General features: G+C 32.8%; 5 protein-coding genes and 1 pseudogene across 6 annotated transcripts; 3 read left to right on the plus strand and 3 right to left on the minus strand.

Moving 5' to 3' along the window:
- Nucleotides 1-560: 560 nt before the first annotated feature.
- On the minus strand, nt 561-3880 carry LOC135138822 (juvenile hormone esterase-like). Of its 2 annotated transcripts, XR_010282063.1 has the most exons (9): nt 3355-3880; nt 3170-3307; nt 2591-3124; nt 2373-2541; nt 2136-2314; nt 1968-2088; nt 1786-1915; nt 662-1693; nt 561-604 (listed from the first exon to the last, which is right to left on the minus strand). XR_010282063.1 is itself a non-coding variant. In XM_064068844.1 (8 exons), exons 1-8 carry the CDS (start codon nt 3538-3540, stop codon nt 1519-1521), a joined length of 1632 nt encoding a protein of 543 aa, XP_063924914.1. In that variant the 5' UTR covers nt 3541-3880; the 3' UTR covers nt 584-1518. The 2 variants fall into 2 exon arrangements, 1 of the variants encoding a protein (XP_063924914.1); XM_064068844.1 differs by having other exon boundaries at nt 584-1693.
- Nucleotides 3881-8326: 4446 nt separating this feature from the next.
- On the minus strand, nt 8327-16471 carry LOC135138611 (juvenile hormone esterase-like; annotated as a pseudogene).
- Nucleotides 16472-17290: 819 nt separating this feature from the next.
- Nucleotides 17291-17620, plus strand: LOC135138612 (uncharacterized). Its single transcript, XM_064068589.1, has one exon. It carries the CDS (start codon nt 17291-17293, stop codon nt 17618-17620), a length of 330 nt encoding a protein of 109 aa, XP_063924659.1.
- Nucleotides 17621-17993: 373 nt separating this feature from the next.
- Nucleotides 17994-19365, plus strand: LOC135138613 (uncharacterized). The gene is made up of 2 exons (XM_064068590.1): nt 17994-19314; nt 19358-19365. The coding sequence occupies exons 1-2, from the start codon at nt 17994-17996 to the stop codon at nt 19363-19365; spliced, it is 1329 nt and encodes a 442-aa protein (XP_063924660.1).
- Nucleotides 19366-28959: 9594 nt separating this feature from the next.
- Nucleotides 28960-31037, minus strand: LOC135138614 (esterase FE4-like). Its single transcript, XM_064068592.1, has 8 exons — nt 30849-31037; nt 30660-30797; nt 30079-30612; nt 29863-30031; nt 29623-29801; nt 29448-29565; nt 29283-29400; nt 28960-29148 (listed from the first exon to the last, which is right to left on the minus strand). Exons 1-8 carry the CDS (start codon nt 31035-31037, stop codon nt 28986-28988), a joined length of 1608 nt encoding a protein of 535 aa, XP_063924662.1. The 3' UTR covers nt 28960-28985.
- Nucleotides 31038-52818: 21781 nt separating this feature from the next.
- On the plus strand, nt 52819-54714 carry LOC135138615 (insulin-like growth factor-binding protein complex acid labile subunit). Its single transcript, XM_064068593.1, has one exon. The coding sequence runs from the start codon at nt 52819-52821 to the stop codon at nt 54712-54714; it is 1896 nt and encodes a 631-aa protein (XP_063924663.1).
- The last annotated feature ends 3456 nt before the right edge of the window (nt 54715-58170 follow it).

Genomic DNA, 58170 nt, shown 5'->3' on the forward strand with positions numbered 1-58170 from the left:
TTTGGAACGAACGAGACAAGTATTATGAAGGAAAGGGATATGCATGGTAAGAAATAGAGAGAATGAGAGAAATGGGAAAGAGTATGAAAGAAAAATTGAGTGTAAGAGAAAAGGATGTAGATAAGCAAGAACGCAGATCGAGAATATCGGAGCCTAGATATAATGCAGAGTATAGAAAAATAGTAAAGATTGAAGTACCAAAGTACACACACACAGAGAGAGAGTATAAAAGAGAAAAGAATGATGGCGAGATTTAGATGTGAAGTGACGAAAAAGAGAATAATTTTTGGATAGATGAAACTGGCAGAAAGTATAGGATATGTTGAAGAGAGGAAGAAACAATAGAGCATATGCTGGAAGGATGTGAAGGATTGAGAGAATCGGAGGAAAGCAGGGAAGAAGTGCTAAACAAGGATGGAAAAGGACTGGACTGGATGAAAGATTTACAGAAGATACGGGAACTAAGGCAAGGAGTGGGCAAATAGAAAGAATTGAACAATTATTATTATATAAAACTCGAACATTTATTTTATTTATTTTTATTGATTTATTTGTATTATGTAGATTATGTTAATTTGTATCTCTACTGGGAGTCTTAATAAGCCTGTAAGGCAAATAATAAATTAATGCTACTACAAAAAAGGTCTTTGTGCAATAGAACCTGTAGGCTTTCGTACATTTGGGAGTATGCTAAAAAACATCGTTACATTTTTGAATTTATCAAATCCTAAAGAGTACACTGGGCATTGTTTCAGACGTTCTTCCATTTCGATGCTTGCAGATTCTGGAGCAGACCTCTTAACCGTAAAACGCCATGGAAGCTGGAAATCGAATACAGTGGCGGAGGGGTTCATTGAAACATTAAAATAAAATTAAAAAAAAGTTGGCACTAAAATTTTAGAAGAAATTATGGCAAGTATATATGTACGAACAATACATCACTATAAAAAGAGAGTAAAAACACTGCACACGTAAAGTAGACGCAAACATTTTGTGCGTTTATGGCTTTCACGTTTAAAGTACTTTACAGCCGACGCTCCGTAAAACTTAGCAAATGCAACCCATGGCACGTGTCAGGGTTGTATCAGTAAGCGGGTTTAAGACATCCGGCTGTGACGTCTTATTGAATTATAATGGGAGTTAAATTGGTGTGAAGCCATAAACGCACAAAATGTTTGCGTCTACTGTAACCACATCAGTTGGTATCAATATATCCAATTGCGAACACAATGTTAATAATGTCTATAGTAACCCTAATACATCAGTGATTTATTTTTTGTAATTTACTTAAATAAAATGTTCCATATAAATTTATTCGTGAAGATCCAAATGAGTTGTATAATGAACTTCATTACACCACTAGTGAAATAATATTGAAGATTACATAACTTAAATAGCCGTCATAATAAGTGATTATCATGTTCATTTATAAACTGTGAATAGTTTTTTTTATAAAGTGCACACTTTTGTAATTGCCCGATATTAAAACATAAGCAAGATTAAATCTTCAGAGCTGTTTTAGTGTTTTAAACAAATATCGATCGGATATAGTTTTCTCCAAAATGCATATCTTTCTTGGCGTAAATTATTTCGTAAAACAAAATTGTCTCCAATATCTAAATATTTTTTCGTTACTCGATTATAAGGTTTCCAGTCAACAATTCCATTGTTGTCACCAGCTCCGTTGGGATTCCTACAATAAATTAATAAATATATAATCTGAAACAACCCTTAATTAATCGCAAAATTGCAAAAACAATACAAAATATGACACTAAAAGCTTACCCGAATTTAGCGAAATTTGACCACAAATGTACCATCTTGTTGGACACATTAAGGTTAGGAAGACTAGGATACACTGCGGCTAGAGCAGGAGTATAAAATAAATATAACTGATCCGTACCATGCATCACAACTAAAACATTTAAGTAGAGTTAAAATATAATAATTCAAGTCGTGTATTTTACGATCTGTGTTATTTAATTCATGATATGTGAATTCATAATAATATACTTTTCTTCTACCGTATAGAGAAAATAGACCAACAAGCCTGTTAGTAGCAAATCCAATAAGAGCGTCCATGAAAGCCTAAAGTTGCTTGTAATATAAAATATCACTATGTATATTATTGTTACATTTTCTAATCCATGAAGAGATGCATTGTTTAGGGGTCCATCCCCCAGGTAAAACTTTCTTACTTGCCGACTAATTTCTTTAGATCTGTTGGTGCCTCTTTCATACAAGAAAATAACCGGTCCCCATTTGTCAAAGTTGTCATCTAGTTCCTTTAATAAACTAGGATTATTGATTATAACTTGAAAAAGTAAAAATTAAGAATGAATTAAAACTTCCGTCACTTTAAAAGTAAGTACCAGCTGCATTGTCAGCAAATTCGTCTTTGACAATTCCTGATAAAATAGGAACATCCTGAAAACGATGCTTCACAACGGACTTTATTGGATGCTCGGTGAGGAACCGTTTCTGGCCATAGTCTTTTTCTATTACAGGAAGCCAGATTAAGGTTGGATTATTGGCAAATTCCTGCGAAAAAATGTAGGTCATGTTTTTAAAACACGGAAAATTCTGTTACATTAAATTGTGGAAACGTATTAACTATTTCGTCAGCAGATTTTGTCCTCAAGCAACTTAAAATTTCCTCGGGATTGTCATCCGGACATCCAACCAATCGAGCTTGTTTTCGAGCCAAATCCAACTGGTGGCTTGGTAGAGGCAATGGACCTAACACTGAACAACTGCTAATAATTGCTTTATTAAAAAGGTTACGAGACATTGGAGAAACCAAGTGAAGGTTGGCACTACAAGAACCTGCACTGAAGCCAAACAAGGTAATTGAGTTTGGATCACCACCAAACGCTGATATGTATTTCTTTGTCCACTTCATAGCTACTACCTGATCTTTAAGACCGTTGTTGCCTGGGACGTTTTCATTAACGGAAATAAAACCAAATGTAGCTAATCGGTAGTTGACGACTACCAAAACTATGTCTTCATCGAGAAGGAATTGAGGCCCAAACACGTCACTACGTGCTGTTCCAATAATAAAGCCTCCACCGTGGAGGTATATGATAACTGGAAGTTTAACTTTCTCTTGTTTGCTTGGAAGCTACAACAAAATGTCACAAAAATTATTTGATTTGGGAATATTAACCTTAGGCGTATATACGTTGAGATACAAACAATCTTCTGACGTGGGGAAAGTAATCCCAGGGTTTGGAGGCTGAGGACAAGCTGGGCCATCATTTGTAGCATCGTAAACACCAGACCAAATTGTTATAGGAACTGGAGGCTAAGTGAACATTTGTGTATACTTTAAAATCACTAAATTAATAATACCTGAAATCTAAGGTCGTCAATTGGTGGTTGGGCATAACGAATCCCTCTGAAAGAATAAATCGTTCTACCTGCTCGTGATTTCAGAATTGTTGATCCTAATATTTCGCCCAAAGGAGTGCTGATTTTAACATTAGATGAAGCAATTATTTTGTCAGAAATTAGCAACAAAATCAAACAAGTCAACATAGTGGCAAGTAGAAAAACGCGATGGAAAATTTCGGGTTTCTACACGACGTCAGGTTTAGTGCTCGAATCGATTGCTTTTGTAGTTACTGCCAAATTGTTGTTTTCTGAAAAAAAAGCAAATATGGTCAATGACAACGTAAAGGTGATAATTGACGTCTGCACTGTCAAGGTAGTTCATATATCAAGAAGTCAAGTCGCATTTAAACGCCGTATCAGACCGTTAAATTGAATATGCAAAAAAAAATGTAAAATGCGAAAAAATTTGCAACAAGTTTGTCGCTTTTGCCATTCCAATGTTATGATACTACTGACAGTAACTTGTTGTTGTTATTGTTACACTTGCGTAATGGAAATTTTGCATTAGTTGTACTTTTTGGCAATAATAATAATTATTCATGGTTTGAGTTCAAACTCCGCTAAAGCTCAGTGCAATTTTTTAGCACTACTTTGGGAGGATTATCAAAGTAACATTTTTTATTTTTTCAAATAGTAATTATAATTATGGTTAATTTCAAACCAATTTCTGAACAGCAAGATTATGCAAATTTTTGCGAAAGTTTTTTTAAATTAGATATGCAAATTATTATAGTAAAATTGTAACATCCTTGCATTGTCTTTGAGTGTTTTTATTTTATTTTTGCTTTATTTTTTATCTCACCACTACATAGAGCTGCTTAAGAAAGAAACATTCTGCATTTCTAAAAGACGTGAGAACATACAGTACAAATATAAGTCTTCTTAAAATTGTACGACTTAGTAATGATAGAAGTATTTATTTAACAAAATCCAATTTTAAGAAATGCCCGTCGCAGTTAGGACTGGAGTTGAACTGTGAGAAATTTGACAATGAGACGATGCTGCAAAGTGCAACTGTATTCAAATCATAGAATCTAAGTTGTATTGTATGTTGTACATATTATGATGAGATTATTATATTATGGGATTTCCAAAACTCTGGTTGACCGAAGAAATGGAATCTGTTTAATTGTTAATAATATTAATATTAATAATAATAATAATCTCAGTTTTAACAATTTGCACATCTCTACTTTCATCTATTCCTTATTAGTCGCTACCTTTCCTGAGGATACTGAGAAATATGCAAATTATTTTGCTGATGAATAAATATTTTTAAAATATGAACTTATCGGTAAACTGTATGTGGGTAAAATACAGTTTTACAATTCGACAAATTATTATTACCGGAAGCCACGCAAGTATAGAAAATTTTGTATTCTTTTCATTAACTTGTACATTATTTTGGATATTTTAAACTTGGACTATTTGAAAATCTTGTAATTTTTTTATTGAGATTTGTTAACGTTGGTTAATGGTTTACTTTGTTTTTTTTATTTATTTGATTTTTCTGTTTCCAGTTAGATGTTGCACAAATTCAAAGTTTTTTATTTTTGTATACGTAAATATGAAGAAATAATAAGAAAATAAAAAGTTGTGTGGAGTGATCAGATGATTGAAACAGTACTTGCGTTTAGGCATATTTATTTTGATGTTGTCGGTACGGCAGATGAAGGAAGAGTCTTGGAGTTTGTGAAATTGAAATGAAAAGAAAGGTCGGTAGAAAGCGGTGGAAACAGTTGTGTCTAAAGGATTCTTGAATGGTATTTTAAATCTGAGAAAGGATAAGTATTACTGAGAAGGGTGAACAAAAGATAGGTTTTACGACATGCAGGTGGACGAAGAGAAAATTTCGGGGTGATATACTGGTTGGAAGTAATTAAATACAGATTATATACAAATATACAACTTTGTGGGACTGGACAGCCCCCACAGTTGAAAGTCAATATTTCCAATTTTCTTGGAGTAAAAAAAGTAAAAGTAAAAAAACTGAAAGTTCAACAGGTTATGGATCCAGGATACTGGCCAAGTACTAAGGCAGTAAAACTAGACATAAAAATTTTAAAATCTTCAAAAAATGAAATAATTAAAAGTCGAAAAGGAAAAAATTTTACAATGACAAAAAAAAATTAATGGCGTTGTCGGAATCGTATCAGTTATGCAAATTTCAAATAAGAGTAACATTTAAAGTTTATGATCTCTTTGAAATAGCATACGGAGACAAGCTCCTATCTAGTGTGGCTAAAGAGGAGGACAAAATTGAATGAGTGAGAAATGACGCAAAAGCGCGAAAACTAATTGTGACTACGCAACAGACAAAAATGCATGATTCATGTTATGGACTGTAACATCTGCAAAGAAATGTTTGAAATAATCAAAAGTAGTAAAATAGAGTATTGCACACATATTAAAAATTCTAAATCCGATAGTTGATAATAATATGCCAATGTCAACAATACTGTCATCTCCTTCTCAAAATTATGGTTTTTTCAGGACTGCCAGGGAATCTACTCAAGAAAATGATAAAACCTTGCCGAAATTGGTAGCTAGACTATTATCCAAAGAAAACCGCAATAAGGAAAGTGAAGGATTTTTCATTTAAAAACATTTAAAAGACTTTATTAGAGAAACAAAAAATTATCATAACCAAAGAACTTTAAACTGTAGACGAAAATTAAAGGCATTCTTCAGGATTTTTCTCTACCCAGTCCACAACCAAACGAAAAAGCAGAATGATTAAATACAGGGTGATTTCGAAACATACGCACTAAAGTCGATTTTTTTTAAAACAGTAGGAAAAAAACGTTCAAATAAAAACGATGTAAACACTTTCAGTTTCAATTAAAGATAAAACCAACTTTTTACGGGTTATCATTCGTTCATTCATCGTTAAAGGTCAACACGAAGGATTATTAATTGTAGAAACAAATGGTGGTCCTGAGGAGGACCGATTTTTGGTAATGCTTCATAGTAATAGACTTTTAATTCTGACGGATGTTTGGTTCCTGCCATAACATTCCACATTGTTCATTAGAATAAAATTAGGAGCAACATAGAATTTACAAACCTCTTACAATAAATGTTGAAAATGTGGTCCTTGACTAGCAATACAGGCTTCAACACGTCGCAACATGTTTGCACGGATACGTGAAAACACTCAGGGAGTTCTACGAATTATAGCGTCTGCCACTTCCACTCGTTGTTGAAGCTCTTCGATAGTTTCTGGACGCTGTTGATTTCCATAAACTAATTGTTTCATCCAACCCCACAGACAAAACATCCTTATCACCTTTTGAACGTGTTCTTATGATGTACGATGCTGAGCATATATCTGCTGCAGTATCTGTTTAAGAACTCCTCTATCTCAGATCTCTAATTCTATGAACTTACCAGAGGCGAAGTGATAATAATCAAAGTGCAATCTTTATAAATGCGAGAAGGTATTCTAAACATATACAGCGTGTCTATAAATGTTTGTAGATCAAGTGGCTTATGAGAAACTTGTCAAAACTGTAGGGATCAAAATTTGCCGCTTTCAGAATTAGGGAATATTATTATTAAACTCTGAATTACTGGTTATCTATCTCGCAGGCGCCATTTAGTAACTTTTTTACCAAATCAGTACGTTGAAGGAAGTTAAAAAGAATATTTTGAAACGATTTAAGGAATAATGAGTAATGATCTAACACACGCATAGAAGTTCTTGGATTTTCTTCCATCGTTTTGAAAAATGTCTTCAAACACACCAGGTCGTTCTGATGATTTGCCCTCGTGTACTGTTCCTGTTTGAGTAAAACGGTTTACCAGGTCTCTGATATGCTTCTTTAGAGTAGAATTGTTGGCGTCAAACTGAGGAAACGTGGCTAGAAATTCATTCATGCAAGCATGAATTAAATAGTGCCATGCTCCATCTTCAAAGACTCCATTGCGATAGTACGCCATCACAATGTGATACCCCAAACTTCCCGCCTTTAAATTGACCTTGAAAAAGTTTGAAAAGCCCGCGAAAAATTCAAAAATTCAAAATTTTGCCTTAGCTGTGATCGTCTAACAAAATGGAAACCTACGTTGTGTTTTTTGAAAAATGGCTGGAAGACGTTCTTTCATACAAGTGAGCATACACTGCGTGTGAGTCGAGAGCGCAAGAAATAATAGACAAAATTTGTTTGGAGGGACTAAAATAGCGCCCCTCTCAGGAGGAAAGAAGCTGCGAAGATTCACTCCTCAGCCCCAAAAACCCCTACCGTATATTCACGGACATATTACATTTCAAATGAAACACTTTAAAAATATGAAAGAAAAGACACTCGCGAATTGACAGATATACACATGTGAAAAACGAACAAACGCAAAATCCTATACATCTGTTTGGAATCAATGCAAATAATTTGAATATCACAAATTTGAAAAATCTGAATTAAAGTAACTGGCTGCAAATACACAAGTTATTAAGGGCATGTGGCGGCAGATTTAAAGTTACGACAGTTAACAGGAGCACAACAAAAGTACTCCTGGGCGTTCTAGCACAAGCGGAGTTTGGGGCTACCGGTTGGGGCCGTTCTCCCCCCACGACGGTAATTCTATCTATCGGAAGCCTACCCGCACAGCACATTACACATCTCTAGGACGAACATGCTGTCCGAAAATAGGCCGTTACGGTCGCCAGACCCGTAGTTGGATCTAGGCTAGCACGAAGCCGAGAATCATTGTTGCGAGGAAACAGCGTCTAGGTGATATAATTTTACTGTTGCGAGGGAATACCTCGATGATGTATATTTTAGCGTTGCGAGGAATAAGCCTCGTTGATGTTATCAATCTCTAGCGTTGGGAGGACATACCTCGATGAAGTAATCAATCTGTAGCGTTGTGAGGGCATGCGTCGATGAAGTAATCAATTTATAGCATTGTGAGGACAAGCTCGAAAATTTAGTCAATCTTTAACGTTGCGAGGACAAGCCTCGATGATGTAATAATCTTTAACGTGGTGAGGACATGCCCCAGTGATGTGATCATAATCCTTATGATAATAACGATGATAACCGCCTAAAGGAATAAATTATTTTAACACCCCGCCAGTTCGCGGTATGAATTAGTTTAACTGCCGTGAATGAACTATTAGCAATCTTGTGTGAAGAATTATGAAATGTTATAACGTAACACTTAAGCATATGCATCCAGAAACTTATTCATAATTAAACAGCAAAGGTATTATCCTGACTAAGTTAATTTAATGAAATCTTCTAGCAAGTGGTTTATTTAAATAGTCCTGATTGTTAAATTGTGTTTGCACTAGCTGACGATTAAGAAAAACTAACTTGATTGGTGAATTTACAAACAATAAAACAAATTTACAGCACGTTTTCCGCGTTGAACGAAAGTCCGCACTTTTTCCGATTAAAAGGCCACAAGAATTAGCCGCGCGGTTTGGGGAAGCTGTGTCATCATAGAAGTTACGATTGATTTTAGTTAAACAAAGGCTTTCTTCGTTTTATTAACTACCTAACCAACTAATTTAAACTAGCTCTTACAACGGATTTTTAGATTCACAAAAACACATTCAGACTGACGCTCCGCCATGCAGCCCTCTGTCTAAGAACCAACTCTCTAACTAAAATCCCCTAGCGCTACTAATTATCCAACTATCCAGCAAGGGTTACCGTGCACCTGGTTGCCTATGTTTAACGATTTCTTTTTTTGTGATTGAATTTTTTTCTCTTTCAAATTCAAATTATTCAAATGTGATTCCGCGCCGCTGTTAATTAATTTCAGCGCGAAAATTTTGATTTAAATTCGATCATCACAACAATAAAAGTATTCTGATTTACAGTGAAGCCCGTTGTCTGAAATTTGTTGATTTTAGCTTGCAATTCCCACGTGTTAACAGGAATTAGGTACGTGAATAAGTTCCTGTACAAATGTTGTCGTTTTGAAACAAACGTTTTTATTTAGCGATTTCAATATAAAATGCACAACGAAATGACAAAACAGAAAGCGAGGACAGTAAGGTAGTGAAATTTCTATGTTAGGACATTTCACAAGGTTAATTCAATTGACAGGTGTTACATCTCGATAACACGTCTTTTCCAAAATATGTTTAACACATGCACAGTTTCAATGAAACGGCTAATTTGACCAGAATCCAAAGACCACTTGATACAATATAAGTATTATTCAACTGAAAAACAAATATTATATATTTGTATATTATATAGTATATTTACCTGTCGGAAACATTAAGTTTGAAAGAAAGAAAAATTTATGATAAATAACATGTGACATAACGTTAAAATTTTTAGAAGTTTTTGATGAAAGTAAATAATGCATAATTAAACTGTAAGATTAGTCACGGGTGCTACACCATCTAGTATTTAAAATGTTTTGGTATTCGTTTTTATTAAAAATTGCTGCCATGTAGAAAAAAATTACAGTAAAATAAAAAGTTGAAAGTCACGGTTTCCAATTTTCTTGAAGTAAAAGTGGTAAAAACAAAATTGAAAGTTCAACATCCCTAGATATCTGGAAAAACCTCCCAAATTAACAATTTCCAGGGGTTTTAGTGTTGTAGATGATTATCAGAAAACTTCAACTTATTATCGTTCTTATAAGTATATTGTTTTCACAATGTGCACTATTTTCTGAATTACGTTTCGCTCTGTTTAGTTTGAGTGCCACAAGTGTACCTACCTTACTGCTATTCTTCTCATAAAGTTTACACTAATATTCATCATCATTCATTAGACTTGACAATTTTTTTTTGCATTTTTCTCATTGTTGCCATGGCGATTTGTGTGACTTCAGGGGTGCTAAGATTTATAAAATTACATTAAATATCTACGTAAAATTTGAGATTCATCATCGCTGTCGAAAAAATCTGGATAGGGGTCGAATTTCCCCACATTAATTTTTATATTAGAAGGAATTTTTTTAGATCTCTTAGGCCTACTAGACAGTACATTTTTTTTACATATATCGTATTTCAAAGACCCTGTATTTCTTTGGATAAGCCAGTTTTAAAAAAAATAACAATAACTGGTGGTTTAGTGTATTTATTATTTCGAATCTACGTATTCTATTCAATTATTATCTACATGTGTTGCTAAATAGGAAAAATATGACTGAAATCTTGCAGTCCTAAAATCAAGTATTATGAGCTGTTCATCAGTATAATATCTTACGCTTCTTTCATTAGTTTCATTTTTTTTAATCCATTTAACAAACAGATATTGGAACGTGATTTTCTACGATCTTTTTAATAAAAAATACGTAACGTACACAGTTTATTTTTGTCACTCTCTGAAGACACATACCATAGAATTTAGTACCTTACACAATCATCAAATCTGAACGAAGAAACGTACTTAACGGAACTAATGAAAATACCTAACTTTTACAAGATTCAAAAAATATATGGCAACATATTTTTGAATTTTCATGTCGACAATTTTACCTATTTGTAGCATTTTTCCAAGAATTTCTAAGAACTCCTCTCTTAACACATAGGAAAATGTTCAAATTTCAGATAAAAATCAGATTTCTGCTGAGTACTTAAGTAACTTAGGCGTTAATCAACACATAAGTCAAGTATCATTACTATGATAATAGAATGATAAATATCCACATAAACCTTATTACAGCATTTTGTTGCCAAAAATTTGTCAGTAAATTGTACGATATTTTCAGATAAGATTGTTGGCGTCTTGAAATATTCACTTAAGTGCTAACTAATCCACACGGGTGGACCTTGTGTCTAGACAGTTTCATTAGAAACGTCCAACATACTTACCTAGTAAATTATACTCCTATTACATTTTAAGTTTCACAAATTATCAGTTAAAAAAATCACTTTTTATCATAACATAAAAGGTGAAAGTACTTATTGATTAAAGATACTAAACTAGAAGAGACAAAACGTAAAAAAAACTATTTTAAGCCTCTTACCAACCAACCTTACGGTGAATGTGATAAACACAAAGAAACAAATCCACTTGAAAGACGAACTAAATCCTAGGATTAGTTATTACCTATATAATAAACACTAAAGACAAACCCCAAACCAGCCTGTAATATCAGTTTTAAAGAGAAACTAAACCAATAATAATTCAAATATGAACACAGTAAAATTCGAGGAACTGCACTGAATTCCAACAGCAAGAGGCTGTGTTTTCAACATAACCTCAATATTTTAGCCAGCAAACATGCAAATTCAGAGGGTGGGCATAATTCAAAGGGATTTTGTACAATAAGTTCTAACGTTGTCATGAAAATGTGGACCAGCTTATAAGACAACTAGCGTTTTGGAGTTCCAATATAACGTACTTTACCTGGGGAGGATTGCTTGTGTACAAGGTGTAAAATATAACACAACAATTAATCTGGAATTTCCACAAACTCAGCTCGACGAGATTGTCTGGGTGACAGTGAAGATTTAGGAATGAAAGTGATAGATTTCAACTATGTATTTTTGCCTCCGTGTAAAGACAATGAATGCAATGACGAAGTTGAACATGAAATGTTTAGTGAAGAACAGTGCGATCACGTTGAAAATTACAACAATTCTCAAATAGCCATGAAACGTAACTGTTTTCAAAGTTTGGAAAACGATCCAGTTGACCAAGATGAAGATTTACTGAATGATCCTTGCACAATTTCGTACGAATTTAAGAAATTTGACAGAGACATACACCTTAGAAGTTTTGATAGTGACGATATTTTTGTTGAAAAAGGTGATCTAGTCAGAATACGCTTAGATAATACAACAAAAGTTATAAAAAAGTCTTCACTTTGCTGGCTGTTAGACAATGAAAAGGATCGCGTCTCAAAAGATTTATTCAAAATAAGAAATGTAACAGTAGTAGAGTTAACTCAGAAACAGATACCTGCCTTCAACATAAAGATGCATTTCAAATTCAAAAACCACTCCAAATTGGAAAACAAAAAAGACGCATAATATATCAAGTGACTCATCTGATTTAGACAACCCAAGTAGTATCGAATATGATGACAGCACGGACACCGAAAGTTTGAATTCTTCCAATTATTCTGATGATTTTAATCCTCGTTTGAATCTCAAGGCTGAAAATAGTAAGACTGATCGTTTTAAACCAGACTTAAATATAGACGATTATATTATAGTACAATTAACAACTCAAAAACAAAACAAAAAATGTTACATTGGTAAAGTGTTATCACTTAACCCTATTTTTTGTGATTTTTTGAAAAGGAATCCAAAAATTCCGGATGCTTTTATGTTTCCGAACATTAAAGATCAGGGGGAGATCCAAGAAAATTAATATATAATGAAACTACCTCCACCTCAGGTACTCAGAAGAGGCAGTTTAGTTTTTGAAAAAAAATTATTGAAAAAATATTTGATTTAATTCTAGTTTTTTTTTAAGTGATGTGATTAAAATTTGTGATAATGTAACCTCAACCTGGGTCGAGATTTGTACAAGTATATATCGTAGAGAATACTAAAGTAAGAAACTGTGCAAAATTCTAGGTGCCTATGAACACTTTTAAAGGGGAAAATTACCTCTGAAAATTTATCAAGTGGGGTTATCCACTCCTTTATTGTGCAAAAAAAAATTCTTACGTGTTAAATTTTGCATTTCAAAAGTTTATGCTTCATTTGAAAGTTGTGAACAAAAATGAAAAGTGTTATCATCTGTATTTATGGGTAGCTAAAATTTAGCACAGTTTTTTACTTCAACATCATATACAATATATACACAAATCTCGACCCAGGTTATGGGGTAAGTATTTTTTAAGAAGTTGTTTTATTTTGTGATATTTTGTTATGATCCAACAGAAATGCTTTACTTTTATGTTTAGAGTTACCGTTTTTTTAACATTTAATAAAATAAATGAAACTACTTGTTTTTTCTGTTTATGCTACCATAATAAAAGAATAAATCCAATTTTTAAAAAGTAATGGCCTAAGTTATTATTATAAGTTTGATTTAGTTGGTCAAACTTTAACATGATCTCGTATGCACAACACAGAGATGAACCTAATAGCATGATTTTGGACTAATTGGTATTCATTAGTTACCTCTGTGAACGTATGAGCCAGTCGTTGTTGCCTTATGATATGAATGAGTCACTGATAAGTAAAAACTGCTGACGTAACTAAAAATATCCTTGGTTTTATGTACTTTTAATTTCGTAAAGTCAAAAGCAAAATTTCATAATATAATTTATTATATCTTTGAGTGATTTAAACGAACTAATTTCTACACACCAGACATTTTTAATTTCAAAAATTAAAATAGACCATAAGGTTTTCTGACTGAATGTGCAAAAAATCTAGAATATTGCATATGTCCACTTTTAGAACAAACATTAGAGCCAAGAAAGTGTAAAATTCGAACGTATACTTACTCTACTGATTAAGACATCTAAAACCTCGATTTTAGTGTAGCTTTTTTTTGTACGTAAAATCAGATTTTTTTTCTTAAACATTTCAGTTTGTTGCTTAGCAGCACAATACATTTTATTCATTTATTGTTTTCGTCTGAAGGGAAAGCACTTCAGCTTACCTAGTCACCGTACGTTAGTAAACACTTGGTAAAAAAAGGTTTAAATTCAACATCATTATCGGCAAAACAAAAAAGTCAAGTAAAAAAAAGTTAACAATCGCCCTGTAGTACATTATGTAAACAAATTTTGAGGAAATCAAAAGGAAATCATCGGAAATCAAGAGGAAATCACAGGAAATCATAGGAAATCAAGAGGAAATCAAAGGAAATCAAAGGAAATCAGAGGAAATCAAAATAAATCGGGGGAAATCAACAGGAAATCATTGTCAAAAGGAAATCAATTGTACACTTGATGGTCGGCGGTTTACCCCTCGGTTTGGAAGTAGTTGTTCAACAACCCCTCATTAATATGCTTGTTTGTCCATATAACAACTTCTTTTCATTATGTAGCGTTTTTAATTATTTGTATTTTTAAAGTTCCAAAATTTATAAAGGAACTTCTTCAGGAACTTACATAATTCATAAAGTGCGAATATTTTTTTTGCAAAGTGTACACCATTGTAATATTTTAAACAAGGACAGGATTAAAATTACAGAGATTTTCAAGCATTAATAGGAAATAGTTTTCTCCAAAATGCATATCTCTCTTCGAATAAATTATTTCGTACAACAAAATCGTTTCCAATTTCTAAATATCTTTTCGTTACTTGATTATAAGTTTTCCAGTCTGGAATTCCATTGCTGTCACCCAGCCCGTTGGGATTTCTACAATTAATAAATAGATAGTCAAAATCAGCTACACAAAATAACACTTGTTATGAAAAGACTTACCCAAATTTAGCAAAATTTGACCATAAATGTACCATCTTTTTGGACACGTTAAGGTTAGGAATATTTGGAAATAGTGCAGTGACTGTGGCAATAAATGGATTATAAAATAAATATAACTGTTCCGTACCATGCATCACAACTAAAACATTTAAATACAGACTGAATATAAAAATTAAAACATGTTTTTTACGATATGTAAGATTTAATTCTCGATATGTGAATTCGTAATAATACACTTGTTTGCTGCCATATTGAGAAAATAGCTCAACAAGTCTGTTAACACCAAATCCAATAACAGCATCCATGAAGGCCTAAAGTTACTTGTAATATAAAGAATTAGTACGTGTATATATTATTGTTACTTTTTCTAGTCCAGAAAGAGACGTTTTGTTTAAGTGTCCATCCCCTAGGTAAAACTCTCTAACTTGTCGACTAATTTCTTTAGATCTGTTGGTGTTTCTTTCATACAAGAAAATAACCGGTCCCCATTTGTCAAAGTTGTCATCTAATTCCTTTAATAAACTAGAATTGTTAACTATAACTTCAAAACGAAAAAATTAAGAACGAATTAAAGCTTCCATCACTTTACAAATACCAACTGCATTGTAAGCAAATTCGTCTTTGACAATTCCTGATAAAATAGGAACATCCTGAAAACGATGTTCCACAATGGACTTTATTGGATGTTCGATGAGGAACCGTTCCTGGCCATAGTCTTTTTCTATTACAGGCAGCCAGATTATAGATGGATTATTGGCAAATTCCTGTGAAAAAAATTAGGTTAGGTTTTGACAACACAGAAAAATGTGTTACATTAAATTTTGGTAAAGTATTAGCTATTTCGGAAGCAGGTTTCGTCCGCAAGCAACTCAAAATTTCCTCCGGATTGCCATCCGGGCATCCAACGAATCGAGCTTGTTTTCTAGCCAAATCCAACTGGTGACTTGGTAGGGGCCACTGACTTATCGCTCAACAACTACCAATAATTGCTTTATTAAAAAGGTTACGAGACATTGGAGAAACCAAATGAAGACTGGCACTACATGCACCTGCACTAAAGCCAAACAAGGTAATCGAGTTTGGATCACCACCAAACGCTGATATGTATTTCTTTGTCCACTTCATAGCTATACTACCTGATCTTTAAGACCATTGTTGCCTGGGACGTTTTCATTAACGGAAATAAAACCAAGAGTAGCTAAGCGGTAGTTAGGGGCAACCAAAACCACGTCTTCATCTAGAAAGAATTGAGGACCGTACACATCACTACGTGCTGTTCCCAGAAAAAAACCTCCACCGTGTAGGTATAAGATAACTGGAAGTTTAAGCTGCTCTTGTTTGCCTGGAAGCTAAAACAAAATATCACAAAAAATATATGGTTGAGGAATGTTAAACCTTGGGCGTATAAATGTTGAGATACAAACAATCTTCTGAAATGGGGTAATTAGGTATAAGGGTTGGAGGCTGAGGACAAGCTGCGCCATCACGTGTAGCATCGTAAACACCAGACCAGTTTGTTATAGGAACTGGAGGCTAAATGAACGTTTTTGTATACTTTAAAATAACTAAATTAATAATACCTGAAACCTTAGGTCGTCAATTGGTGGTTGGGCATAACGAATTCCTCTGAAAGAATAAATCGTTCTACCTGATCGTGATTTCAGAATTGTTGAACCTAATATTTCGCCCAAAGGAGTGCTGATTTTAACATTAGACAAAGCAATTGTTTCGTCAGAAATTAACAGCAAAATCAAGCAATTCAACATAGTTACAAGCTGAAAAGTACGATGGACTATTTCGGGCTACTGCAAGACGTCAGGTGTAGTAATCGAATCGAATGCTTTTGTAGTTGTCGATAATTTTAGAATTGTAAAAAAAACTGCAAATGTAGTCGATGACAATATGAAGGTGATAATTGACGTCTGAATTTTCAAGGTAGTTAATATATCAAGAGGAAAAATGACACCCAAATTCCGCAGCAAATTATTAGAATGAATATGTAAATAATTGTAAAATGCAAACAAGGTTGTAATAAATTTGTCGCATTTGTCATTCCAATATTATGGTAGCACTAATATAACTTGTCATAGTGTTATACCTTCGTAATGGAAATTTTGCTTTAGTTGTACTTTTTGTTAGCAAGAATTGTTGGTTAAAGGTTTAAACTTTACTCAAGCTTGGTGCGATTTTGAAGCACTACTTTTGGAGGGTTATCAAAGTTGTTGTGATATTCGTATAATTTACTTAGTTCACAATATCAACTTTTTAAAATTTTTGTTAAGCTTTGTAAATTCTTTTTTAAAATATATACATACTTAAGACAAATAGCGCTAACACTTTTCAATTTGTAGACATGAGAGTAAAACAGGAGCTAAATTAAAAGATGTTTTCTTCGAATTGCAATAACCGGATTACAATGCCGACGGCGACGGTCCAGTCTTTTTTATTGCCCTGACTTCCGCTTATTGAATAAAATACTACATTTTATTTTGATTTTCGATGTTGTAATTCACATTTGGTTAATTATAACTTGTAAGGTAACAAGCAGGTCACCAACAAAAATCACCCCACTCAAAAAGCAAGAAATGGAAGACATAAAAAAGTTGTTAGCGGAAATGAAGAGAGACCTAAAAAAGGAGATGGAAGAAAATAAGAAAGAAATAAGGGATGGTATTTATGATTTAAAGAAAGACTTAACAGATCTAAGAACAGAAACCCGAGAAAACAAGGAAGAAATACAAAACCTGAGACAAGAAATAGAGAAGAAGGAAGAAAGTTGGATAAAGGAGAAAAACGAATTAAGGGACAAACTAGCTGAAATGGAAGAAAGACTGGAAACCTTAGAAAGAGACAAAAGAAGGAATAATCTAGTAATAACTGGAATAAAAATAAATACAGATAATGAAGAAATATGATTGAAAAGGAAATCGGACTACAAATAGAGGTGACAAAGGCATATAAAGTAGGCGAAAAGATATGCATTATTGAAACAAAAAACTGGAATGACAAAATGGAAATTCTAAAAAAGAAAAGTGTGTTAAAGAACAGACCCAAAGGACAGGAAATATATATTAACCCAGATTACACTGTGAAAGAAAGGATAATTCAAAAGAAAATACGAGAGTTTGCAAAGAAGGAGAGAGAACACGGAATCTCTGTGAAAGTTAAATTTCAAAAAGTTGAAGTAGAAGGGAAATTATGGAAGTGGAGCAAAAAAGACGATAAACTTATAGAAGATAAGATAAGAGAAGACTCAAAAAACTAGCAGAAATTGAAAAGGAAGGAACGATGATGACATTTGCTACGGAAAAGGAATATGAACAAGAAAAAGAAAAGGGAAGAAAAAAGAAAATCGAACAAAGAAAGAAATCAGGAGAAACTGAAAATACAAAAGAAACCTTGGACGAAGAAAAGGATAGAATAAGTATTATTTTTTGGAACATATGTGGGTTGAAGAATAAAGATAAAGACTTTTGGGATTATATAAGGAAATTCGAGGTGGTGGGCTTGGTTGAGACTTGGGTAGAAGAAAAAAACTGGGAAAATACTAGAAATAAATTGCCAAAAGAATATAGATGGAAATCCGAACATGCGAAAAGAAGCAAGAAGAGGGGAAGAGCAAAGGGTGGAATAATAACAGGCATTAAGGAAGATGTAGAAGAAATAGAGGAAGAGAGAATTAAATCAGTTGAAGGAATACAAGAGAGAAGAATTAAAATAGGGGACAATAGTTGGAGGATAATGACAGTATACAGTCAGAACGTAAAAAAGACCAGTAGAGATTTAGATGAAATAAATTATGAAATAGATGAAAAATATTGCTTGGTGGTAGGCGGGGATTTCAATGCTAGAATTGGAAACAAGGGAGCTGAATGGGAGTGGGACAAGGAAAAGGATGAGGGAAAAAGGAAATCAAAAGACCGAACAGAGAACAAAGAAGGAAAGAAACTGTTGGAGTTGGTAGAGGAAAAGGGATGGAAAATACTGAATGGGAATACAGAAGGTGACAAAGAGGGTGAATACACATATATAGGGGGGCAAGGGAGATCAGTTATAGATTATGTTATCTGTAATGAAATAGCGGACCATGGCATCAGAGATATGGAGGTTGGAATAAGGAGCGACTCAGATCACCTACCAACAATTACACAGGTGGAAAAGACTAAGAAGGAAGAGTTAGAGAACAGAAGAGAAAAAGAGATATACGAATGGAATGAGAAGTCGATTGAAGAATATAGAAGAAAACTGAGAGAGTACAATACAGGAGGAGGAACAGTGGAAGAGATGGCCAGAAAACTAAAAGTAGAGATGGGGAAGGCATCTCGTAAGAAGGTTATCAAAATGGGAGGAATAGAAAAGAGGGGAATTTCATGGTGGGACGAAGAATGCTGGCAGAAGAAAATAGAAGTAAGAAGGAAATTGAGACGATGGCTAAAGAACAGAGGTAATGAAAAGGAATATAGAAAAGAAATTAAGGACTATAAGAAATTAATAAAAGAGAAGAAAGCAAAGAAACAGGATGAAGAAGACCAGAAATTAAAGGATATAAGAACGGAAGCGGAAGCATGGAAATATATAAACCAAGAAAGGAAGATAAAAACGGGATCAAGTAAGAACATCAAGATAGAAGAATGGCGGGAATATTTAATAAGAATTCTAGAAGGCGCAGAAACTAACGAAGAACAGAAGACAGAAGTAAATAGACAGGAAACAGGCACAATAGAAGAAAGGGAAGAAATAGGGAAGGAAGAGGTGATAAGAGTAATAGGGAAAATGAAGAAAGGAAAAGCTGCAGGAATAGACGGCATTCAGAACGAACACTGGATTTACGCAACAGAGAATTAAGTTGAGGGACTCACGAAAATGTTAGATAAGATCTGGAAAGGAGAAGGGTTACCAGAAGAATGGAGAGTGGGGTTAATCAGTCCCCTGCACAAGAAAGGAAACAGAGAAAAAGTAGAAAACTATAGAGGAATTACGTTGTTGAATACAACTTACAAGATCTACAGTTCCATTTTACAACATAAGTTGGAAAGGGATATAGAGGAAAAACAACTGCTACCAGAGGTGCAAATGGGATTTAGAAAGGGAAGAGGAACAATCGAATGCATAGCGACCCTGGATCACATAGTAAGAAGGGAATTAAACGAAAAAGGAGGAAAGGTATACGCGCTCTTTGTAGATTTGAAAGCGGCTTTTGATATGGTTAATAGGGAAAGACTATGGCAGATAATGAAAGACATGGGCATCAGTAAAACACTAATAGAGAGAATTAGAGAAATCTACAGAGAGACAGAAAATAGAATCAGAGTTAATGGAGAAACGTCGATGAATTTCTGGACGAAGAAAGGAGTTAGGCAAGGATGTCCATTAAGTCCAACGCTCTTTTCCTTGTATATAGCAAAATTAGAAGAAAATCTTAGGAAGGCACAGATGGGAGGGGTCACTTTAGGGAAAACAAAAATCTGGTCACTACAGTATGCAGACGATATCGTCCTACTGGCAAAAACGGGTAAAGAAATAAGAGAGATGATGAAAACCCTACAAACATTTGTAAGAAGGAGAGAACTGCAAATGAATGTAGAAAAAACGAAAATGGTTGTTTTCAGAAAGGCGGTAGGGAGAAGTAAGAAAGAGGTTTGGCAATGGGAAGAAAAGACGATAGAAGAAGTAGCGACGTTTAAATATTTAGGGTATACATTTCAAAGAAATGGAAGAAGAACCCAACATTTGGAAAATACAGTAAAGAAGGCAAATAGATTGTTGAAGGCGGTATGGGGACTGGCAGAGAGAAGGTTGAAGAACGATTTCGTTAGAAGAATATGGCTCTTCGACAGCTTAATAAAAAGTGTTATTATGTACGGTGCTGAAATCTGGGGATGGAAGGAAAGGGAGAGTCTAGAACGAGTACAGGCAAAGTATTTGAAATGGGCGTTAGGGTTGGAAAAAGTGACACCAGAGTACATTGTATTAGAGGAAACGAAGAGAGAAAAACTAAGAATAGAAGCAGCACGAAGGGCAATGAAATTTGAAGAGAAGATTAGGCAGAACGTTGAATGCAAAATAATGAAAGAAATGTGGGAAGAGATAAGGGTAAATTATAAGAAGACAGCGGAAGAAAGAAGAGAATTTTACGAAGTAAGAGGTCTAACGGCAGAAGAAGTAGAGAGAAAAAGGATAGAGGGAGCAGAGCCCAGGAAGGAAATTTTAAATCTAGATGAAGAGTTACAAAGAAAAGAGCAAAGGAAAAAAATAGCAGAGTCCAGATATAATCCAAAATATGGAGAAATAATAGGAGGTCTAAAATTACCGGAGTATCTAATAAGAGGGAGAAAGAATGAAGACAGAAAGACAATAGCCAGATTTAGGGTGGGAAATGAAGAAGGAGAAAACTGTTACTGGAAAGAGGAAGAGGATAGAAGATGCGGATTATGTAGGGAATTTCCGGAGACGATTGAACACTGGCTAAAGGATTGTGAAGAGTTACGGGAAGTCGAGAAAGATAGGAACGAGCTATTGAACGAAACAGGTGATGGTCTGGAATGGATGAAAATGATATTAGAAAAGAAACGAAAATAAGGAAGCATTTCGAGAAAGAATATTAGTTTAAGTTAAAATATGTTTAATTGATATATATTTGTACATATATAGATATATTAAGGGAAAAATGTAAACCGGACTTCTTTCAAGTCCCGAATGGGAAAGAAATAAACAGTTACATACATAATTATAACTTGTCTAGATCTCAGCATCCCCTAGCCTCCCTCTAGCTAAGGCCTTGTCTAGAGGTTATGAAATACCAAGAAAATATGAAAAAAAAAAATCCGGATGGACCCCATCACTGTACGTCCTTAAGTTATCCTCCATCAGAAAAACAACTTGAAGGTGTTTATGTTTATACCTCACTGTCAATATGACGATTAAAAATTTATCGTGCCTATCATAACCTTAAAACTTCTTCAAGGTTTCAAAGCATTGGATTTTGTGGATTCAAAAATAAATTGCAAAATGTTGTTTTATGATTTTGAATTTTTTGCAAAAATTTGTACGTTTCTGTTAAAAACTCAACACGGAGTCAAAAACTATATGTGTAGCATCAGTAGTTGAGGAGATTATTTGTCTAATAATCCGGAACTGCAGACAGACGAACAGACAGACAGACAGATAGTCGGAAACGGGAGACCTATTTCTTCGTACTCTAGGGTCGACCGACGGAATAATCTGAATTTATAAAAAAAATGTGAACATAAAGTAATAAAATAATAATCTTCTAAAAATTGTGCGACTGACATCTCCCGCAATTCCAAATATACCTAAAAAAGACCGTTACTAAAAATACTTTAATTTTAGTTTAAATAAATCTTTCTTATAATTTGCCTTTGTTTTCTCAACATACATAGCCATATTTTCACAACAAAAAACTTAGAACATGATTACCATGGTACATTTTTGCAAGGAAATGTGGATTTTGCAATTATGGGGCGGAGCCTAATTCCAAAATTGATATTTCCGTATACAAATTTTCCATTTTGAACATGTTTTAAGTTTCAGGGTGTGAAAAGAAGTCTGCATATATTAAAACAAAAAGGCAAAATGTAAGCCCGCCCACCCACCCTATCTCAATTGTGATGACTTTTTTATTCGTTGTGAATCAAGTGGGCGGAGCTTACCTGCAAAGTACTTGTTTCATTGCAAGAAATTATAAATATGTTTTTGAGTATCGTCTTGTTCAAAAAATACTATGAATATTAAGAAAACAAGACAAAATATAGACCCCGCCCACCCACCCCATCTCAGTTGTGATTATTTTTTTATTCTTAGAAACTTAAAACACGTTTAAAATAGTAGATTTTTGTAGGACATTATGGATTTTGCAATTAGGATCCGCCTCTCGGCTTACGACGAATAAAAAAAGAATCATCAGAATCGAGATAGGGCGGATGGGCGGGGCTTATATTTTGCCTTTTTTTTTTCTTAATATACATAGCCATCTTTTCACAACAAAAACAACATGTACATTAAGAAAAAAGGGGTAAATATAAACCCCGCCCACCCACCCCATATCAATTGTGATGATTTTTTTTATTCGTCGTAAACCAAGGAGGCGGAGCTTAACTGCAAAATACTTATTTCTGTACAAGAAATTAAAAACATATTTTTGAGTTTCGTGTTCAAAAAATGCATGCATGTTAAGAATAAAACGCTAAATATAAAACCCCGCCCACCCACCCAATTTCAATTGTGATGATTTTTTTTATTCTTAAAAGCTTAAAACACGTTTAAAATGGTGTATGGTATCATATACATCAAATAAAATTAACCTCCGGAGAAGTTAATCAGGACATATAAAAATTAATAATAGAAAGTAATTAGTAAATAATAAATAAATAAAGTAATACATTAGTTATCTTATTATTGAATCACCATGTATATGTTTCAATCGGCGCTTGGCAGGAATAATAGTGAATATAAATTTAATTTTGATTTCTCGACGTTTCATAACGCCTAGAGTACGAAATAATAGATTTTCCGTTTCCGTCTGTCTATCTGCGGTCTGTCGTCCGTGTCAATTGTTATTAGAGAGATAATCTTCGAAACTACCGGTCTGATTGTTATCAAACAATGTCCGCTCATCTTTATGTGCAGTAAAGATTATCTACATATTACAAAATGATATACTCTTATACCCGTGGTTTATGATTCCGCCTTGCTTTTTATCACAATTACTTTACAAAATATTGTGCAATAACTTCCATAAATGTTTGGTGTTTTCTTGACGTTTTCTTAAGTATGTCTGTCGTCTGTAGTATGTGTTGATTTTTATTATACGAAACTACTGGATCGATTACTGTCAAATTTTGTGTTTATATTAAGGATACCATGTAGATGGTAAAAACTAACCAAAATTTGTATTATGGTTTTATATACACTTATTTTTTAAGCCTAACAAATATCGTTGGGATAAATATGTATTATTAGTGTAAATGCCTCTATTGTACGTATTTTCGTTTAATTTACAGACAGTATTTGTAAACTTATCTTGAACACACACACCTCCTCAATAAATTTTTATTACATGTATGGTCGAAATAAGATAAAGGGTTCATCGAACGACAAGTTAGTTATAAAATAATATAGAAAGGTTTATTTAATTAAGATCACAGGCCTTGATCTACAGTATTTACCGTACTGATTGCTGTTTTTAGATGCTATTTAATTTAACCTTCTGCTACAAAGTGTTCAGCACGATTTACGCTATTAAACCTAATTATTTTTTCATATAATCCTTTTGTAGTAGGTTTTTACTGTCACATTTAACACATTTTGAAAGTCAAATGTACAACACTATGGCTAGTTTCCTTTAAAATTATTTAAATGCAAGATGCACTACCAACTGTGAAACTCCAACTTCAGGTGCAAGTCGGCGAGTGATGATGTCGCGCTCTTCTTCGACACGTTCCAAAATTTGTTCTTCAGGTTGCAATATTCTTTCGGTCGTATCACGCACACGAACGGAAGTTTGAAAATACAACCATTTCGGAGCTGCTGGCTACCAGTGGCGTGTATAAACAATTTATATTAAATTTCAAATATTTTTTTCTAGACATTGCTACCACTTAGGAACGTGAACTTTACACAGTGCAATAGATCTTATCGTGAAATATTCCCCATTTTTTTTTTTACATACATTTCGAAATAACTCTGTATGGATTAGGTAAATGACTAAACTTAATAAAATTTTCTTGTTATAACTAAGTTAGAATAGAATAGAATATTTATTAACGGGATACCCCTATTACAATATTAATTAAATTATTAATAATACAAGAAACAAAACTTATAAAACTAAATATGTATACTAAATATTAAATAATAAATAAATAAGTTATTATTTATTTTGTGTCATACTGCCTCAAGTACAATATTTCGAAAGTTGGACCTGGCATCTAAACCTGTGAACTCAGTCATATTCATTTCACTTTAATTTAGTTTAAATATTAATTTTTATTATCCATTTGATACCTACAAGCTCAGAAAACATACGCAATCAAAGATAAATTAACAATGAGAAGAAAATGTAAAGAATAGAATATATGATTAAAAAAAAAAATAAAATTTGCTAAAACACATGGTTACTATAGCTGTTTTAAATATATTGGTTCTTAGTATTGGAAGCTTGATTGCCATTCCTGATAAAATATACTGATGTTATTTTGCCACAGAAGGTTTTGCGACGTTTTGTTGATCTTGAAAGATAATACTTCTAGGAAAACTCGCTAGCTGTATATGTCATTATCTGGTGACAAATAGATATAATTAATGTGGTCTGATAATAAGACTTACTTATTTTTTATTATAAATTTTATCACTTTTTCTATTACCTAATTATTTCTTTGTAGATTTTGGAGTGCAAATTCTATTTCTTTTTTTTTTATATTCCTCAGAAAATTGATGACTATAAGTTCCAGAAATTTGTTAAACATTAGTAAGTATTTAATAAAAATGAATCCTATACTGTCCACTGAGAACCAATTGAACTTAAAATTAATTCATTTTTGAATACAGCTTTTTTTTCTGAATTCATTGAAGTAGCACAATCATACTTTCTTTCTGATTGAAATGCCAGAATAAAGTATTTCAATTAAGAATAAATAAAACAAAAAGATGAGATAGCTACCTATGAAAATAATTTTAATTTGACATGTAAGGTGTTTCCTGCAAAAATGTTGCATCCAAGTGAAACTAAGCGCATAGAAATCTCTACGAAGATTTAATGAAATTGAAAGTGTTCAAGAACGTCTAAACCTGGCAGGCCAAAAACTGCTACAAAGGGTGAAAATCCCCTTAACGTCCTCTTAGACGCAATAGAAAATCAATGCAACAATTAGTGCTGAATCATAATGTTAGTAGAAAATCTATTCAAACAATAATGAAAAAGGAAAAGTTTCACCCATACAAAATCCATTTGGTACAAGAGCTAAACAAAGATGATTTTGATCGCAGATTTGAATTTACCGAAATTATTATGAATAGAATACAACAAGATGGAAATTTTATCAACAGGATTTTGTTTTAAATGGTTAAGTGGACAGACACAACTGCAGGCACTGGTCTGACACAAATCCATACTGGATGGAGGAAATCCACGCACAGCGTCCAGAAAAACTGAATGTTTGGTGCGGTATTATTGGTCACCATGTAATTGGTCCCCTTTTTATTAATGGGGACTTAGATCCTGAGCGATACTTACGGGTGTTGCGGGAACGTATAGTGCCTAGGTTTAGAGAATTGTTTCCCAATTACCAAAATCCGGAGTTACCAGCAGAAACTATTTGGTTTCTACAAGACGGTGCTCCACCCCATTTTGGACGTCAAGTGTGATAGTACTTAAATGGAACTTTTCCTGGCAGATGGATAGGCCGAAGGGGTACTATTGAGTGGCCTGCTAGGTCACCGGATTTGACACCGCTTGACTTTTTAATGGGGTTATTTGAAGAATCGCGTTTATATCAATAGGCCAATTCACATTGCAGGCTTACAGGAACGCAGATGCAACGAAATTGCAAGGATTTGTCCAGAAATTCTCATTAACTCACTACAAAATTTTATTCAGCCTCTTTTTCACTACCAGGAAGTACATGGAGAGAATTTGGGCATTTTTTGTAGAAAACAGAAGTTTAATTTTGGTTTCGGTTGTTATTAGTTAATTTATTTCATTATTGTTTAATAATTTATTTTATATAACAACATAACCAACTGACACATGAAAAACATATTGCGACAAAAATATTGGGTAAATGTATGCTTGTCGTTTGAAAGGCGAAAATTTTTATTCTAGAGGTAAGAGGCATATTTGTATGCATGCATTAGATGATGCGCCTCGTTCCGTGCAAGTACCGAGTGTTGCTTTGTTAGTTATGTGTCGCCGTCTGCATCTAAATTGACACAGTATAGATATCAATCAGTAGAGACAGCTCGTGTCGGCGCCTTTGTTCTTTCTGACCCGAATTTTAAGCCGTCATGGGTGGTCGTTGCCTAAACTATTCCTAGATGTCGCCACCCAATTTAAAAAGTATCACTTCATTTACAATTTCAAAAATTGATTCGTGTACGCAATTTATTGCAAACTGTGTAGTTTGCTCAAATCGTATGTATAATCGTGAATCGCAATAAGAAAAAAGAAAAGTCGATATTTAATTTATAAACACGATGATTTGTTAGAGTTTTTATTTTATTACTTATACAATTTGACAATTCGCACATTTTTTCCCCGAATACTTGAGGTTTAATTATCATTGTAAAAATAATGTAATAAATACATCTAAAAAGAAAGAGGTTTATTTAAGAAAAATAAATAAAATAAAAATTAAATTACAAAAATGAAAAAAGTTAAAGCTGCCAAATTATTTTCTTTCTATTAATTTTTTCACCTTTGGCATTTGTAAATTTAAAGCTAGCATTTACAAATTTTAGTGCATAAAATAATCTCATCCTAGCATACAAAGCAAGCAAATAATCGTATGGAAAGTTTTGGCATGGATGAATAAATGTAGCTTGCTTATATAAATTTAAAAATTTCAACAAAGTAGTTGTTTGTAAAATTATATTTTCAAAATTTTCACTAAAAATTTGCTCTAATTCACAAATGTAAAAAAAGAAATTATCGTTTGGCACATATAATTTACCAAATAACTCCCAATTCTTCGTTTGGTAGGCTCTGAAATGTGAATATATGCTTGTGTTGTCTAAACTTTTATGTTCATTTGCATATTTTTCACATTCACTACAACTATGTACTAATAAACATTTCCGAATTAGGTAGCCACAGATATATCTAATTGCGTTTTGTTCAGCTGTGTGAAAGTGATAATCACAATCTTTTAACGTGGTCTTCTGCATCGTGGTGACTGATTCTTCTTCATCGAAACGACGACCTACATTTAACTTTAAAATTTCTTCCATATCAGGCTCGGAGTTTTGATTATCTGTGTTCGTTTCATCAAAATAATCTTGTATGATTAATTTTCTAAAAGCCATTTGAAATTGATTAGATGTGGGGTTAATAGAATTTCCATTTTGTTTCCTAATCCATCCAAAACAGATTTCTAGTGCGTCTTGGCAAAGGCGTCTTGTTAATATATAGTCACACCCATTTTACCTAACAACTTAACCCGTAAGCGTAATATCATATAAAGTAAAATTTTTATTTAAAAAAAATTATTACAAAAAAAATGCATATTTGTCGGCTCACATAAAGGGCAGGTAATTGGAATGGGTCGACGCAGGTAAGAATAATTAAGGAATTCATGAAACCGGAAGTCCATAGGGATTAAGCGAAAAAGGATATTTGACAAAATGTACGGCTTGGGTCATTTTTACCCACGCGCGACTGCTTATGGGTTAAGCAACGTCTCAAAATAAAACTCAAGATTGTGTAGGTCAAAATATATATATATATATATACATGATGAATAAAAAAATTGTTTATTGAGATAAGGTCTGCTTATATAATGTTTTGTTACGTGTAGTTTGTTTCTTATTATTTTTATATTTAATTTTACCACAACAACGGAATCATATATAATAAATTTTTATTATTTATTTCATAACCACCGTTGTTGTCCGTTTGCGACGATTTTTTTAAACAAAAAGTGTGTTATGTTTACTATCTTTTCCAAACACGATGGAGAGAATAAGGCGCACAACAGTGATCCTGTATGAAAATTCATCGGACAAAGATTTTACCTTCTATTGTGAAAATCACATTTTTATACTATTTGTACAATTCTACCGGAAAATCAGTCTTAAACAAGCAAAACCGGCAAAAATATTGTAACAAAACTGCCAAATTTCAAATATTTTAGACGTCAGTTGTGCGCCCTCATTCGGTCATAATGCGAACGATCACCCACCAAAACGGGTCACGAAAAACGGCGAGCTGTCTCTACTGATTGATATCTATACTGTGACATATGACGCATTTGTGCAACCAGTTAAACACATGTGTGTGGTCCATGTGTGGTCTTTATCACGCGTCGTTGGGCACTTAGTACGGATATCTGTACAGTTAAATCTGAGAGGCGGCACGTTTACATAACCTACTACGACCCTATAATCATTTATAGAAACCCTGTATAGTGTTTTTTTTTTGAAAAGTTGCTACAAACTTTCTACAATGTCTAAAAATGTGTAAATAAAGATTTCACAGTCATTAAGCATTTTTATTAAAGATACATATAACTTCCACAACATCCTTAAATAGTGCCTGTCTTCTAGACCTTACAAATACAATTCAACAGGGAACAATCTTCTCCACAAAGCATACCTTTCCTCGAACAAGTGATTTCTTAAGACCAACTCTTGTCCAATGTCTAGATATAATTTAGTATCAACATTGTATGGTCTCCATATAGGATAAACACTTGATTTTTCGTTGGGGTCACTAAAATTTGTTAGTGTGAATTTCTAAGACGACAGTTTTACTAAGATATTGTATTAATTTTGAAAACGTTCCTTGTGTCTTAAAAAATTTGCTACTTTATAACCTGATTTGAAAAAAATGATTCTAGTACTTACGCATGTTTAGCAAAATTTGTCCACAACGAAGTCATGATTTCTATCATTTTGGAATCATAGATTCTGTTCTGAATGGGAACATCGAACAAGTATAATATATCCTCCGCATGGAAGACACCTAAAATTTATAATTAAAATGAAACCGGAAAAGTTTTCTCGGTTTACCAAATGCATTTGTTTTTTGATATGTAAATTTATAATAATACACAGAACAACTGCTTTTATTAGATATTAAATCTACAGCTCTGTTCACGGCAAATCCAGTAATACCATCAGCAAAAGCCTAAAATATCAGTCTTTCAAATGTTAAACATTTACTTCCTTAAGTGTTTAAATTTACTTCTCCAAGTGGTATCAAAGACAACAGAGTTAAACGTCCATCCCCTAAATAAAACTGTCGTATCGTGCGACTTATGTTCTTGGATTTCTCTGTGTGTCTTTCATAACCGAAAATAACTGGTGCCCATTTTTCAAAATTGGTATTGAGTTCTTGCCGAAGTGTTTTATTTAGGATTAAATCTAACAACCGATTAAACATTTTAGTATCAATGAAACACACACAAAAATTCTAAAAAAGTACTTAGTGTTTGAAAAGCGAACTCATTCTGGGTAACTCCTACCAGAACAGGTAATTCTTGAAAATTGTTATTTACAATGGACTTGACTGGATGTTCGATGATGAACCGTTGCTGACCATAATCTTTTTCAATAACAGGGGTATAAGTCAAGAGCGGGTTCTTGCCAAATTCCTAATTAACAACATTAACACAATACAAAGAAATCAAAATAATCTTACCAAAAACCGAGGTAAAGTTTTAACAATTTCCTCCGCGCTTTTTGTTCGTAGACAATCTAAAATTCGTCCAGGAGTATCATCTGGGCAGCCAACAAACCGAGCTTGTTTTTGAGCTACGTGGCAGCCATTTAATGACATCTCTCGAGGATTTTCTGCGGAATAGCAGCTGAAAATTGCCCTGTGGAAAAGTCCGCGAGACATTGGAGAAAGTAAGTGGTAGTTAACACTACCACCACCTACACTGGAACCGGACAGAGTAATAGAGTTTGGATCGCCACCAAATGCGTGTATGTATTTTTTTATCCATTGTAGAGCAACCACTTGGTCTTTCAAGCCGTTGTTCCCAGGAACGTCTTTACCCAAAGACAGAAAACCTAAAGCTCCGATGCGATAATTTAAAGTGGCCAGAACAATGTCCTGGTCTAACAAAAATCGAGGGCCCACCATGTCGCTACGTGCTGTGCCAGACACGTAAGCTCCACCGTGAATAAATACAAGCACTGGAAGCTTATTAGTGTTTTTGACTGAAGGTGGCTAAAAGAGAGTAGTGAATTAAAGAATGTCTGTAAATTTTTTCAAACCTTAGTTGTATAGATGTTAAGAAACAAGCAATCTTCTGAAGTGGGTATGGTAACGCCGTCTTGCTGAACTTGAGGACACGCTGGTCCGTCAACTGTGGCGTTGTATACTCCAGACCATTTTCCTGTAGGGACAGGGGGCTACTAATCTACATGTTTCATCATACAAGATCAAATTATGTATAGATTTACCTGGAATCTGAGACTATTTATTGGTGCCTCTGCATAACGGATTCCTCTGAATGAGTAGATAGTTCTACCCAATCTCGATTTTAGTGCTGTGGAACCTAAGATATCTCCTAAAGGAGTGGTTATTTTAACAGATAATGTAGCAACAACCACGTATTTTAAACCAACTAAAATAAGCGCTTCTAACAACATCTTAAACTGCACTATGTAATTGAAGATCAGGTGTTTTATATGTAGGCTCTAGCTACTATTAAAAATTTTCGTGATTGTACTGGCGTATGAGGAAAAACTAAAATTGTAAACAGACAGAATTATATCAATTACCATAAGAATGTATTCTTTGAATTAACATAGTACTAGATAATATGGACAATATATGGGAATTACCTTGAAATATAAATATAACTGCTTGCTTCGTGGAAGGGGTATTATACTATTTATCATATATTTATATATTAAAGAATTTTCGTTTTTTACTTCCGAGCGTAAGCAAAGGAAGTATTGTAATCGACTCCGAAGGCCCACTCTCTACTTTTACATTTTCTCGACTTTTCATGACCCCTAGAGGACGAAGAAATAGGTCCACCCACCGTTTCCGTCTCTCTGTCCGTCTGTCTGCTGTCCCGAATTTTTATTAGCCAGATAATCTCCGAAAGCACTGGGCCGATTGTTATCAAATTTTGTATTTATATTAGGTATATCATGTAGATGCTAAAACGCTAATCAAAATTTGTCCAATCATCCCCACCACAAATGTGATGACGTCACTTCAAAATTGTACATAGTAGATGGGTTTAAAATTGTATAACATAACATAGTCCTACAGAAGTAGTTTATGACTCCGACTGAAGTTTTTACCCGAAACATCCAGATTTTTGAAAAAAAAAAAACAAAATTATGAAAAACATTTTGCAATTTAATTTTCAATCTGCTAAAACGAACGCTTTGAAATCCTGCAAATGTTTTAGGGATATAAAGAGCATAATAGATTTTTAATCAAAATATATTTAGTTATCCCCTCCAAAAAACTGATGACGTTAGCTCAAAAGTTTGTCAAATAAATCCTATCTAAAATGTACAAAATATGATGACTCTGTAATTATAATTTATCATTTCATTCATATTTTTTGGATTTGCACATACAGGGTGACCAAAATAATTAATGAATGCGTAAATGTATTTTATTGATTTAATCAGGAACTACAAAACCGAATGATTTGAAATCTACTGCAAAAAAAAACATAATAGGCATGCAGTCGTCACGTTTCCGACAGCGAGGGAAGTACTGTCTAAACTCTTTAGACCAAAGTATAAAATGTCTACAGTTGTTTAACGTTTTTAAAAACTTCCTTTTCTGTGACTCTGTGAAGTATAATTCGTAACTGGAATACTTTGGACATCTGGCGGATCAACTCTGTACTTAAGGAAAGGTTTCTGGTTCGTTTCGGCGGTCTGTTATAGCACTTGACGCTAGAGGACATGCGATCACAATCATCATTGAATTAATAGAACTAAATATTAATACTATTACTAGTATTTAATGGAACTGCTGAATTTAATATACGAAATTTGTCCAAAGTTATTCAGACAGAATTTCCCTCGTGGTTGACGTAACAGACGAACAAATACGTACACCTTCGTAGAAAAATTACAAAATTTAATTTTGCGAATTGTATTTTATTTTATGATAACCCCAGCAATATTTTGAAATGATGTCATGTCATTTCGATTAGAGTCATGAAGTTTTTAGGGGAGATAGAAAGGTAAATATTGATTAACGATTTAGCATGCTTAAAATGTAAAAATTTTAGAGCATTCGATTTCGCGGTTCCTAAACTAAAAAATGTTGCGCAGTTTTGGTTTTTTATAGTGTAGAATTATGTTACATAATAAAATTTATAAATCATTTACCCCGATGGGCAGACAAATTTTGGTTATCATTTTACCGTCTACCCATAACACATAAAATCAGTCCAGTAGTTTCGGAAATTATCTATCTAACACAATCGCAAACAGATCACAAATGCCAAACATACAGAAATGGGCGACCTATTTTTTCGTACTCTAGGGGTCATGAGTCGTCGAGAAAAAATGAAATGAACTATACGCCTGGTCGAAAACAAGTCCTCTAGAAATTTATTTTTAAAATCATAATTTGACAGTTACTTGAACGTTAACTGTTAAACTGGACAAGGAACGCGTTGGTGTTACCTACATCCAGTCTGGGCAGTATCTAAATACTTGTATCTAAATAAAGTATCTAGATACATTTTTGGCTACCTAGTATCTGTATCTAGATAAAATCGAATTTAAGCACAAAATATCTGTATCTAGATACAAAATTAATGGTGCAGATAGAAATACATTTTTTATTTCACTTTTTTTTCAGTAGTTATTAGTTGAGTTATACCTACTAGTAGTAATTTTTGATACTTCATGTTGGTGATTTTGGTCACATAAACAAAAATAGAGGTAAGAGATGCACTTCATATTTTAAATACCATCATTTCCTACATTTTAGCCTTCAGTACTTATACATCTTTAAATATAATCCTGAGGGGTAATAAATCTAAGCCATGGCACGCCATGGTAAGATGGCATTTTAAAAACCATAAACCACAATTCACTATTCATTGCGTTTTACTCTTGTCGGGGCAATGCATTTTATCTGTGTACCTGAGCAATCCGGGTCCGGTAGGCCTGCTGGTTGTATTTGTGTTATTAAATAAGAGTAATTTTAATAGTAAAAATATTTGTTTAAGGTATGTTATTATTTTTAGAAAGTAATAATTGCGTGTTACATAATGATTAATTTTTTCAATTAGAATAAATTAGTTTTGTAATCGGCTAATCGAATGTTCAATACATACATTTCTCTCGCATAAATCGCATATATGTTACTGTTTTATATCTTTATTTTTCAGACAAATGTAGCATCTTTTCCTGTTGCCACATGTGTCATTTCTTCACTTTTTCATTGTTGGACCTAACGCGAGGCGGGCTTGGCAGGTCCGTTTTGCCCTAGAATGTGCCGATTATGTTCAAGTGTAATTATCTTGGGCAATAAAATTAATATTTTTACAACCCTCGGTAGAATAATTTATCGTGATATATTCTCAGAAATTGTGAAACGAGATTAAAATAAATGAGTTTCAACAAAAATCTGAAAATTTAAAGTTGCACTCCGGTGATTCCGGCCTGCCAGGCAGCCTTTGATCCTATAAGGATAAGGGGTTTAAATACCTTTCTAAGAAATTGTACTTATTTTGCCGTAAAGGCGCCGTCTGGAAGCAAAATATCGGCCTAGTCAAAGTGAGAATAAAACTACCCGGGAGATGCTGCTTCCTGTTAGTGAGTTGCTAAAATATGAATAAATGCAGCACCGATCCGTAGAATTCTACTTTTTACTGTACGGAAATAAGTTTTGGTACACAAGCCCGCAGTCTAGCCATAATAACAAAACCGGGGTACCTGAATTTACTCTTGACCGTTCAAAACCGGAAAGATGTGAAACTCACTGATTCATTTTCCTATTTTGGCTACAGTTAATTCTTTCCAGATAATTATCTATTTTGTTTCCGTAGGTACTTAAATAGTTTTCAGTAAATACTTATATTTATTATATGCAGGGGCGGCTGGTCAGGGGCGGCAGGGTCGGCCACGCCGTACCAGTCATTTTAAAATACTTAGTAAGCGTTGAAATTAGAAAATAAAAAAGAAATACAGTTTGAATGTACGTTAGGATAGAACATATATATTAAAAAATAAATTTTATTATATTGTAGGTACAAAATAAAGCATTTGTTGCTAATTTTAAATGCTGATAAACACGCTTGGCCGGCGAGATTTCGGCACGCCGTATCCAGGAATGCATAATTCTCGATGTTTCGACTTCGTAGCAGCGTACGGTTTCATCGTTCTCTTTGTCTACTGCACTGTAGTAGACAAAGACCTGGCGGAACGTATGTTGCGCCAGGTCCGGCGAGATCCTTCTTCGCCGTACCCAGCAATGCGAATTTAGTTTTTAAAACGCTTAATATTTGAGATAGCTAACAAAATTACGAAACAATAACGGCTTCGATGCTCTTCAGTGCTTACTATTTTTTTTTTAATAATAATAATTGTCGATTTAATAATACATTTTCCTGTGTATGAATAATAAACGAAAAAAATTACATTAAATTAACTAAAATTTTATTGTTCGTACATAACTTAACTACAACATAAATGCGCTTTTTCTGTATTTTCTGCATCTAAGCGTTTTCAGATATTTCAGAAATGAATTTAAAAAGTTTTAAATCATTTTAAGTTTAATTCAATAATTATTCAATTAATTTATTTGACAATTTGCCATATACATTAAAAAAAATAAATGTAAATGAAGATATTTAACAGTTGGTACTTTTATTATTACTTTTTTTATATTTTTTAACTGCATGTCATTATTTAATTATTATTATTTAATTGTGGATGTCCGGGGTCGGCAAGCCGTATAGCCGCCGGTCGACGCGGAACCCAGTAAAAATAATTTTTTCGTTGGTTCTCAATTAATGATAAAGCGGAACAAGTAGAATTAAGTATTTGGAATCAAACTGACATTGTCAATTTCCTATAAAAAAAAATTATTTTAACAAGTCGAGGTCGAAACATTTGAGATGTTTTGTACATCCTGGCACGTAAAATGTCAGTGGTTAACGAGTAGCGGCCATACATTACGAAAATATATAACACCAAAGTGTACACTCAAAATATTTGGCCGACCCGAAATTTTGACCCACCAGCCGCCACTGATTATATGTAAATAATTAAAGTATCTCTTTCTGTCGTGGGATCATCTGTAGATATGTGATTTAATTTAATTTAATTTAATTTAATTTAATTTTAATTTGACGGGAAAACCCCAATTTACAATACTATAAACTATACAAATTGAAATTATCTTAGAAAATACAAAAACAAAAAACTAATTAAGTAAATAAAATCTATATACTTATAAACCCTTCACTAATAATTTTCCTAAAGAATTGAAAATGAATTAAACTAAAATACTAACATTCTATCATACACTTTAATTTACAGACCTAAACTACACTTAATTCTAGATTTGAATTTTGATCTGCCACAATCAAATAATAAAAATGTTGAACTTTCCGCCATCCTATTAGCCGTTTCCATCATCCGTTTGATCGGATGATTTTGTGATTTGTTAGTCGTGGACACAGGTACCCTAAATATCACTGTGCTCCGAGTTTTTCTACTATTTGAAGGGGGTATTAGAAATGTTAGTTGACGCCACAAGCTAGGATTGTCTATGTAACCATTAACTAGCCCATGAAGAAAACAAACATCGTACATTTTACGTTGATCCTCTAATGAAAATATTTTCAAATTACACATAATCCACGAATAATCCCCTCTTTGATGGACCCGATTAAGTTTGAATTCCAACAGTCGTAGAAATTTTTTCTGGACTCTTTCTAAAAGGTCGATATCTTTCCTATAAAATGGCGACCATACAGGAGAGCAATATTGAAGATTTGACTGCACCGAAGAAAAATTGGTCTAAAGAGTTTAGACAGTACTTCCCTCGCTGTCGGAAACTTGACGACCGCATGCCTATTGTGTTTTTTTTCTCATTACATTTTTGTAGTGGGAATTTAAAAAAAAATTGCGATGACGTCATCAACATTTTTGCAAGGACACGTATATCAGTTGGGATAGATGTAGTGTAATACTAAGAATAAAATTATTATATTCTCAAATTTTCGGGAAAATGAATTGGGTCGTTTGAATATTGATTTGTAATAATCAATAAAATAACGAAACAATTTACTCACGTATACCTACGTATCAGAGGCAACTGAAAATCGTGTATGTATAAACATTGTTAATTTAAGATGACAGGCGTAACAGCATACGTGAGAGCCAAACACAGAAACTGTAAACAAAACGACCGTCGGTTTTATTGCTTCGACTTCCGCTTATTATATAAAACATTGGGTTTTATTTTAATTCTTGACGGTGAAATTCACAATTGGTTGATTATAAACATGTCTATTTCACATTCGCGGAATCAAGTGAACGCATAAAACAAATGCAGGTCTGTAATGTTAAAGTCGATGTAAATAAGCGTGCTACCCTTATGTTTCAACCGAGTTTTTCCTTTAACAAATTTTGTGTCTACCAAATTGGGTTGGTTGGGGTGTAATACTAATAATAAGTGTTGCCTTTAATTTAATCAATAAAATAAATTGAATTCATTAATTTTTTTGAACCACCTCTTAAGAAAATCTAAAAAATATGAATGGAATGATAAATCACAAGTACAAACTCATCATATTTTTTGCATTTTAGATAGGATTTATTCAGCAAAATTTAAGGGTGACGTCATCAATTTTTTTAGGAGGGATGAACAAATACATTTTGAACAAAAGTTTACCATGCTTATAATAACTTTAAAATATTCCCAAGATTTCAAAGCATTCGGTTTTGTAATTCCTGATTAAATCGATAAAATAAATTCACGCCTTCATTAATTTTTTTGAGTCACCCTGCATATGCAAATCCAAAAATATGAATGGAATGATAAATCACAAGTACAGACTCATCATATTTTGTACATTTTAGATACGATTTATTCGGAAAACTTTTGAGCTGACGTCATCAGTTTTTTGTAGAAGATAACCAAATATATTTTGACTAAAAATTTATTATGCTCTTTATAACCTTAAAACATCTGCAAGATTTCAAAGCATTCGGTTTTGTAGTTCCTGATTAAATCAATAAAATAAATTTACGCATTCATTAATTTTTTTGAGTCACCCTGTATATGCAAATCCAAAAAATATTAATGGAGTGATAGTTCACAAGTACAGACTCATCATATTTTGTACATTTTAGATATGATTTATTCCACAAACTTTTGAGCTGACGTCATCAAGTTTTTGGAGGGGATAAGCAAATATTTTTTGACTAAAGATTTATGATGCTCTTTATAGCCTTAAAACATCTGCAACATTTCAAAGCATTCTGGTTAGCAGATTAAAAATTAAATTTCAAAATGTTGTTTTATAATTTTGATTTTTTTTCCAAAAATCTGGACGTTTCGGGTGAAAAGTCGATTCAGAGTTGTAAACTACATGTGTAGGACTATGTTATTTTATACAATTGAAAACCCATTTACTACGTACAATTTTGAAGTGACGTCATCGCTTTAGTGGTGGGGATGATTCGACAAATTTTGGTTAGCGTTTTACCATCTACATGATATTCTTAATATAAGTACAAAATTTCACAACAATCGGTCGAGTACTTTCGGAGATTATCTGTCTAATAAAAATCCGTGACAACAGACGGACAGACGGACAGACGGACAGACGGACAGACGGACAGACGGACAGACGGACAGACGGACGGACAGACGGACAGACGGACAGACGGACAGACGGACAGACGGACAGACGGACAGACGGACAGACAGACGGAAATAGGAGACCTATTTCTTCGTCTTCTAGGGGTCATGAAAGATCGAGAAAACGTAAAAGTAGAGAGTCGGCCGACGGACTCGATTACAATACTTCCTTTGCTTACGCTCGGGAAGTAAAAATACAAGGTTTTAAGAGCAGAGACAGATAATGTACGACAGTGACGCCAAATGAGTCCCAGCATGCTTATTGATTTATTGAATATATAATGAAAATGTTCCTTGAACGTAAGTTTGGAGTCAAAAATGATTCCTAAATCTTTGACTTCATTTACACGAATTACTGAAGATCTCCCTAATTGGTAATCAAAATACAACACTGATTTGACATTAAAAAAAGAAATAATACAGCATTTTTTCAAATTCAACGGAAGTAAATTGCTCACTGTCCATTTATGCAGAGTATTTAGGTCTAGTTGAAAATCTGAAGCATCATCAACAGATTGAATAGTTCTAGATAATTTCAGATCATCAGCATATAGTAAAAATTTAGAGTTCTGAAATCCAATTGTCAAATCGTTAACGAAAATTTGAAACAGTATAGGTCCACAATGTGAACCTTGTGGTACCCCAGAAAATGCAAAGTATTGAGAAGACAGATGATTACCAATTTTAACTTGCTGAGAATGCTGAGATCTATTAAATAAAAACGATGTTAGCCACTTGATAGTCTTCCCACTGAAACCTAATTTAGTCATCTTAAAAATAAGTAACCTATGATTGACATTATCAAACGCTTTTGAGAAATCTGCGTATAAAGAATCTATTTGTCGTTTTCGAGAGAAAGCATCATTAAGATAGCAGTAGTATTCCATCAAATTAGTTAATGTTGACCTATTTTTATAAAAACCATTTTGTTTAACAGAAATAAGAGACGAAGAAATCCACTGTAATTATTTGGCCACAATAAAATCTAATATTTTTGGTATTACTGACTGATTACATACCCCCCTATAATTATCAATTTTATTCCGATTGCCTGATTTGAAGATGGGAGTTACAAAGCTATTTTTCCACATTGTCGGAAAGTTCCCTAAAGATAAAGAAGTCTTAAATAACAAAAACAATGGTAATGAGATTGAAAAAACACAGTTTTTTATCAGAATACTAGGCACTCCGTCTGGACCAGGATTGCAAGAAGACTTTAATTGAGAGATATATTCAAATATTTCAACAAGATTTACATTTAATCCACTATCGCATACTTCTCCATCAAGGCTGAAGTTAAAGTCTGAGTTGCTATTGTCATCAATAACATACACTGATGAAAAGAATTTAGCAAATAAGTTAGAGATATTTTCTCCACCATTGGCAAACGTATGAAAAAGACTCATTTCATTCGGAATGCCACGAGACTTTTTCCTATCATTAACGAATTTCCAAAAATATTTCGGATTATCTGTAATACTATTATTTACATTTACAAGATACAAATTATAAAGACGTACGCTAAGATCTTTACATCGACTTCTCAACGTTTTAAAATGTAAATAGTCCGCATATTTTCCCGATTTAATGTAGGTTGAATGAGCAACCTTTTTATCACGACACAAATCTATTAATTCTTTATTAAGCCATTTAGGAAAAGAACTAGAACAATATTTAATAGTTTTTTTAGGAATGTATTTTTCAATCCCAGTGAAAAGAATATTATAAAAGGTAGAAACCATCACCTCAAATTCAAGACCGTCAAAAAGAATTTTCCAATCCACAGAAGCAATAAATTCATTGAGAAGATGATAATTACCATTTGCAAAATCAACATTTTTAAAATTATATAATGAGTAGACTGACCAATGATATGGGATATGATGATAAGTTTCCGGGAAAATCGAATCAATGGCAGCGCAGACTTTTATATCCGTGATATTTGTAAAGATTAAATCCAAGAAAACGTTTCTATTATTTGGAATTTCGTTAACTTGTAGCAAATTTAAAAAAGAGTAGGTTGCATTAATGACATCATAATAATTTATTCCTATCAAGGGTGTGTTTTTTGTCTGAATTACAGGAACATCATGTAAAGCAAAAATTGGTCGCGCTAAGGTACTATTTACGAAGGGGATGGATTTTCCACATTTGTAGGCTAAACTTGAAATAAAAGGATTAGGATTAGGATTCAGGTATAAGTAAATATTTTTATTATTTCCTACTATCTGCACTGGCCGGACATGCCCATTCATTACAAATACAATATTTTTGGCTGAAAATTTTTCTTAAACTTTCGCAAATAAATAATATTTAGGAGTTTGGTTTTGTTATTTACTTTATCGTTTGCAACAAAAGCAATAGTAATAAAAATAAAAATATATTTACCAAGTAAATAACAATAAAATGTTAAAATTATTAGCCGCAATCGTTTGAACATGTTTTGTGTTGTTGTTTTTTTTTTAATATCGCGGCAATTATAAACGTTAGTAAAATAATAACGTGTCCGTGACGCCATTAGGCACATAGCAAAATTTTTTACTTTTTTCAACGCAAATCATTAGTAAGTTTTATGCAAGTAATTCTAAGCATTCAACGGTGGTTTTTATGTAACTACTAAAATATTCATGTTAATTATTTTGGCGGCTAACTGCATGGCAGAAGTCAGTTTATTTCAAAATTTGACTTTGCTTAAACTGCTTGTTAGTATATCGTTTTGTAAGGATTTAAATAATTAATTATAAATTTTTAATAGAAGCAATTGCTATTTTTTATGCATATTAACTTTGACTTGCACTTGTAATTAAGTAGGTATATCATATGCTTGCGCATCGTAAACCTCATTTTTTTTGTATAGGGTGTAAATATTTTTTGTTCACTACATATTTGTCATACTGTTTCGGAAATATTCAGTTGTAAATTTTAGGCTTGAACGTAATTTTAAATTCGGAAAATCGAAAGCATGTACAAGGGATAATTTCAGTCCACAGACCCAGTCCCACTTCCGCTGCAAACCAAAGTTGTTAAATTTATTGGAGGTGGTTGTTTACATCTGGCTGGTAGAAATGGTAGAATCCTATGAATGTAATTGTTTGAAATGCACGTAAAATACCTTAAATTTTAAAGCTGTTTAAATTTTGTTGGTTGTCTGTATGCCCCATTTTTTGGAGGGATTAGTAATATAATAATTAAAATAAGCAGCATTTACAAATATTAATATTGCATAGGTTCCGTTTGACAAATGTGTGCTGTGAAATTATACTGAATATTACAGTCTGGATAGCAAGTCGCTAACCCGATTTGTTCTGCTACTGTCCTACAGATAATAATATGCTTTTCTAGCAGTCATCAATTCATCTCTTTTTAATCATACCTATATCGACGTAGGTTGATTTATGATTACAAAACTTTGACATAGCTTTACTTCTTTCACCTTCACAAACAACTCAATGACGTTTCAGAGTATATATAATAAAACACGTTTTACTTTTATTTTTTCATAGAGGATAAAAAATAATTAATGTAAAACAGATTTATATGTGCCTCAGCTGCGGTGGATTGTAAATGACTTTTGATCTCTTAAATGAAATATACTTAATAATTAACATAACGTATGTCTTTTTTACTGTTTTAGTAAAAAAGATGGATACGTTATTTTGTCACTCCTAAAAACCAGTATTCAAACGGCATCAATGAAACCGAAATGGTACTGTAAAATCGGAAATGCTGCTATCAATATTTTATTCCGATAAACCACTGACTGATTAAAAACAGCTCCCCCTGGTGGACAAGGTCCACACTAAATTAAGTCTGCAACCAAACCAGAATCTAAGTAAACCTGTATTCTGCTACGACATCATAGCTCGTTTAATGGCGATTTCTCGTTTCAACAGATTCTGTCTTTTCGAGAGTTATTTACCTCAGTCGTGAGTTTTGCAGTATTATAAATGATATCAAAAGAAAGCTGACACTTTTCCCCAGGGGACCTCCTATCTCAGAATGCAAATCACTTCAGGACTTCGTCAAAAAATGCATCAATGTACCGGTTAAAGTCTGGTGTAAAAGTTGGTCAACTTTATAATTTTTTTTTGTAAAAACCGCGAACTAGATATGAATATAAATATGGAGGTCCCCTGGACTGAAGATTGTTAATTCGAAATATAATTTTTTAAAGCGATATATCCCGTATTTTTAAAATGCAACTCCGGAAACCACGACGATGTTTTCAATGTACTTAGTATAGGACGAAACCGAACCAGACGGAACCAGCAATTCTTCCTAAAATGTATGTACCTGCCGCACCTGGATAGACGATTACCGGATATGGTCATAAAAACATCGTAAGCCGATATTGAAAAATAATATCCATTTCCCGTATTCTTTTGAAATATTAATTTTAATGCTGGAGATAATTATTAGATATACTCAAACACAATTTGGACACTGTAGTATGGGAATAAAAAAAAATTCTTTTTAAGCGTACGTAATAACTATTGCACAATTTGCGACACATCAAACAGCGAAGCGATGGCCTATTTGCAGGAAAAAAGAAAGGATTTTTCAGTCTTGAATAACTACGCTACAGTAAAATGTTAATTTTTTAAATTTAATACAACAAACCCTTCTTCTGCACCTGTGGAACGGGTGTTTAGTAGCGGAAAGCAAATTCTGACACCAAGAAGAAATAATTTAGGTGACAATACGTTCGAAATGTTGTTGATTTTAAAAATTCATTAAACAATACATAAAAAAATACATAAACATGTTTTCAGTTATTTTATTCGCCAAAGGTTCAAAAATTATCTGATTTCTTGTATCTGTTATCTAGATACATTTCGAAAACATTGAAAACAATCTGTATCTAGATAATTTTATCTTCCAAATATCTATATCTGTATCTAGATATTTTTAAAAGTATCTGTCCCCAACACTACCTACATCAACATTTAAAAAGTAAATTTCATGATATACTAGTTGCTTTCGGCATGTAAGGGATTGGTTTCTTGAATGACCTTAACAAATTTCTGTTAAAATAAATAAATTGAGGCAAAGAGCAGCGCTAAAAGTGTATTTTGCATGACTCTTTGCCCCCTGCCACGTTTTCTGTGAAATATTTTTAAACAAATATTAATTTTCAATTTGTTTCAGTGTTACCTGTTCTAGAATAAATTTTTTATTTACTTTCATCAAACAAATGTACACACAATATTGAATACAAAATAGTAGATGCTGGCAGTTACATATACTCTAACACAAGCGATATAGTGATTTATGACTTTGAGTTTTACAAAATCTCGTCTATGAACATCTTATACTAACACCGCCAACAAGAGTAAATTAAATTTCTAGGAGAGGTGGATGTGGGAACTTACGTCAATCAAGAAATCGGTGATCTAGAAAAATACAACATTTTAAAAAATACATTTGTTCCCGATAGAGACTTTAATTTTCCACTTTCAATTCATTACAAAAACGACAAAGAGATTAAGTGTTTTTTATGAGTAAAACATTTCAATTCTTTTAATTGGTTAACATATTGTTACGAATAATATACGCCGCCACTGGAGCCGCGCTGCCACTGTCCAAAGACCTCCATTAAGGTGATGTTATCGGTTTAGTTTTCTGTGAATTTACAGTACATTTGGTTTCACAAATACTAGACAACTAGTTGAAATCTTAACCAATTTTTTTTTACAATATCTTTGATATGCTATAAATGTCCGGAACTAAGCTAAAATTGGAGAAAAAATGACCTGTTTTGCTCTAATAAAATCGCAAATATGCTCAAAATCACACTAATATTAGGTCTAACTGTGCCGACTATAGTTATAAAATTCACATTAAAGTAAGTCATGAACATTCTTTGAAGTGTTTACTATGATATTTAAAAAAAAAGCTCGATTTATAAAACTTCATAATTTTAGTTTAAAACTGATCATGTTTGAAGCTTTATTTTATCCGTTCCATTTGCTGTCTCCTACTGCGGTCTCTCTCGCATCGGGCTATAACACCCACCGAACGTTCTTGGACCGATGGGATAATTTATTACTTCCGACATCTTTTCGGTGCCAAATTTAATCTTTGCATAAATTTACTTCAGTAGTGAACTCGTGACCACTGAAATATTGAAAGAGTAAATTTTGAAATGGGACGAAAGTCGAAGATTCCACTTTCAAAGCCATGAAAAACCATGAACACACTGCAAGGAAACATTTTTCTAAAATCATTGAAAAAGATGTTGCAGAATCTGGGTTTTTTGTTGGAAAAGATGATTACTGTTACTTAGGAGCTTCGCCCAGTAGCGTAACAATCAAACTGCGGGCCTGTGTTCTACAACACTGTGGGGCCCCTAATGAACAGCGAAATAAAAATATTTAAAAATACGAGTATAATGAATAAGGAATGAGTAGATTGCAATTAGGGCTAACGTTTTATTAAAATCATTCTATCTGAAACATTGAATTAAAAAAATAAAATACAATAATTACCTGAAGACATATAATTAAAATATATACAATATTAGAAACTAGCCGACCCGGCAAACGTTGTTTTGGCATTTCTAGTGAATATTTTGGTACATAGTTAAATAAAAAATGAAATTAAAATAAATATATAAAAATTTATCGTACGACAATGATTATTTATATTCAATGGCATCTTGCAACCCTATTGCGCATCTGTGGATGAAAGCAAAGATACTCATATTGTTATTAAAAAATGGGGGTTGGTGGTAGAAGGGTCAAAATTTAGGGTTATATGTATTTGTTGATGCCAAATCTTAAAAAAATAAAAATAAAAAATGTTGTCTAAAAAATAAAAAAAGTTTGGTGGGTCACCCTTATCACTTAGGGGTTTAAAAAATAGTTTACTAGACCTACCGAATATACACAAAAAATTTAATAAAAATCGGAGGAGATTGGTTACAAACACTGTGACACCAGAATTTTATAGTAAACTATTTTAGAAAAAAATTCATTACCATAAAAAAGGTTATACTGAGTCGACCTTAAAAGATTGACGTATGCTGTCGCGGACTTCTTTTTAGAACTTTTAGAAGGGAACAATTCCATCATATGTACATGATTTTTATGTAACTTTAACCGTTTAATAAGCAGCGTAAGCAACGGAAGCTGTCAAAGGAAGAATAATTTTCCCGTTTTTCCGATATTTTTCATTGCTGCTCCGCTCCTATTAATCATAGGGTGATGTTATATAGCCTATAACCTTCCTCGATAAACGGACTTTCCAACACAAAAAGATTTTTTGAATTCAAGTTTCTGAGATTGGCGCGTTCAACCAAACAAATTCTTCAACTTTATAATATAAGTAATTATAGAAGTATAGAAGTATAGATAAAATGCCCATTTTTTTTTTAATCTCAAAATTGTTTTCTTCTTGCTTTTCAATGGGCACAAGTTGATACAAAATTTGACACATCTAAGCTTCTAGCAATTTGATTTCCATTTGAGAGATTCAATGAAGGTAATCTGCATTGGCTCATTGTTTCTTAAAAACTTTTTAGTCATTTTTAATTTCGAAAAAGATCTTTCCGCTGAAACCACCGAAAGAGGTATTATAAGAAAAGTGAAACATGCTGTGATAATTTCAGTGACACTAGTACAGGTAGGTCATTCTGTAATAATTTCCCAGTCCAGTTTTTTTTTTTCTACTTAAAAAATTAGTTGTAACATACGTCAGATATATTTTATTATTCCAAAAAAGCACCACAAGAACAAAATTAAAATAGTTTTGAAAATACGAAAATTTTCATAAAACACAACTGAAACTGATTTTTTTTTTCACGTTTTATTACAGCATGAAGTTTCACTGTAGAACTGAGGACAAAATTTAAGTATTTTGTTGTCTTGCATCATAAATTACTTAGTCATACTTTTGTCGGATAAAGATTGGTAATTTACTACATGGGGTGTTAGATTTGCTACAATGGGATTGCGACACTGCGACAGGTTTATTACAAACAGATGCTGCTGCATTTTCGACCGCCGGTGCCGGTCGCTAAAACCCGAGTTTATTGAGTCTATGATATTGAGATGCCGCCCTTTGCAGCAAAAAATTCGTAAATAGCAATCGACCATCGATCCTGGGATTACCGCACATTTTCGAATTTTTTATTTCAGAATGTAATTTGGGCAATAATATAAAAAAATCTAATAAAAAAATGTTCGTGTGACCGGACCGGGCCCCTTGAAGCAGCGGGCCCGTGTTCCGCCGAACACGCGGAACACCGGTAGTTACGCCACTGGCTTCGCCCGATGGTTTAATTGACGATGACGGGGTAGTTGAAATGAAATGCTCTTCTAAAGGACGAGATTCTACACCTGAAGAGGTCATTTTGAGTAAAAAAATTAATTTTGCAACATTTGTCAACGGTCAATTTCATTTAAAAAGAAATGATAACTTTTATTATCAGGTTCAAGGTCAGTTACATGTCACTGAGCGACAATATTGTTTTTTTATATTATGGACACCGAAGGGTATGTTATTTGAAAAAATCTTTAGAGATAAACAATTTTTTAAGGAAAAAATAGAAAAGAAGTTATATGATTTTTATCACAATTATTATGTCAAAAACCCACTAAAACTACAGACAAAAAATGTAGTTTAATCATCATTTGATTAGTTTTACTATTATTATGCTTTATTTCCTAATTTCTGTAAATATAAATATTATTGTTTTTTAGACCCGCCGCTGTTTTTATATGCTTACATAAAAGTGTAAGTCAATGTTATTAATAGAAAGTTTATTATTGTCACTTTATATAATCACCAATCTTATTGCTTCTCGGCTTTTTGTCAAAGATCAAAGTGTATTACCTGAAAGAATTGTATTTTGTTGAATAAAAGATTACCATAAACCTTATAATTAGCCGGATAACCATTCAGTATACATAGGTAGTTTCTATACCTCTTTAGTTTGAACTTAGCCGATACTAACCAGATAGGGAACCAGTTATAATTGAAATATGTAATGCAACTATTTGAAGTACTTAGTTTTAAGTCAAACAAGTGTGTACATTTATAAATACGCATAAATAAAAACGAAACAAATTATTGGTCTCTAGTTTATTTTATAATTTGCATTACATCATGACATACAGGTACGTACTGATGCAGAAATTGGTGATTTTCTCGTTGCATTTCAGTATAGGGACACACTCAGTAGAACTATTTGGACACTTAAAATTTATTTTGTTTTACTTGCCACAAATCTTTTTAAGTGTTGCGAAAGTGATTAATTTTGTGTCCGAAAAATAACAGCATTTATAATTTTTCGGCTGAGTGCTTTTTTTGTTGTAAATCAATCAGTTTCCCACTTAGATTATAACTGCTTGGACTTACTATTTGTTGTCTTAATTTTTCGCAGTTCATTTTTGTACACATTCAGATTTTTATTTCTTATTCATTTTTTGTGGTCATTTTTATAAATTCGTATATGAAAATTGAACTGTTGACGAACGAAAATCGAACAATAATACACGACAAGCGGGTGCCGAACTGTTACCAGAGATTATGGGTGTCATAAATTACACCTTAGCTTTCCTGAGTTTCAAGAACAGAGAGAAGACAATAACACGGCAAAATTTAAAATTCCGACAGTTTTCTTGTAGCAAACATCCCCTTAACCGTCGCGTCTGCTCTGCAAAAGACCGGAAATGATGAGTCATCTCTAGCGGTGGGCCAAGTCCTGGCAAAGGGTTTCGAGAAATTGACGTTTCCCGAAGGAACGTGTCGAGACTCTTCCAGAAAGGAATCGAGGGATATAAAAGACGATCGTCTCCAAGGAAGTTTAGTTTTTAGTTTGAATACGAGCTGTTACACTGCGACGAGAGAATTGTCACCTTATTTTAGTTATTTAATTGCATTACACTGCACTATTTTCGCTGATAAAATAATTGTTAAGTTTACCCACGCTGTTTTGAATATATTTCGAAAAAATCGTTACAATATTCTCGAAGTTTGAAAGGTGTTCTTTGTAAATTTTGCCTTTTGTTTGCTAAACATGGTGGTGTACACAAAAATACGCCTCTTAATAAATTTGTCGCGAAACCCCTTCAAAAATATTCCAATCTTTTTGAAAAAATGGTGACTTAATAACGCACGACAAAAGTAATTATCATAAAGAAGCAATGGTTTACAGTTTACGCTTTAAATTTCATTCGCACGTACGAAAATCCTGCAATGGGAACAGTAAATATTTTAGAAAGAAAACATCTCCAACAATTAAAAGAAAACAAAGAAAAAATCAAAATTGTAATAAAATCTGTTATACATTTGTGAAAACAAAACATTGCTTTATGTGGTCATCGTACCGAAGCGGAACTAATAGAATTTTGAAGCAAAGTCAAACTATATAAAATCCGTCTATTATTATAAGAATTCCATAGTCTTGTGAAACCGTAACATATAATCAGTGTTGGGGACAGATACTTTTAAAAATATCTTGATACAGATATAGATATATGGAAGATAAAATTATTTAGATACAGCTTGTTTTTTTTTTGGATTTTTTCGAAATGTATCTAGATAACAGATTCAAGAAAACAGATACTTTTTGAAGCTTTGGCGAATAAAATAACTGAAAACATGTTTATGTATTTTTGTATGTATTGTTTAATGAAATTTTTAAAATTAACATTTCAAACGTATTGTCACCCAAATTTTTTCTTCTTGGTGTCAGAATTTGGTTTCCGCTACTAAACACCCGTTCCACAGGCGCAGAAGAAGGGACTGTGGTATTAAATTTAAAAAATAAACATTTTACTGTAGCATAGTTATTCAAGACTGAAAAATCTTTTCTTTTTTCCTGCAAATAGGCCATCGCTTCGCTGTTTGATGTGTCGCAAATTGAGCAATATTTATTAGGAGCGCTTAAAAACAATATTTTTTTTTGTTTTATTCCCACACTACAGTGTCCAGATTGTGTTTGAGTATATCTAATAATAATTATCTCCAGCATTAAAATTAATATTTCAAAAGAATACAGGAAATGATTATTCTGTGCTGAAGGTCTGTTGTCGGCAACCTATCATAAATTATTATTCTTCAATATCGGCTTACGATGTTTTTATGACCACGTCCGGTAATCATCTATCCCGGTGCGGCAGGTATATACATTTTAGGAAGAATTGCTGGTTCCGTTTAAGACAAAATAAGTATAATTTCTTAGAAAGTTATTTAAACCCCTTTTATAGGATCAAAGGCTGCCAGGCAGGCCGGAATCACCAGAGTGCAACTTTACATTTCCAGAATTTTGTTGAAACTCATTTTATTTTAATCTCGTTTCACGATTTCTGAGAATATACGACGATAAATTATTCTACCGAGGGTTGTAAAAATATTAATTTTATTGCCCAAGATAATTACACTTAAACATAATCGGCACATTCAAGGGCAAAACGGACCTGCCAAGCCCGCCTCCAACAATGAAAAAGTGAAGAAATGACACATGTGGCAACAGGAAAAGATGCTACATTTGTCTGAAAAATAAAGGTATAAAACAGTAACAAATATGCGATTTATGCGAGAGAAATGTATGTATTGAACATTCGATAAGTCGCAGTGAACAGTGAATTGTGGTTTATGGTTTTTAAAATACCATTTTACCATGGCTTAGATTTATTACCCCTCACGATTACATTTAAAGACGTATAAGTACTGAAGGCTACAATGTAGGAAATGGTATTTAAAATATGAAAATTTCCATGACAGAACACTATTAGTGGACCTCTTACCTATATTTTTGTTTATGTGACCAAAATCACTAACATGAAGTATCAAAAATTGCTACTAGTATAACTCAACTAATAACTACTGAAAAAAAAGTGAAAAAAAAGTATCTGTATCTGCGCCATTAATTTTGTATTTAGATACAGACATTTTGTGCTTAAATTCGATTTCATCTAGATAGAGATACTAGATGCCCAAAAATATATCTAGATACTGCCCAACACTGCATATAATACTTCTCAAACGTTACTACTTTTGTCTCACTTTCTCTCGTTGCGTTTGAGATGGTGCATATTGTCTAGCATTTTAAGAGCGGTCCTAAAGATCTGCCAGAATGTTCGTACAAAGCAGAAGTTCTCAAACAAAAAACTGTTGAATTTGAAAAGGAGATGTTTAATGAAAAAAATTAAATTTATATTTTAAGTTAATGTTATGTTTAACTTTCAGAACACGGTTTGCTCATTTTTTTTTGTTTGTTGTATATTATAAATTATAATAAAGTCTGCTACAATACATAACTGTTTGAGAACCTCTGTCAAACTTCGGGTTTCACTCCGACAGACAGAGCTATGTATTTTCTCTCTCGCACATCCACTTAAATTAAAATGAGATAGGGGTTTGTTGTTCTTCTTTCTCACAGCATAACGTAAAGTATCGGTAGTGGAAAGAAGACAGAATGAGTTTTATGATATCATGAAAAAATTAAAACTGATGGACTTCACCTGCTTTACTTTCTAATCCAGGATTATACAGATAGGCTGTTCCGAAAAGAGGGTTCTCTTAATATTACCATAATACAGGGCTTACAAATAGTGGTTTTAAATTATACTTTTCCGTCTGTTGTCATTTGGCACTTTCGTGGGCAGTACCCGACTGCGCCGAAGTACCTGATGGATTAATCTCTCTGGAATGTCTGAACAACTCACAGTTCTCAGCCTAAAAGATAAAGTTAATTAATTTAATTTCATCTGTCTTCCATATTGATAAGGATATTTTGTGAAATAAAACTATGCAATTAAAACTCAGATAAATTTAAAGCCCTCTATCACAATACACGTGGAACTGTAATTTCGGTGCGAAAAAAATATTATTTCATTTATTTCTGAAGAAGATAAATAAACTATTTAAAACATTTTTCTATTAAATTCATAAAATTTTAAATTTAATTTTTTCTCAAATTTTCAATCACGCACTGTGATTTTGAAATTTATTTTTAGTTTTATTTAGATATATCTTTGAAGATTCACATTAGAGTCGGTATATGCTATTTAAAAAGTAGATTGTATATTAGAAGGCAAAAAATTATGCCAATGTTAGTAAAAAAAATAGTCCTTAAAACGCTTCAACGTCAGAAAAATCTTGTATTGCTTTAAGTTATGTCAGAATATTTTACTAATTGCCGTCTAAAAGTAGATTAGAAAAGATACCGCACTAAATTTCATAGATAACATAACCATAATATTAAATTATGACTACCTATTATATATTTTGTATCTGATAATTATCAGATACACATTATTAGAAGCTAAGTAATTTCAAATAATATTTTTTTTTGTAAAACTGTTCGAATGTATTGGGTTTAGAAGTTTTACTTTCTTAAATTTAGGAAAATTCTTTGCCTTTACGGGTCGTTAAACACAGTACCTACTGAATTTTTGTTCTTAAATCTGTCGTTAAGTAAGGCTACCTGGACGTCGGAGTGAACCACCTAGAGTATTAGTAAGACCCTCATTATCCATTTCTTTCATGAAATTTCTAAACTAATTGCTTATAAATAACTCATCCTCTTCGGAATGCCAAATTTTCGTGCTGTCGTTATTATTTATTTTTAAGCATCTGTTATGAAATTTGTTTTGAATATCAAAAATTCGTTGAAGGTTATTTCGACTGAACTCTCCTCGTCTTTAAAGTACAATAAAACATCCAGCTTTTTACAAAAAATACAAAATTTAATATTGCGATTTTCATTGAGAACCCCGATAATTTACAATAAAGATATATATGTAATGTTAAAATAAATGTAAAAAAGTGCTACAGGTACGTTTCAAAAGAATTTTTCCTCCACAAAATTTTGTAATGACGTCACCAACATTGTTACAAGGGCAGATATAAGTAATAACAGTATTGTTTTCCCAAATTTAGGTGAAAATCAATAAAATAAATCGACTGATTATTGAGTCACCCTCTATAAGCAATTCTAAAAAATATGAATGTAATGATAAATTACAAGTATGGACTCATCGTATTAGATAGGCTTTATTTGTCAAATTTTTGAGATGACGACAACAGTTTTTAGGGCGGTCATAAACGGATAAATTTTGATTAACGATTTACCAAAAATATTTTAATTTTTTTGTAAAACATTTGCAGCGAATTTCAACTGGATTGCTTTTTGACAGCCTAAATGTCAAATAACATAGATTTGTATATCTCAGACTTTGGATTACAATAGCTAGAGTGTAAGCTATAAAAAAACTCAAAGCTGTAATAAAAAAGAAATAATAAAAGTTGAAAAAACACCTTATGTTAGAGTAATCACAAACATACGAAACCCAAAACGTGGGAGAGTTATCTGACCAATCACAAGCTAATTACCCCCCCTCAGTTAAAAGCAGTCCTTCTTAGAACTGGAAGGTAATAAAAGGGCTACTTCATCCACGTCCACTTTAGTTGAATCCGAGTGTTCTGTTAGACGTCAAGTTGCCTGGCTGCATTTTAGTTTTCTGGTAGTGTCGTCATTCGTAACAAAAATGTAAGTAGTAATACACGCTTAGTTAACTAAATTAACTAAAAATTTAAATTTTTGCAGTCACCATGGCAAAATTTTCCATCAAGCTTTTACTGGCTATGGTATGTTTCGTCGACCACAACCGTGCATGTGAAGAAATTTTGGCTCAAGAAGTGCAACATGTTTTTACCACTAACAACAGATATTACTTCAAACAACCTTATGTACAACGGAAAACAACGAACTCGACGATAATTTGTTCTAATGTGGCTTCAGCGGCTTCACTCGATTACAATGTTGAGGAGAAACCCTATCCGCAGTATTTGGAAGTCACAAACTCGACAATATCACTTTTGCCATCACTGACGTTTGAAAAATTTCCGTCAGTCACAAAGCTGTTTTTGAAGAATCTCCACATCAAAAATATTTTGCCGGGGGCTTTCACTGGACCGAGAAATCTCCAAGAGTTGTACTTGGATCACAATAAAATGACGGAGTTGGCAAGTGGAATCTACAATTCTCTCCACCAACTGAAGATTCTGAGTTTGACCCATAACAAAATTCAGAAAATTGAAAAGTTTTCTTTGATGGGACTGGCTAAACTCGAGGAGTTGCATTTAAAGAATAACAGTCTTTCCGTCGTGGGCAAAGATCTCTTAGCCATGTTAGGAATGTTGAAATATTTGGACTTATCTGAGAATCCGTTGGTCAGTATTTACCCTGTAAGCCCCAAAAATCTACACGTGTTGAAATTGTCGAAAACATCGCTGAGCAAATTGAGTGGAAATTGGTCAAGTTTAAAAATTGACAGGTTGGATTTGAGTTTTAGCGACTTTGTTGAAGCAGATTTTACTAATTTTCCTGTAACAGAAAATCTGGATCTAAGCCACAACGAAATCGTGTCGGTGTCTCACTGCGAGTTATTAAAAGCAAGAAATGTGAAACTTAGCAACAATTATATTCGAGAGGTTAGTGGAACATTCGTAGGGCTGTCGGTTCTCAATCTGAGTAACAACAATTTGAGAAACCTGACCAACTTTTCCTTCAATAATACGGGAAAACTTCAAGCAGTGGACTTTAGTTACAATAAAATATCCACAATCAGGAAGAATGTTTTCCGTAAATTGGACACTTTACAGCAGTTGCATTTGCAACACAATGAGATTGTCAAAATTAATACCATTTTGTTGCAAGATTTGACGAACTTGAAGGTGTTGAATTTGTCCCACAATAAAATCCAGGACTTGCAATTCGGTACGTTTGATAGGTTGAGCAACCTACAAATTTTGGACATTTCGTACAACGAGCTAACTGATTTGCACCAATACACTTTTACCGCATTATCCAACCTTCAGTTCTTACATTTTGAGAACAATAAAATTTCGTCGCTAAACGAAGTTGATTTAAAACATCACTTACCCAGGTTACAGGTTGTTGATTTAGATAAAAATCTCTGGCAGTGTAAGGATCTCGTCCAGATTTACAGTGTCTTGCAAGCCATGAAAGTTATGATTGTGCCTGGATTCACTTTTGATGTTGAAAATTTCCGAGGAATTTCTTGCCAAAACGACAATGAAGTCACAGGAACTGAATATGACGTAGAAGCAACCTCGGGTGAAACGATGGTTAAAAATCTGCAGCAATCCTTGGATGAAGCCATAAAAAACTCTACATTGGTTAGATTTTTCAACGAAGATTTTGGAAATTCGAGCTTTTTTAAATTTTTGAACAATTACGAGGCGTCGTTGGAGAAACGCGAAGTTTTGGATGAGAAATACATGGAAAAATTAACATCGTCGGTGGTTCAAGAGGTACCCGAAAATTACAGGGATAAAATTTTTGTGGCTGTTGTTGTTGTACAAGTTATAGTTTTAGCGTTGTTGTTACTCGTCGTCTGCTTAATTTTAAAATATCTGAAACGAAGGAAAGTGGTGAATGAGAGAAAAAGTATTTCCGAGTTTTCCGAGTTGCAATTCTTTTAGAATAAGTTGTTTTTTTGTATGTTTTTATTTTGATAATGTAATTTATTAGTATTTTCATTGTGAAGCGTAAGCTAAAAAACTGTTAAGTAACATATAATAAATTATTATTTTTAAACTTGTGGCTTGTCAATATTTATTTCAGTGTTTCAGAGCGATATAATCAACTTTTTGATAGGTATAAATCTATGAATCTTTTTATACAAATCATAATCATAACGTCATGTCTTGTGATAATTTTATAGAAATTATATGCACCCTTTTGGAGAAACACGAAAATAGATCGTCCTGATTTAAAAGCATATTTATTAAAAAAACATTTATTTTATATTATAAATAAATGTTGGAAGAAAAATCTAAGCAATATTATGTTATTGTTCTGTAATAGATGGCTAAATCAATGTTGACTACTTAAGTTTATTCTGAAAATTTTTTTAGTTCAACTCTTTTCTCAAGTTGCCCTTATTTCCGAAAAAATAAAAGATGATATTTTCTAGTTAATTTATCTCCCTAATAAATGGCAAGCTGTTATCTCTTCAAATAATATATAGATATTAGAGTGGAGGTGAACTGGAACACCCGATATAGTAAAAGTGTATTGTGTTCTCAAAATTTTGGGGAAATATAATAAATCAAGTTTTATTTCATCAACAAAATTAATTACTAGATTTATTCACACATATTATGACATATACAGGGTGTTTATTTTATATGTCATATTATACACCCCAGAGACGACTTCGTCCAATTTAATTTTTTTTTAATAAGCAAACATAGTAATCACAGAAAAAAATGACGAAGATGTCAATGCCAAATAATGACAAAATTGAAAAAATTATACTCAAATTATTAATGGATCAGATTACAACGAAAACGAATTTATAATAAATGTTCAAAATGCCTGCCTCCCAAAATTTCGTAAATTTTTTTCAAGTGTTCTAAACGCTTAATTTGATGGAGTTCTTCTATTGGGATATTGCCTGGCGTAGAGACAAACAGCGGCATTAAAATTTTTGTCACACTTTCCCAATATTAATAACAGGCCTGTTTTCCGGAATTCTAAAACATTTTAAAGCAAACGAAAATTGAAAATATTTGGCTGACAGAAATAATTTGTTATAATTTTGGTTCTGATCATTGCTATCTATGCGTTCATTATTATTTAAAAATAAAAATTAATCAAAGCTATTTACGAAATGTAAAATGGGTTGCCTATGCAGAAATATTCAGGCGTGATAGATAAAATGAATACCCAGTATAATAAACATCACGGATCAATGATCACGTATAAACCATTTTAACCATATTATTAAAGAACCAACAATGTTCTTATAACATCCATTTGATAGAAACATAACCTTACATTTAAAAACTCGATCACGTTATCTCATATACCGTAAGGTTTTTTTTTCCGAACACAGGATAATTAATGTTAAGTTGGTTGCATACCTGCTTGTAATGGATTGACTTGGACTTTTAAAAACTGAACATAAAATGTGATCGAGATGTACCTAGGTTATGTCAAAGATATTGCCATTAACATTGGCATTGTCTTCATGTTAAGGTATTGTAATAAGTACAAGTTTAAAGAACAAATCTACTACTCCTCAATTATTACGAATCTTATGGATTTTATGTTCAGTTTTTAAAAGTCCTAATCAATCCATTGGGAGGATGAATATGCAACCCAACATACATGAATTATCGTATGTTCAGAGGAAAAAAATCCTCACGGGTTATATAATATGTGTTTACATAGATATGTGACAGAAACTGTGAAATCAGAAGGCCATACCCTTAAATTTATTACAAGGAAGCAAGAAACATGGAAAGAGTCGATTATCCTGTCGTTTGTTTTAAAATGTAAGGTTATGTTTCTACCAAATATTGGTAGGTACAAGAAGACATGGTATGGTGTGACTTAAACGGCTTTGTTTTTGAGAGAGTACTGATACGGCTATAAATAAAATAATACATAAAGGACATTTCCTATTTGTAAATGTTAGAAAAGGAAACATGCACTTAGCATTCTTGATTAAACCTTGTGTGTACAAGTAAAAATCACATCCATTTGAAAAAAAAATCATAATTTCAAAACAATTTATTTCAAAACAAGGAAAAAATACTCTTAAAAACTGCACTTCCTAATACCAAATCAGATTCATTTTCGGTGAAAAACTGACCCAGAAACCTCTTCGAAGTAGATTTTCTTCGGATCTTTCTGATTTAGCGCCCAACGGCCAAAGCAGTTCTTTGCTCTCATCAATTTGTCGTAAACCTTCATGTAATTGTTCCTCAACATTAAAAAGGATTTTCAAAGACAACATCTCGGACCTCCGCTGATTCACTTTCCTTCAGACGTACGTCCTAAGAACTCGAATTGTTGGTCCGAAATATATTATAATGTCCGTGTAAGACAAGTGCAGCTGTATGGTGACATACATCAAATGGGCCTTTTCTACGAAGAAATCCGAATAAAGGAATATCTATCTATAATGAAAAAAAAAATGGTCTAAAGAGTTTAGACAGTACTTCCCTCGCCGTCGGAAACGTGACGACTGCATGCATATTATGTTTTTTTTTTTACGCAGTGGATTTCAAAGAATTCAGTTTTGTGGTTCCTGAGTAAATTAATAAAATAAATTTACGCATTCATTAATTTTTTTGAGTAACCCTGTATATGCAAATCCAAAAAATATGAATGGAGTGATAGATGACAAGTACAGAGTCATCATATTTTGTACATTTTAGATATGATTTATTTGGCAAACTTTTGAGCTGACGTCATCAAGTTTTTGGAGGGCATAAGCAAATATATTTTGACTAAACATCTATTATGCTCTTTATAACCTTAAAACATCTGCAAGATTTCAAAGCATTCGGTTTTTAGTTCCTGTTTAAATCAATAAAATAAATTTACGCATTCATTAATTTTTTTGAGTCACCCTGTATATGCAAATCCAAAAAATATGAATGGAGTGATAAATCACAAGTACAGTCTCATCATATTTTTACAGTTTAGATAGGATTTATTTGGCAAACTTTCAAGCTGACGTCATCAATTTTTTGGAGGGGATAAGCAAATATCTTTTGACTAAACATTTATTATGCTCTTTATAACCTTAAAACATCTGCAAGATTTCAAAGTATTAGGTTTGGTAGTTCCTGAGTAAATCAGTAAATTAAATTTACGCATTCATTAATTTTTTTGAGTCACCCTGTATATGCAAATACAAAAAATATGAATGGAGTGATAGATCACACTCATCATATTTTGTACATTTTAGAAATGATTTATTCCACAAACTTTTGAGCTGACGTCATCAAGTTTTTGGAGGGGATAAGCAAATATTTTTTGACTAAAGATTTATGATGCTCTTTATAGCCTTAAAACATCTGCAACATTTCAAAGCATTCTGGTTAGCAGATTAAAAATTAAATTTCAAAATGTTGTTTTAT

The sequence above is a fragment of the Zophobas morio genome, unplaced genomic scaffold (assembly GCF_036711695.1).
Source record: "Zophobas morio isolate AGI-343-1 ecotype UQ-CSIRO unplaced genomic scaffold, CSIRO_AGI_Zmor_V1 ptg000030l, whole genome shotgun sequence".
NCBI classification, from domain to species: domain Eukaryota; kingdom Metazoa; phylum Arthropoda; class Insecta; order Coleoptera; family Tenebrionidae; genus Zophobas; species Zophobas morio.

Bases quoted from the DNA above. Each gene is read 5' to 3' on its own strand.
- LOC135138822 (XM_064068844.1), bottom strand. From the start codon at position 3,540: ATGTTGACTTGTTTGATTTTGTTGCTAATTTCTGACAAAATAATTGCT. The intron at 2,542-2,590 runs GTAACAGAATTT...ATTTTTTCGCAG, and splicing joins ATACGTTTCCACAATTTAAT to GAATTTGCCAATAATCCAAC. The intron at 1,916-1,967 runs GTAAAATACACG...TAAATGTTTTAG, and splicing joins TGAATTAAATAACACAGATC to TTGTGATGCATGGTACGGAT.
- LOC135138612 (XM_064068589.1), top strand. From the start codon at position 17,291: ATGGAAGACATAAAAAAGTTGTTAGCGGAAATGAAGAGAGACCTAAAA.
- LOC135138613 (XM_064068590.1), top strand. From the start codon at position 17,994: ATGATGACATTTGCTACGGAAAAGGAATATGAACAAGAAAAAGAAAAG.
- LOC135138614 (XM_064068592.1), bottom strand. From the start codon at position 31,037: ATGTTGTTAGAAGCGCTTATTTTAGTTGGTTTAAAATACGTGGTTGTT. The intron at 29,566-29,622 runs GTAAATTTAAAC...CTGATATTTTAG, and splicing joins CTTTGATACCACTTGGAGAA to GCTTTTGCTGATGGTATTAC. The intron at 29,401-29,447 runs GTAAACCGAGAA...TATAAATTTTAG, and splicing joins TCAAAAAACAAATGCATTTG to GTGTCTTCCATGCGGAGGAT.
- LOC135138615 (XM_064068593.1), top strand. From the start codon at position 52,819: ATGGCAAAATTTTCCATCAAGCTTTTACTGGCTATGGTATGTTTCGTC.